The sequence below is a fragment of the Salvia hispanica genome, chromosome 1 (genome assembly GCF_029641045.1).
Source record: "Salvia hispanica isolate PSC_SH4W2 chromosome 1, Shi_PSC_v1, whole genome shotgun sequence".
Classification (NCBI taxonomy): Eukaryota; Viridiplantae; Streptophyta; class Magnoliopsida; order Lamiales; family Lamiaceae; genus Salvia; species Salvia hispanica.
Window position 1 is genome coordinate 12,902,027 of NC_142692.1, and position 60,948 is coordinate 12,962,974.

At 35.5% G+C, this 60,948-nt stretch overlaps 9 protein-coding genes across 20 annotated transcripts; 4 read left to right on the forward strand and 5 right to left on the reverse strand.

Moving 5' to 3' along the window:
- Positions 1-4,033: 4,033 nt before the first annotated feature.
- On the forward strand, positions 4,034-6,613 carry LOC125221222 (histone deacetylase HDT1-like). 2 transcript variants are annotated; one of them, XM_089069133.1, is made up of 8 exons: positions 4,034-4,167; positions 4,819-4,889; positions 5,156-5,372; positions 5,470-5,547; positions 5,631-5,803; positions 5,880-6,027; positions 6,164-6,278; positions 6,373-6,613. In XM_089069133.1, the coding sequence occupies exons 1-8, from the start codon at positions 4,155-4,157 to the stop codon at positions 6,419-6,421; spliced, it is 864 nt and encodes a 287-aa protein (XP_088925259.1). In that variant the 5' UTR covers positions 4,034-4,154; the 3' UTR covers positions 6,422-6,613. The 2 variants fall into 2 exon arrangements, with proteins under 2 accessions (XP_088925259.1, XP_088925261.1); XM_089069135.1 differs by having other exon boundaries at positions 6,167-6,278.
- Positions 6,614-20,085: 13,472 nt separating this feature from the next.
- On the reverse strand, positions 20,086-21,639 carry LOC125218175 (uncharacterized). Its single transcript, XM_048119802.2, has 4 exons — positions 21,502-21,639; positions 21,311-21,410; positions 20,472-20,704; positions 20,086-20,351 (listed from the first exon to the last, which is right to left on the reverse strand). Exons 2-4 carry the CDS (start codon positions 21,396-21,398, stop codon positions 20,325-20,327), a joined length of 348 nt encoding a protein of 115 aa, XP_047975759.1. The 5' UTR covers positions 21,399-21,410; positions 21,502-21,639; the 3' UTR covers positions 20,086-20,324.
- A 5-nt stretch (positions 21,640-21,644) lies between these two features.
- Positions 21,645-23,484, forward strand: LOC125218173 (uncharacterized). Of its 2 annotated transcripts, XM_048119799.2 has the most exons (7): positions 21,645-21,734; positions 21,857-21,907; positions 22,046-22,195; positions 22,294-22,367; positions 22,467-22,585; positions 22,977-23,060; positions 23,191-23,484. In XM_048119799.2, exons 2-7 carry the CDS (start codon positions 21,901-21,903, stop codon positions 23,285-23,287), a joined length of 531 nt encoding a protein of 176 aa, XP_047975756.1. In that variant the 5' UTR covers positions 21,645-21,734; positions 21,857-21,900; the 3' UTR covers positions 23,288-23,484. The 2 variants fall into 2 exon arrangements, with proteins under 2 accessions (XP_047975756.1, XP_047975755.1); XM_048119798.2 differs by lacking the exon at positions 21,645-21,734 and having other exon boundaries at positions 21,741-21,907.
- Positions 23,485-24,665: 1,181 nt separating this feature from the next.
- LOC125222413 (alcohol-forming fatty acyl-CoA reductase-like) lies at positions 24,666-27,234 on the reverse strand. The gene is made up of 10 exons (XM_048124998.2): positions 27,004-27,234; positions 26,812-26,915; positions 26,521-26,723; positions 26,341-26,441; positions 26,064-26,256; positions 25,812-25,973; positions 25,613-25,694; positions 25,269-25,535; positions 25,066-25,193; positions 24,666-24,980 (listed from the first exon to the last, which is right to left on the reverse strand). The coding sequence occupies exons 1-10, from the start codon at positions 27,080-27,082 to the stop codon at positions 24,830-24,832; spliced, it is 1,470 nt and encodes a 489-aa protein (XP_047980955.1). The 5' UTR covers positions 27,083-27,234; the 3' UTR covers positions 24,666-24,829.
- Positions 27,235-29,628: 2,394 nt separating this feature from the next.
- Positions 29,629-36,200, reverse strand: LOC125222411 (protein HIRA-like). 3 transcript variants are annotated; one of them, XM_048124996.2, is made up of 11 exons: positions 35,614-36,200; positions 34,768-35,043; positions 34,364-34,615; positions 34,160-34,275; positions 33,878-34,087; positions 32,777-33,764; positions 32,152-32,353; positions 31,802-32,042; positions 31,320-31,442; positions 30,878-30,992; positions 29,629-30,458 (listed from the first exon to the last, which is right to left on the reverse strand). In XM_048124996.2, exons 1-11 carry the CDS (start codon positions 35,719-35,721, stop codon positions 30,039-30,041), a joined length of 3,051 nt encoding a protein of 1,016 aa, XP_047980953.1. In that variant the 5' UTR covers positions 35,722-36,200; the 3' UTR covers positions 29,629-30,038. The 3 variants fall into 3 exon arrangements, with proteins under 3 accessions (XP_047980953.1, XP_047980951.1, XP_047980954.1); XM_048124994.2 differs by having other exon boundaries at positions 33,878-34,275; positions 35,614-36,199; XM_048124997.1 differs by lacking the exon at positions 35,614-36,200 and having other exon boundaries at positions 33,878-34,275; positions 34,364-34,618; positions 34,768-34,897.
- Positions 36,201-37,521: 1,321 nt separating this feature from the next.
- On the forward strand, positions 37,522-40,513 carry LOC125221964 (Tetratricopeptide repeat (TPR)-like superfamily protein). The gene has a single exon (XM_048124321.2). It carries the CDS (start codon positions 37,659-37,661, stop codon positions 40,275-40,277), a length of 2,619 nt encoding a protein of 872 aa, XP_047980278.1. The 5' UTR covers positions 37,522-37,658; the 3' UTR covers positions 40,278-40,513.
- Positions 40,486-44,556, reverse strand: LOC125221965 (protein SUPPRESSOR OF K(+) TRANSPORT GROWTH DEFECT 1-like). 7 transcript variants are annotated; one of them, XR_007176447.2, is made up of 10 exons: positions 43,968-44,556; positions 43,314-43,419; positions 42,918-43,116; positions 42,274-42,342; positions 42,111-42,185; positions 41,921-42,019; positions 41,644-41,799; positions 41,315-41,450; positions 41,082-41,189; positions 40,486-40,877 (listed from the first exon to the last, which is right to left on the reverse strand). XR_007176447.2 is itself a non-coding variant. In XM_048124324.2 (9 exons), the coding sequence occupies exons 1-8, from the start codon at positions 44,437-44,439 to the stop codon at positions 41,325-41,327; spliced, it is 1,302 nt and encodes a 433-aa protein (XP_047980281.1). In that variant the 5' UTR covers positions 44,440-44,556; the 3' UTR covers positions 41,034-41,189; positions 41,315-41,324. The 7 variants fall into 7 exon arrangements, 2 of the variants coding, with proteins under 2 accessions (XP_047980281.1, XP_047980280.1); XR_007176444.2 differs by having other exon boundaries at positions 41,082-41,238; XR_007176446.2 differs by having other exon boundaries at positions 41,284-41,450.
- A 2,110-nt stretch (positions 44,557-46,666) lies between these two features.
- On the forward strand, positions 46,667-49,681 carry LOC125218720 (S-adenosyl-L-methionine-dependent methyltransferases superfamily protein). Its single transcript, XM_048120461.2, has 5 exons — positions 46,667-47,014; positions 47,116-47,222; positions 48,039-48,543; positions 49,046-49,164; positions 49,241-49,681. Exons 1-5 carry the CDS (start codon positions 46,754-46,756, stop codon positions 49,437-49,439), a joined length of 1,191 nt encoding a protein of 396 aa, XP_047976418.1. The 5' UTR covers positions 46,667-46,753; the 3' UTR covers positions 49,440-49,681.
- Positions 49,682-51,875: 2,194 nt separating this feature from the next.
- LOC125222153 (poly ADP-ribose polymerase 3) lies at positions 51,876-56,687 on the reverse strand. 2 transcript variants are annotated; one of them, XM_048124634.2, is made up of 18 exons: positions 56,553-56,687; positions 55,705-56,090; positions 55,396-55,591; positions 55,151-55,261; positions 55,004-55,061; positions 54,852-54,921; positions 54,542-54,716; positions 54,335-54,468; positions 54,024-54,261; positions 53,823-53,950; positions 53,665-53,741; positions 53,431-53,591; positions 53,142-53,351; positions 52,962-53,064; positions 52,794-52,876; positions 52,576-52,719; positions 52,295-52,474; positions 51,876-52,212 (listed from the first exon to the last, which is right to left on the reverse strand). In XM_048124634.2, exons 1-18 carry the CDS (start codon positions 56,556-56,558, stop codon positions 52,141-52,143), a joined length of 2,532 nt encoding a protein of 843 aa, XP_047980591.1. In that variant the 5' UTR covers positions 56,559-56,687; the 3' UTR covers positions 51,876-52,140. The 2 variants fall into 2 exon arrangements, with proteins under 2 accessions (XP_047980591.1, XP_047980590.1); XM_048124633.2 differs by having other exon boundaries at positions 54,542-54,737.
- Positions 56,688-60,948: the final 4,261 nt, after the last annotated feature.

The window sequence follows — 60,948 nt, forward strand, 5'->3', positions numbered from 1 at the left end:
TATAGTATGGTGCAAAATGGTAAAACTAGTCTATTTTTAGGACGGATGAAATATACGTTTGTTTGATATTCATCATTTTTTTTATTTGAAATCAACTCATCGAGAATATAGATCAAATGGTTTTGCATAATCATCAACCAAAATATTTCTACAATATCACGTTTAGGGGTGTTGAAACGGGTAGCGGGTATCGAGAAATTCCCAGCCCGATCCGATACCCGACGGGTATCGGGTACCTATTACCCGATATAATCGGGACCGGGACGGGTATCGAGTATTGAATATTTGAGGGAAGCGGGCATACCCAATCGGGTATACCCGTGACACTGAAATTTTAGTTGCGATTAGTCAATATACTCTCTCTGCCTAGAATTCTCTTGCTTCTACTTTACAGAATTTGTTTCCCATCTCCCATTATCTTCCTTAAGTTCCGTCGCCACTCGTCACACATGCAAGACTGGGCATTTGTTAGGAACCTAAATTCCTAACGAACCGATTAAACGGAAAATAATAAGATAAGAGAATCTAGCGCCCGTGAGGGTCGGCGGGGTTAAGGATCTGGGCGGCTGTGCGCGGGTTCCAACCCGTCGGGCAACGACTACAGATCAGATATACGTTTCCGGCTGTGCGCAAAGAGATTCCGTCGGGCAGCCGGTGACATATGGAATTTATGATTCAACGTACCACACATGGAACTTTGCCAAAATAATGTATTCATTGAATGATTAAAATGATAATAACATCTCCTATTTATAATACTCTAATACTACTACCCTAACTTATTGAGCAAGAAACAAAATATATGGAAGATACTATGAATCAAGAGATAACTAACTAAAAGATATGGAAGATATGGTGAATCAAAATATACTAATTAATTGGGGAAACCTAAGATATGGAGATCGTAACAACTCCCCCACGGTTGAAATCCACCTTGTCCTCAAGGTGGGAACCACGAAGCAACGAAGAGAGTTGAAATCAGAAGCTTTGGCGAGACGTCTCCTCCGGGATCAAACGCAAAAGATAGTTGTTTTGTACCCCAATAACCAACTATCATATGCTCAATGTAAACATCTCTGAGATCGAACGTCCTCTCCATTACATCAGTAAATGACATGTCTGACAAACCATTAACCATTTCTCTCCGAGCATCCTGTAGCTCAACAATATACAAATTCTGGAGTTTCTCTGTTTTTATTGAAGGATACATGAGGGAAAATGCATCTGCTCCTACTCTCTTCCCATATGTCATTGCAAGACCTCCATCAAACTCAAAGGTTGCAATTGTACTTGAATCAAGAAGACCACCAACCTTATCATTTTTATTCACCTCTATAGCACTTACTTCTTCATCTACCAATTTCTTCTCGATGAGCAGCAAGTCAACTTGATTTAACACTTCAGAATCACCTTCAACTCCCAAGTATTTCTCTTCACAAGAAACAAGCTTCGTAGCCAAGTGGAGGCTCGGTCGATGCAGGCAGGAAGGCGGGCGTTGGAGCAGGGGCTGCTGCACAGTAGTGGGCAATTTGAGGCAGGCCTCGGCTTGACGGAGGTGAGTCGTAGCATGGCAGCAGGATGGTGATCGATGCTGATCCACGTGTAGCGGTGGGGGCAGTGCAGCAGCAGGGGCGGGTGGCGCTGCTGCGCGGCGGTGACTTGGTTGTCATTGTTGGTCGAGCAGGTGCTGCAGCGGTGGCTTCTGGTCGAGCACGAGTTGCGGTTGTGATGGTGTATGGTTGTGGTTCGAGATGGTGGTAAGCGGATGGTTAGGCGTGGCTGAATCAGCAGGAGGAAACCTCGGGGCCAGAAAGAGGAGCGCGTCGTGTGTTCTGACGCGTAGGTATCTGATGTTCCACACGGCGGCGGACCGTACAACAGGTCTGGAGCCGACTGTGGTGGTGGTTCCGGCAGCGGAGGGGCACGGATCTCTCCCACACGGCGAGCGGATGTTCGGGAGGGCGGGCGACGCCTGGGCTGTCTGCAATCAAAGTCCACATGATGATGTTGTTGATAGGGATCAGTGTCGTAGTTGGAGGAGTAACGTCGATACGCTGCTTTTGATGCCTGCAATTTTGTCACACGTCGCTCGATTGCTTCCCAACTTGATTCTAATCTGGACATAGCGGCATCCAATTGATCGAACAGTTGTTCATAACGCCCCAAATCCGGTGTAGCTGCATGACATGATGACGTTGAATAGCGGCAGTGGAACTCGGCAGTGGGAGGTGATCGGGGCAGGTGCTGGGCAGGTGCAGTGGAACTCTCAATGAAAGCACCAGTTGTTAGGAACCTAAATTCCTAACGAACCGATTAAACGGAAAATAATAAGATAAGAGAATCCGGCGCCCGTGAGGGTCGGCGGGGTTAAGGATCTGGGCGGCTGTGCGCGGGTTCCAACCCGTCGGGCAATGACTACAGATCAGATATACGTTTTCGGCTGTGCGCAGAGAGATTCCGTCAGGCAGCCGGTGACATATGGAATTTATGATTCAACGTACCACACATGGAACTTTGCCAAAATAATGTATTCATTGAATGATTAAAATGATAATAACATCTCCTATTTATAATACTCTAATACTACTACCCTAACTTATTGAGCAAGAAACAAAATATATGGAAGATACTATGAATCAAGAGATAACTAACTAAAAGATATGGAAGATATGGTGAATCAAAATATACTAATTAATTGGGGAAACCTAAGATATGGAGATCGTAACAGCATTCCATTTCGGACTAAATAAAAGCACAACTTTTACTCTATTTAAATATAAATTTCCTACTGTGATGGCAACAATAGATATTAATGACACATACTTGTGAATTTGACGATCGGGTGCAGGTACCCGCCACAACCCGTGCGGGATATCCGACTTGGGTATCGGGTATACCCAAATTGCTGGCGGGGCGGGTATTGGGTGGGGAGTTTGGGGCGAAATCAGATGCGGGTTTCCACGGGTACCCGTTTCGACTCCCCTCACGTTCATTGTGTGAAGATTAATTATAATCTCAAATATTATTTGTATTTATTAAAAAATAATTAAAATTTGAAATGGTGTGATATGCATATTATTCTCGTCGCTTGTTTCATGAACAACGAAGAACCAACAAAGAATATGGCGAAATACTTGATACATGTGGATGAATGACGCCATAAACGAGAGAAGGAATCGTCTAGTAAGTCGTTGATAGAATGATTAACAATATAAACTCATACTAATATTAGTTGTGACTTTTTGGTCCAGCAATAATGTCTTAATATAGGCAAAAAGGTGGATGAATGACGCCATAAACGAGAGAAGGAATCGTCTAGTAAGTCGTTGATAGAATGGTTAACAATATAAACTCATACTAATATTAATTGTGACTTTTTGGTCCAGCAATAATGTCTTAATATAGGCAAAAAAATCTTTAACATAATGAAAAATAGAACTTAAAAAATAAACTAGAAAGAAATAACCTAAAGGAGAAAGTTTAATTAGTAGAAGAAAATAATATAAAACTCAATTAATATTGGTCTAACAACTTTCCATTTACTTATTCAAATTAATTTAGAAAACTCTAATTTATAAACGAAATATAAATTAAAGCTAATTAATTATAACCATATATGCATCATGGTAAATTTTATGTGCCACATATAACACATGGTTAATTAAATAAAACAAGTTATAATTGCCGTGTTATTAATGAGATTATTGAAAATTCTCATTCCGATTTAGCAAAGATAAATGAAAGAGATCATTCAAAAAAAAAACGAAAGAAAGAAAGAAATCTTATTTTAATAATGATCGATCTTGACAATTTATGAGTTTACACATGAATATATACTCGATGAGTTATTGACAAAATGTCATATTTTACAATATTAATATCATTACAATAGTATAATTAGTTTGCATCTAACGGTATTTTACAAAGCGATATTCAATTTTTAGTGGGCCTGTCATAAAAGCCCAATATTCAACAAGTCATAATTAATAAAAAAGGAAAAAAATATACGGCTACACATACATTCCATTCACAATTCACAACCCTAATATCCCTTTGCCGCCTATAAAACCCTCCCTAAACCCTCTCTTCTTCCTCACCGCTATCATATCTCCAGTTTCCCATTACTTACGCTCTTCAAATTTTAATAATTAACAATGGAGTTTTGGGGTAAGTTTCGCTTGCAGTCTCCTATCTTCTTCATAATTATACTTTGGATTCATCAGCTTTCTTTCATGTTTGTTTTTATGTTTAATTTTGTTTGAAATTATGTTATTACTTGATTACTTGCTTTATTTCTGTTGCGCTGTTTGTATTTGTATTTGTATTTGTATTTGTATTTGTATTTGTGTTTGTGTTTGTGTTATTTTATTTTTTTCTGTGTAAAGCTTGATTTTTTGGGTTTTACTTCTATCACGGCCGTGGTTGTATTTGTGTTTAATTTAATTTGAAATCATGTTATTTTTCAAGAAATCACAATTTTTGGGCACTTATGTATTTATGTTATATATAGTTGTTTGTGTTTGTTTTTTTTTTATTTTTTCTGTGTAAAGTTTTGAGTTTTTGGGTTCAGTTCTATCATGTTTAGCCAGAGTAGAACTGTTATTATGTTTGTTTTTTAGAGTTAGAATTATGTTTCGGTGCTTATTTTAAGATGTTGTGTTAACGGTTATGATTGGGAATATTTCATAGATCGTTGTTAATGATCGTATATTGCATTAACTAGTAAAAGTGTTTCCTTTTGAAAATATTTGGACACAATTTTGTTCGACTTAAATTTTTTATTTGTGTTCTAATTGTAACAATGATTATGTTGTTTAGGTGTTGAAGTTAAGGCTGGAGAGAAACTCAAGGTTGAACCTGAGTTGGGAAAGTTGATTCATATTTCCCAAGTAAGAAAATTAGTACTACTATATACTTTGATTATATTTATAGTTCAAGATTCATCTTTTATGGTATATTTATCATAAGGTAAGAAAATTGGTAATTGCCTCGTGTATGTATAGTTCTTGATTTACCTTTATATTTATCATTTTAATGTTCATTTGTAGGCCTCAATGGGAGAGCTGTGAAATTAGTAGAAATTGCTCTATGTATACATTTATAGTTCCAGATTTACCTTTTATTGTATATTTATCATTTTGATGTTCTTATATAGGCTGCAATGGGTGAGGTAAAAGATGTTAAAGGTGCCAAAAATGTTCATCTACGGATGAAAATTGATGATAAGGATTTCATCATTGGATCCCTTGCAGCTGAGAATCGACCACAAGTGATGTTTGATCTGGTCTTTGAGAAGGAATTTGAACTTTCCCATGACTTGAAGAGTGGCAGCGTCTACTTTATTGGTTACATTGCTGATGATCCTGTATCAGGTGCAATATGATATTAGTTTTAAGTATTAATTGTCTCTTAAAATAAGTCATGTTTGTGTCTACAAATGTCGTTACTGTTGGTTATTTGATATTTTAGAGGGTGAAGATTATTCTGAATTCGATGATGAATCTGATGATGAGGAATTGCCGATTGAAGCCCCTGCTAAGGAAAATGGTATTGTACTATCTTTTTGAATGACCTCAGTGGTTTCTTATGAATCTATTTCATTTCAACTCAATTGGTTTTTCTTCATATAGGTACTGCAAAGGCTAAAGCTTTGGATACAAAGCCCGCTGGAAAAGCAAAGACAGAAGAGAAGAAAGAGGAGAAGGTAGAATTGAAAGTGGAGGAAGAGAATGCTAGTGATGACGATGATGACGAAGATGATAGTGATGCTGACATGGCTCTTGATGATAGTGACCTCTCTGGCGTATGTCCTTATCCTTACTAATATGTTTTTGTATTAATGCTTGATTTGCTCATATATTTTGGTTACTGGCATTCAGGATTCTGATGATGATGAAGAAGATGATGAAGACTCAAGCGAGGAAGATTCGCCACCCAAGCCAAATCAGTCCAACAAGAAGAGACCTGCACCTGTTGAGAAAGCTCCTGCTGCCAAGAAAGTTAAAGCAGCCACTCCTGATAAGCCAGGTTTGTTTTCTACTTATTTACATAATTTCTTTTTGTGCATTTGCTTGATGAGTGTTGTATCAAAGTGTCTTGATTGTCATGTATATCTGAGAATCTAAGGGATTCTGAGAATGTACTTTTTTTGATTGCCTATTAGTAGGTAAAAAGGGCCAGAATGCTACTCCTATCCCTGCAAAATCTGCTGGAAAAACCCCTAACAAGCAGAGCCCAAAATCCGGAGGTCAGGCTAATGGCAACAAATCATTCAACAAGTACGTTTTCTGATGAAAGCACTCTGTATTTCATATTTGAGCTAATGTTTTTTTTGTTGATGAGTGCTTATGTTGGTTTCTCAATATTTTATAGAAACGTCTCTTCTGGGAAGAAAGGGAAGGGCAAGTTCGGAGGCAAATAAAGCAGCCAATGAATTTTGAACAATTATTTTGCTACTTTATTATATGAGGAATGGTTGGATGTCTGCTAGATCGATATTTGATCTAATTTTTGGGAAATTTACCTTTTTTTTTTATTTTATTGTAATGGATTCACCTAAATTTTGATTCATCCATGTTATGGATTATTATATATTATCTTCTCTTTCCGTTAAGTGTTTTTTTTGCTTATTTTATACCACTAATATTCAACTTAGTAGGGATTATTATATTAAACAGAGCTAGGGCTACAAAATTATAGGTTTAAACCGTTCAACAAATATTCCTATAAATTTTAGTTTTATGGAAACTATTACGGAACATGGCTTTCTATTTATAGGTAGTACTTAGTATTAAACTTTATATTGGATTATTTTCATGACCATCATGGATCACGAAATAATTACTACTATTTCGTATTTTCGGCTTCAAGAATAGTAGCACTCGAAATTGGTATCTCAATTATTTTAATTAAGCAGTAGTTCGATTTTAACGCCTTTAAAGAATATTTGCACACGAAATTGGATTGTCATTTTTTTAGAACAATTACTTTTCTTGCGGATATACTACCTTCTTGAGAAATATAAACTTTTTAATGTATAATTTAAAAATAAGAGATGGTAATGAGAAAGAGAAAAATGAGTAAAATAAGAGAGAATAAGAAAAAAATGTAATAAAAACATAAATACATTATGGGGTTCATTTATTAAAATAGAAAATTTTAAAAAAATATTTTAAAAGGATGGACCATAATTGAAAATTATTTCTATATTTAAATATTGTTAGTACTCCCTCTGTTCCATAGTAATGGAGGCGTTTCATCTCGGCACGGAGATTAAGAAAAAATGTGTTAGGTGAGTTAAGTAAAGGGAGAATAGAGTGTAAATGAAAAAGGTAGAGAGATGAAGATAGATGATGAGAGAAAAAAGTAAGAGAGTAAAGTATGTGTGGAAAAATGTGTTGACTTTTACTAAAAAGGGAAATGACTCTATTACTATGGAACATACCAAAACGACAAAATGACTCTATTACTATGGAACAGAGGAAGTAATAAATTATGTCTCATTATTTTTATATATATATACATATATATATATATATATATATATATATATATAGAGGAGTGATCAAGGTCTAACTAATTTTAAGTGTATAACTAGAGAATAAATCTCAACCATACAATATGTCAATCCAAAGGCTAAAAATATAGGCAACAAACCTTTCATATTTAATTAACAAATATAGAATAAGGGCATTATTGGAAATCAAATTTTATGGTGGAATCATTCAATCTCATCCAGAATTGCTCACGCAAAATCAAACTCGGCGACACCCTCCTTCGCTCCGCCACCGCTCGCAGCACCGGCAGACCTCCATGCCCGTGCCTTCGCCTTCTCCTGTTCCTCTTCCGCCTCCTGCAACTTCATATCCCTCTCATCCATCACCGCCAACCACTAAGAGGTCTCCGACGCCGTCGATGTGGAGCGGCGTCGTAACAACAGTAGAACTCCTCTTTTCCTCGAGAAATTCCATCGCGTCAACAAGACGTAGCAAGACTAATGTTGATTTGTTGCAATCTTCATCGTTCATTGCAATCTCCATTGTTAATTGCAAAATCTTCATTGCAAGAGCTGATTTCTCCATCTCATTTGTGGATTTCGCCATCTACTATATTTGTATATCATCTCAAAAGATGATTTCTCCATCGTCAATTGTCGATTTCAGGATCTACTAATTCAATATTTCATCAATGAGAGTTGAATTCACCATCTCATGAATTGAATTATGAGATGATCGAAGATGGTGCACTTTAAGATAAAATTAGTTCACTTTACTTCACTAAAATAACAAACATCATATTTAATTCACTATAAACAACATTTCACTATAAATATTAAATGCATTACTATATGCTCAATATACTTCATAGAAATGAAAAAATATTAGATTATAAGACATGCATAATTTACTTCACTATATGCACAACATACATCACTATATACTCATTATACATTATAAAGCATGCATAATATACATCACTATAAGCACAATATACATACATCACTTAATATGTGTTCTTTTTATTGCTTACAAGCCCAACATTATAATTGATATGCTTTATAGTGAAGTAAATATTGATTATAGTGTACTGTTTTCCATATCAATAAGTATATTGAGAGTACAGTGACGTATATTGTGCATATAGTGAAGTATATTATGCATGCTTAGAGTGAAGTATACTCTAAACATGTAATACTTCACTCTAAGCACATTTTACTTCATTGAAATTATAAAATAGTGCACTATAAGCATGCATCACAAAAACTCCACTCTAACCATGAAATACTTCACTCTATGCACGTTTTACTTCACTGAAATGAAAAAACAGTGCACTATAAGCATGGATCAAAAACACTTCACTCTAAACACGTGTATACTTCACTGAGATGAAAAAACAGTGCACTATAAGCATGCATCACAAACACTTCACTCTAATCATGAAATACTTCACTCTAAGCACGTTGTACTCCACTAAAATGAAAAAAACAGAGCACTGTAAACATGCATCACAAACACCTCACTCTAACCATGGAATACTTCACTCTAAGTACGTTTTACTTCACTGAAATGAAAACAGAGCAATATAGCTTACAAGTCTTTAGTTCACTTATTACATGTTTTGGTTCATTTATAGTGAATATATATTTGCCGTGAAGTTGAAATATTATACATTGTAGTAACTCTAATGTAGAGTGATGTAAAACTGCTCTATAGTTACAAACACGATCCTTAAACAAAATTTGGTAAACATTTGAATATGCTCTATAGGAAAGTAAATATGTTTTATAGTGAAGTAAATATTGATTATAGTGAACTGTTTTCCATATCACTGAAGTATATTGTGTATATAATGAAGTATATTATGCATATAGTGAAGTAAATAGGTACAACAGTGAAGTAAATAGTGAACAAGATATTAAAAGTAAAATAAGAACTGGTGAATTTAAATGAAGTTTTCTACAATATTTCATGAACGTATGAAGTTTACATTTATTTTTTCCACATCTATATCCATGTTTTTCCCACATTCTTCATAATGCTTTGATGTTGCCAAGTTCTTCAATGACTCATGGTTGTTTCCGACAACATTAATGAGCTGCAATACTTCACTCTTAGTCTTTGGAGTATTCCCTTGCTTCTTGTAAATAATCCACATTTCCAATCTTGTTCCCACCTACCATAATAACATTCCATATGTCTCATCAAAAAAATTCCATAATCTTCTACATTTGATTTTGTTCTCCATGGCATTTTTAGCCTTTTTATGTTCACATCCTTTATTAATTTACATTGCATGTGATAACTCATTTTTGTCAAATAATGATAAAAATACATTCTCTGCAATGCATTATCATGAATATCAGAGGCAGTTCACTGTAAAGAGTATTCTAGTTCATTGTAAACCTAATCATATGCATAACAAACACTTCATTCTAACCATATAATACTTCACTTTAAGCGCATATTACTTCACTGAGATGAAAAAACAGATCACTAATAATATGCATCACAAACGCTTCACTATAACCATGAAATAATTCACTCTAAGTACATTTCACTTCACTAAAATGATAAAACTGATCACTAATAACATGCATCACAAAACCTTCACTCGAACCATGAAATACTCCACTATGCGCATGTTTTACTTCCCAGAAATGAAAAAACAGTGCACTATAAGCATGGATCACAAATACTTCACTTTAACCATGGAATACTTCACTTTAAGCACATTTTACTTCACTAAGTTGAAAAAACAGATCACTCAATGACGGACCCAGGTGGGGTCGAGTGGGGTCGACCGACCCCACCGTCGTCCGCCGAGTGCTACCGGAAACTCCATTGATGGACCTCCGAGATCCGGCGCAACTCCACCTTCGACCCCACAGAGCTCCGTCTTAACCTCAAGCCGAGGATCTCCACTGCAATTCTTCACCCTTTAATTAGGTATTTGGGGACATAGAAAATGACAATGAAAAGAATAGAAGAGAGAAATAGAGTTTGGACGGAGAGTTCAGACGAATTACAAGGAAGAAGACGTTTTAATTCTAAATTTGAAATTTGTACTTCAGCAATTAGCTAGGTTAATGAAATGGGCCAAATAATCGGGCCTACTATTCAAATTAGTCGGCTCCTTTATCTAAAATATGATGGGAAGAATTACTTAGCTAAGATAGATAGATTAATTAAAGATAACTATATTATTTTATTTTTATTTAAGTCGTTGATTTATTTTCTAATTATTGATAAACATCAAAGTGATTATTTTAAAAAAAGTTAAATAATTTTTAAAAATATTTAAGTTAGAAAATAAATTAGAATAGTACTGTATTTAAATTATAAATAATTTTTGTAAATAATTATTTAAATAGCTTATTATTATATCAATTGTATTCGACCCCACGAGTTTCAACTCCTGGGTCCGTTATTGAGATCACTAATAATATGAATCACAAACACTTCACTCTAACCATGAAATACTTCACTCTAAGCACATTTTACTTCACTGAGATGAAAAAACAGATCACTAATAACATGGATCACAAACACTTCACTATAACCATGAAATACTTCACTTTAAGCACATTTTACTTCACCGAGTTAAAAAAACAGATCACTAATAACATGCATCACAAACACTTCACTCTAACCATGAAATACTTCACTCTAAGCACGTTTTACTTCAATAAAAAAACAGTGCACTATAAGCATGGATCACAATCACTTCTCTTTAACCATGGAATACTTCACTTTAAGCACATTTTATTTCACTGGGTTGAAAAAACAGATCACTAATAACATGCATCACAAACACTTCACTCTAAGCATGGAATACTTCACTCTAAACATGTTTTGACTTCACTGAGATCACAAACACTTCACTCTAACCATGTAATACTTCACTTTAAGCACATTTTACTTCACTTAGATGAAAAAACAGATCACTAATAACATGGATCACAAACACTTCACTCTAACCATGAAATACTTCACTCTAAGCACTTTTTACTTCACTGAGATGAAAAAATAGATTACTAATAACATGCATCACAAACACTTCACTCTAACCATGAAATACTTCACTCTAAGCACATTTTACTTCACTGAAATGAAAAAACAGTGCACTGTAAGCATGGATCAAAAACACTTCACTCTAACCATGGAATAGTTCACTTTAAGCACGTTTTACTTCACTGAGATGAAAAAACTGATCTCTAATAACATGGATAAAAAAAACTTCACTCTAACCATGTAATACTTCCTCTAAGAACGTTTTTGCTTCACTAAGATGAAAAATCAATATAGTCCACTCGTACACAACAACTAATTCATTCACGTAGAATGAACCAAATCGAGAAACAGCTGAAGTGAAAATTACAACAGACATTCAGTTTTGTCCTCTTTTCATTAATTTCTACAGAGTGAACCAATAATTCACTCCTTTTTTCATTAGTTTCTGCAGAAACAGATTTAGCAAATAGAAAACAAATGAATTTTTGAACCAGATTCAACAAATCAAGAACCTGGTCCAGCAAATTGATAACAAATAACAAAATATACAGAAATTTTAAAATAAAACGAAAAACAAATTCAACAAATAAAAAAATTACAAATTACCTTTAGTTTTCCCCTCTTCTTCGTGACTATCTTCCTTATTGTGGGAAAATATGAAAAATCGACTAAACCCTAGCAAGGGAATGAGGAAGAAAACGCAGAATTGAAGAGGATATCCCATCACATTGGAGAGAATTAGAGCGAGAATGAAATCTGGAAATGGGGAAACAAATTGAACCTATTTCATTTAAACCATTGAAAAGTCTATTATGCCCCCACATTCTTATAGTGAACCGAATCATTCACATAGTGAAGTAATTCTGCTTCAATTTTGAAAATCACATGACTAAATACCAGCCCTTGATTTTTTAATCTTGTGGCTGAGATTTATTCTCTAGTTATATACTTAATGGGCACTTGCCCCATATCACTACTCTATATATATATAGAGAGAACAAATCTCAGCCACACATCTTAATACTCCAAATTAATCCTATGGCTTAACTATTTTTACATATTTTAATTAAAAGGTAATTAACAAGGGCATTTTTGGAAACCATATTCTATGGAGATTCACGCTTCATCCAGATTTGCTCACACAGAATCAAAACACCTACATTTCGGCGACGCCCTACTCCGTTCCGCACCGATAAACCTCCATGCTCGCACCCTCACCTTCTCGTGCTCCTCTTCCACCTCCTACAACTTCATCTCCATCTGCGCCATCACCAACGTCTTGCGCAACAACGAGAGAATCATCTTCTTCCTCGACGGAGTCCATCGCTTCAGCAAGATGCAACAAGACTTATGCAGATTTGCTACAATCTCCATCGCTCACGCTCATGTTCAACAATCACATCTTGCAAAATCTTCATCTCAATAGCTTATTTCCTCATCTTAATTGTCGATTTCACGAACTGCTATATCACTTTCATCGCAAGAGCTGATTTCTCCATCGTCAATTGTTAATTTCACGATCTGCTATATCAATTTTCATCGCAAGAGCTGATTTCTCCATCGTCAATTGTTAATTTCACGATCTGCTATATCAATTTTCATCGCAAGAGCTGATTTCTACATCGCTAATAGTCGATTTCATGATTGTTAATTCAGTATTTCATCGCAAGAGTTGATTTTTTTATCTCATGAATTTGTGAGACGATCAAAGATGGTGCACTGTAAGACAAAATTGATCCACTTTACCTTCATAACAGTTCACTCGTAAAAATGCATATGAAGCATATGTTGATGTTAGTATATAATGAAATATGTTTTGAGTGCTTAAATATGTAATCACAATATACTACACATATAAAGACAATACACTTCACTCTAAAGGCAACATACTTCACTATAAAACCCATACAAAATTGTACACACAATATACTTCACTATAGTGCATAGAGTGAAGTAAAATGTGCATAGGGTGAAGTATTCTATGGTTAGAGTGAAGTGTTTGTGATGAATGCTTATAGTGATCTGTTTTTTCATCCCAGTGAAGTAAAATGCTTAGAGTGAAGTGTTTGTGATCCGTACTTATAGTGATATGTTTTTTCATCTCAGTGAAATAAAATGTGCTTAGAGTGAAGTATTCCATGCTTTTAATGCACTATTTTTTCATTTCAGTAAAGTAAAACGTGCTTAAAGTGAAGTATTCCATGGTTAGACTGAAGTGCTTGTGATCCGTGCTTATAGTGAACTATTTTTTCATCTCAATGAAGTAAATAGTGCATAGAGTGAAGTATTCTATTGTTAGAGTGAAGTCATTGTGATGCATGTTTATAGTGATCTGTTTTTTCATCTCAGTGAAGTAAAACGTGCTTAGAGTGAAGTATTCTATGGTTAGACTGAAGTGTTTGTGATCCGTGCTTATAGTGCACTACTTTTTCATCTTAGTGAAGTACAATGTGCATAGAGTGAAGTATTCTATGGTTAGAGTGAAGTGTTTGTGATGCATGCTTATGGTGATCTGTTTTTTCATCTTAGTGAAGTAAAAAGTGCTTAGAGTGAAGTAGTCCATGTTTAGAGTGAAGTGTTTGTGATCCTTGCTTATAGTGCAATATTTTTTCAGTTCAATGAAGTAAAACGTGCTTAGAGTGAAGTATTTCATGCTTAGAGTGAAGTGTTTGTGATCCATGCTTATAGTGCACTATTTTTTCATTTCAGTGAAGTAAAACGTGCTTAGAGTGAAGTATTCCATGCTTAGAGTGAAGTGTTTGTGATCCATGCTTATGGTTTACTATATTTTCATTTCAGTGAAGTAAAACGTGCTTAGAGTGAAGTATTCTATGGTCAGAATAAAGTGTTTGTGATCCGTGCTTATAGTGCACTATTTTTTCATTTTAGTGAAGTAAAATGTGCATAGAGTGAAGTATTCTATGGTTAGAGTGAAGTGTTTGTGATGCATGCTTATGGTGATCTCAGTGAAGTAAAATGTGGTTAGAGTGAAGTGTTTGTGATCCTTGCTTATAGTGCACTGTTTTTTCAGTTCAGTGAAGTAAAACGTGCTTAAAGTGAAGTATTACATGCTTAGAGTGAAGTGTTTGTGATCCATGCTTATAGTGCACTATATTTTCATTTCAGTGAAATAAAACGTGCTTAGAGTGAAGTATTCCATGGTTAGAGTGAAGTCTTTGTGATCAACATGTATGTACACTATAAGGCATTCAAACATTATTATAAGGTATTGAAACATCACTATAAAGCATATTCACTTCGTACAAGTATTCAATCATTAAAAAAAATAGTTCACTGTAATCAAAGATTCAATATAAAGCCTAAATAATTCACTGTAATCAATATATATTTCACTATAAACACAATATACTTCACTGTGATCATAATATACTTCATTAAAATGGCAAAAACAGTACACTTACATGTTATTATACTAGTTCACTAAAAACAAAATATACTACACTATAAGCATAATATACATCACTTAAATGCAAAAACGGTACACTCATATGCCAATATAGTTCACTATAAAAACAACATACTTCAATACAAGCACAATATACATCATGTAAATGTCAAAATAGTACACTCACATTCAATATACTTCAGTATAAGCACAATACAAAAATGTCAACTCACATGCCAATATACTAGTTCACTATAAACACAATACTAATTCACTATAAACACAATATACTTCACCGTAAACATAATATACTTCATCAAGTTCCAATCGTGATTCTTTTCATCCCTGCAGATCTATCTATAGAAAGACTACACATAAGAATAAGATTAGTGTGTGTAAATGTGTATCTTTTTTCCACTCCCGTATATCACAATTTTAGTTCAAATACAGATATAGTTTGAAGCATAGTTGCAATAAAGACATAAACACATATACTTTTATCCAATTAGTGTAGTAAGTATACAGAGAGAGAGCTGACTATACGATCCCAACCAAAAACAACGATGGCTTCACCACCACCGATCTCTCTCCCAACGCCACTCCGGCGAGATCCTTCGCCACAAACATCCCATGGCCCAGCCCTACCGGCGTAAATGATGAATAGATGTTGAAACTTAGCGGGAAGTGAGAGTAGCGGCTGAAATGAGCAACGGAGACAGAGGAAACGGCGGAACCCTAGGTTTCCATTGAGAGTAGAGAGTAGAGAAGAAGAAGCGCAGTAGGTTATGGCGAAACAATTCATTTTTCAAAATGAGTGTAATTGATTTTAACCCTAATTTTTGTAAATGACTATTTTACCCCCGCCTTATTATAGTGAACCAATTCATTCTTATATGAAATATTTATATCATTGTTAGCAATAATTCATTGTTGTATAAAAAGCAATTTATACTTTACTGTTCGTTACATATACTTCACTATATGCTCAATATAGTTCACTATATCATCAATATACTTCACTGGAATGAAAATACAAAACACTATAAGGCATGCATCATATACTTCACTATAACCATAATTTGATTCATTGTAAAGGTAAATCACTTCACTGTAAGCACAATATAGTTCACTATATCCTCAATATACTTCACTGGAATGAACAAACAAAACACTACAAGCCATGCATCATATACTTCAATTTAACTATAATTTGATTCACTGTAAATGTAAAATACTTCACTATATCCTCAATATAATTCACTGGAATGAAAACGCAAAACACTATAAGGCATGCATCACATGCTTCACTGTAAGCGATAAATACTTCACTCGAAAGTATGATAATTACCTTTAGAAGTCTCAGCTTCCTCTCCCGATGATGATGGATCGGAATCGAAAAAATCTTCGTCCCCACATCAGAATTGAATCCATTGATTTCTCTTTTGCGTGATTGATGAATTGGAGAATAATGGAATCATGATGAACTGCAATGAATTGGAGAAGAATCGCGATGAATTGGACAAAATTCGCGTCGCGATAAATTGGAGAATGAATCACGTGAATTGGAGAAGAATCGCGTCGGTTGAATGGAATGGAAAAACAGAATTGTAATGAATCTAATTCGGAAGGAAATCGATCATGAAATTTTGGTTCCAGATCTGATTTGGAATGGAATGATTTGATATGGAACACACGCCTCTTATGAATTTCATGATGTGATTCCAAAAATACCCTTAGCCTATTTTACATCATTAAAATAAAAAATATCTATTACCTTTATTTGTGTGGATGAGATTTGTTCTTTAGTTATACACTTAAAATTAGTTAGACCTTGATCACTCCTCTATATATATATATATATATATATAGGTTTGTGTTAAAATGACAACCACCCTTAAAATGACAACGTGACAACGCTTATACAGCAATATTATAAACGCTACACAGCAATATCCAACACGTTAGACAGCAATCTATAGATTGCTGTCTAACGTGTTGGATATTGCTGTCAAGAAAAATTGCTGTTTAAAGACCACAAAATTGCTGCCCGTCTTTTTTGGTTTTTTTTTTTTTTTTCCATGTGGCAGCTTATTATTCGTCCACGTGTACAAATGATTGGCTAGAAATGGTGGTATGGTGTTATTTTAAGGGGTGGTGGCACCCTAACATGCCCCTATATATATATATATAGGGTCTTGTTAGGTTGAGATTATTTAGCTAAATTGAGAAATGAGATGCAATATGGGCCACTAATCCACAAGATTAACAAAATGTCAACAAATACCACATTATGTCAACAAGGGGGTATAATTGTCTTTTCATTAAATTGTGTTTGAAATCATTTTCTAAAATCCTCTCTAAAACTCTAGCTTCAACATTCAAATCTTCAAATCTTCAAATCTTCAACATTCAAATCTTCAAATCTTCAAATCTTCAACATTCATATCTTCAAATCTTCAACATTCATATCTTCAAATCTTCAAATCTTCATCATTCAAATGTTCAAATCTTCGAATCTTCAAATCTCTTCAACATTCAAATCTTCAAATCTTCAAATCTTCAACATTCAAATCTTCAAATCTTCAACATTCAATAAAATAACACTTATAATTCACATATAAATACCGAGAATATCGAATGTCAACAACTCGTATTAAAATGTCAACAACTAACAAATAACACTTACAATTCACATATCAATACCGAGAATATCGAATGTCAACAACACGTATTAAAATGTCAACAACTAAAAAATAACACTTACAATTCACATATCAATACCGAGAATATCAAATGTCAACAACTCGTATTAAAATGTCAACAACTAACAAATAACACTTACAATTCACATATCAATATCGAGAATATCGAATGTCAACAACTCGTATTAAAATGTCAACAACTAAAAAATAACACTTACAATTCACATATCAATATCGAGAATATCGAATGTCAACAACTCGTATTAAAATGTCAACAACTAACAAATAACACTTATAATTCATATATCAATACCGAGAATATCGAATGTCAACAACTCGTATTAAAATGTCAACAACTAACAAATAACACTTACAATTCACATATCAATATCGAGAATATCGAATGTCAACAACTCGTATTAAAATGTCAACAACTAAAAAATAACACTTACAATTCACATATCAATATCGAGAATATCGAATGTCAACAACTCGTATTAAAATGTCAACAACTAACAAATAACACTTACTATTCACATATCAATACCGAGAATATCGAATGTCAACAACTCGTATTAAAATGTCAACAACTAACAAATAACACTTACTATTCACATATCAATACCGAGAATATCGAATGTCAACAACTCGTATTAAAATGTCAACAACTAACAAATAACACTTCAAACTGAAAATGACCTTAAAATAGGGGTACTGCGGTTCAGAACTATATGCCCAATTCTTAGAATTATAGTTGACTTGACTTGTAAATGATGTATTTTACCAATTTTAATATCTAAAAGAAAGAATTCTGAAGTTGGTCAATAATTGTATGGTATGGTCATTTTTCTTTGAGAAAAAACACCTATATTTTTCATACCTTTACATGTAGATGACATATACTCAAATAAAAATCATCTTAATTTATTGTAAAGTGGAATTGTACAAATTCGTGCTACTGATTAAAGAAATTAATAATATACTCAGCAAAAAATAATAATAAGGGAATTAATGTGTATGGTTGAGGATAGTTCTCAAGCAATAAATGTAGAGAGACGAGCAACTGAATCAAATTTGAATTAATGGAATATTCAAACATAACAAGAATACTGTGAAATTTTTCGCAATTGAAGTTTGAATATCAATATCGGCGTCGTTTCCGCTGCCTACGAACAGAGTCAGATCTACATTCCTCCTCCGTAGATCCGACATTGAGAAGCTGAAATCCGCCACCAAATCGCCGGCGTCGTCGTTTATCGCCACCGCGGAGTATGTCTGGAGCTGTATGGTGAAATCGGGCGACAAATCCGACGAAAATGCGGCGGAGCTTTTCATCATACCTGCTGACGCCAGGGGGAGGAAGGATCCGGCGATACCAGATAATTACTTCGGAAATTGCATCGTCAGCTCGGTGGCGCGGGTGGAGCGCGGGAAGCTAGCGGCGGAGGACGGATTCGCGGCGGCGGCTGAGGCAATTGGCGCGGAGATCGAGGGGAAATTGAAAAACAGAGATGAGATTTTGAGAGGAGCGGAGAATTGGATGTCGGATATCTTCAAATGCTTCGGGAAGAGCGTGCTCGGAGTTTCTGGATCGCCGAGATTCGTTCTGTTGAAGGCGGATTTTGGATGGGGAAAGGCGAGGAAATTGGAGGTGCTGTCGATTGATGGAGAGAATTATTCAATGTCGCTGTGTAGCTCGAGCGATTTCAATGGCGGATTTGAGGTGGATTAAGAGAGAGAATGTAGAGAGCTGAGAAATCACGGGAGACTGTTTCAATTGTGGTTGTTTCAATTTGTTTTCACTGAATTTACTATTATACCTTTCATAATAAATTAATCTAAAAATATTTTTTGTGTGGCAAAATCTGGACCACTCATTTAATAAAAATGAGTGGCTGATATTGCATCTTATTTCTCAATTACCCTAAAAAATCTCAATTGATCATGAACCTATATATATATATATCATTATATTTTAGGGAATCTTTTGCTCGAATACTCACTACTTGTCTTTAAAACTTGCTCAACATGTACATAAGGCTATTGGACATCGAACATTATAACCCTTCACAAAGTTGGCCATGATCAAGCCTTTATTTAGCGCGTTATATTTGATTATAATTTTCTAATTTCGGTGCTAATTTGAGATTTTGAAATTCCGAATTCAAGTAAAGTAAAGGATAAACAGACGCTAAAGAGTGAAATTGTGTTTTTAGTGTTGGAGAAAAATTTGTGAAGGCTGAAAAATAGAAAATTCAAGACAATGAAAGAGAAGGAAAAAAATTGAAGAAAAAATTTCTGTTGTAAAAAGTGGAGAAAATTTAGACAGATTCTAAATATTTTGTAGTACAAAACATTTTAGTCGGTGATGAACGATCATGAAAGCTATGCATATAATAGGTTTTGAGCTAGTTAGACAAATTATCTCTACCAAATAACACACTTTATAACCTAGGTATATAAAAAATATTCCAAAGAACATATCCAACTCCACAATTGCACTGCAAATCTGATACAAATGGGAAGCCAAAAACATTAAAATAAAGTTAATTTCCTTCCTAAAAGCCACCAAAATGGCAAGAGCATGGAAACATAAATAACAAAACCATGAAAGAGTATAGATCTTAAACCCCCCAAGAACACTATTCGGATACAAAATTCCAGTGCCAAAAACAAATCAGAAAAAATTCTCTGCATTTGCAAATCCTAGTCAAAGAGCCCGAAGCCCATGTCCTGAAAAAAAAAGCACAAAAATTCAGGTTGGTTAAACAATATTGTGATCACATTTTCTTCTAGAATAGGATGAGAAGAAAGACATTTGGACTAATAATGCATCCGAATTACTATACTTACATCATCAGACTCTTCTTTCTCTTCGACCTTTTCTTCTTTCTTTGCCTCGGCAGCAGCAGGTGCAGCACCACCGCCTGCACCACCAGTAGCAGCGGAAACAGCTACACCACCACCACCACCTGCAGGCACTGAAGCCAATTTTTCCCTCCCGGCAGCAATCAACTCAGTGATATCTTTTCCAGCAACTTGAGACAACAACAGCTCAATTCTTTCCTCATCACAATCAGCCCCAACTGGAAAAATAAAGAAATGGAGTGACTCAAATACAGAAATGTATCATTAGCACGTCACAATATTACAGATAACACAACTAAAGTCATGATGCTTATATTTCTTCTAACAAATTTCAAGAACTTCATAGTAGTGGAGGCGTATGTCTTTCCAGTACGTGATTTAAGGAAAATTGTGTTAAGTGAGCTAAGTAAAGGAAGAATAAAGTAGAGATGAAGAGAGAATAAAGTAAGTGAGAAGAAAAGTGTTGACTTTAACTACTATGCAACGTACCAAAATGACAAAATAACTCCACTACTATGGAACAGACGGAGTTCTATTTACCACTAAACAGTTTGTGTTGTAATGTAATTCATCATAAATATCAACTACGGAATCCATTAGTCTTACATTATATTTCTAAGTAATACAAAGATGAAACAAAAATATTCCACGCCAAACCAAGATATAAACCCATGAATAAGAAGAAAGATTATTGATAAGCAAAAAAGTTATGCTTGTAAAAAAACAAATGGAGTAGTATATCAAAAATTGATAATGAACAAATAATACAACAATTAGATCGCAAATAAAACAATGACATGATTGGCAGAAGCGAAGCAACGAACCAGAGCTCAAAATGGCCTTCACATCCTCAGCTGAGGGAGATGCGGTGCCACCGAGGACGGCCAACAGGTAAGCTGCGACAACCTTCATTGCTATTCAAGACTAACAAGTAACAACAAACAAAATTAGATATCAAATCTCCTCGAGAAACAGAGACACCACAATGAAGAACAATGGGTGCATCCATAATCACCTGAAAACTTAGTCACAGACAAATGCTGAAAATCAAAGCTGCTGCTACACGGGAAATCTATTTAGGGTTTGGGCGATTTCGGGCCAGTATTGATATTGGGCTTTTTTGTTTGGCCCAAACTACCAAGCTGGAATAATCATTTCTACATATTTTACAAACATTTCCCTTCAGATTTATTAATATCTAAAATCCAAATTATCACGCAACACAAATTGTTTGTGCAGTGACCGGAGGTGATTTGCCGCGCGCTATAATTTATATTTTCCGATCAGTATTTGCAACTCATTTTTTATGTCTGGAGTGATTCGCTTTGTTTGTTTGTTTGTATTTATCCAATTGAGTTGCTTGTTATCAGAGGCATTTCATCGAGCAGCTCGTGTACTATAACGACCTCCCGCCATGGATGGTAAGTTATCGCTTTCACTCTCCTTTTGATTCATTTTCGGCTTGAACGAAGTTAATAACTAATTTAAGATTTTGAGAATATATTGTTAACTGGACTGATTTGATTGGGAAAATTTGCGTTTTGTGTATGTTTCTGCAGTTGATTCGAAGCCTGGCATGGAGGAAACTATACTGGTGGGTGATGATCTGATGATGGGGCCGCCTTCACCGGTAATTCCTTCGGAGATAGCGTCACATGTGCTCGAGGGAGTTGATCTCTGTGATGGCATTTTGCGGAATTTGTTTCTTTGTAACGTCTTCGTTCCATTTTTAGACTTGGCATAAATTAGTAAGTAACTAAGTATGGATGATCTTGAATTTTCGATTTTGATTGCTTGTGTGTCGTAGGTCTGCAAATTAATGATATTGAGCCTTTCTGTCAAGATGAGATTGCGTTGTACAAGCAATGTGCTGAGAGGAGGGTGGGTTTTAGAGATAAAACTGCTGTGCTTGATCTTATTTTTTTTATCCTGTAGAGTTTCTTGAGCCAAATATATATGAGAGAAGCTCCATATTTGTAGGATAAGGAGCTTAGACAGAGGCTGCAAGATAGTGAGCGGAAACTAGGGATGTCTATGCCTTTGAATCTGGCAAATGAAAGATCTACTCAGTTGGAGGCAGAAGCAACTCAACTGGAGAGGTATGGCAATCAGCAGTGAAATACTGCTACCTTGCATTTGTTGTCTTGTCTCTATCATCAGATTAATTCTTTAAAAAATTGGAATTGTTTTGGAAGACATATTCTGAGCAACTTAAATGCATTCTTCCCCCATAAGTGTTCTCTGTTGTGAGCTAAGAGTAGCATTATAGTTGTACTGCCTCGCCTTTTGCAGATCCTCTTGATCTAGCACTAATTAGTCTTTCAATCAAAAGTATATTCACGTTTAAGCTTGCTACTTTTTAGTTCGTCCAAAGACCACGTTTAAGAATATTCACAAGTTGTACTGGCTCGCCTTTGCAGATCCAAGTGTTGTTTGCATTTTTCTGGGGTGAATTTTATTGATTCATACATTCTTCCTTTGCATTCATAGACGCCTAATTTTAGCAAGTGGAGTCGAAGGCATGGAAGGATTTAGACAAAGATGGAGTCTCCATGGCCGCCTTACTGATACTAAGTAAGGCCTTCTGATCCTGAACCTTCTCGAGTCAATGATGGTGGCATTGGCATGTGTTATGTAAATGAAGGACTCTGCACAAGTTTAACTGCCACTGCGTAACTTTTTTTTTATGTATGTTGTCATGTAGGAAGCAGCTGGAAGCCCTGAAGCTAGGGATAGAGAGTAGAAAGAAAGATGAAACCGTTGGAGAATCGAGTACAAAGAAGAGATGGTTCTTTTGGTGAAGATGGCCTCCATATTGCCAACCTAAGTGATGGAGGAATTCATTAACAGCTCAAACCGAGTATTCTTTCATCCATTTTGTTGTATAATATAGGAAGTGAGAGTATTCTCAGCATAGCATAGCTTTCCAGTTAGCAATGCTTCCATGAAGAAAAAAACATTCTAGAAGAATACAAATAAAAGTAAGTTTTGTTCTTCCTATTATGGCATCTCTATATGCTATTCTTGTGTCTTCAAAGTTGAGTTCATTTTGTCAAGAATCAAGAGGAATGAATGTATATCGGCTAAGCAAATTGTTGAAATTTCAAAGTGAGATTACACTCATTGCTGAAGCTGATTACAAAAATAGGGATATGCAGTGTTAGATACGCCTATATTCATCACCACAGTTGTTAATTATTTTGATGAGATATTTGTGTGACTTGTAATATGCTGCGAACATCCTCTTCATAAGAACAAGTGATACGATAGCATTGTCTTTGATGTGCTCTGCCAGACAAGTCTCACTCCGACCATCGATCCAGCCACCACCTTTCTGATACAGAAATGAAATCGAAACACGTGCTTGGTAGCCATATGTTCCAAAGGCTCCATCTTCCCCAGGCATCAACCTGCAATTTTTATTTTTTATTTTTTGATTAAAACACCATTCTTCACTTCAAATATATTTCCTTGAATGTGATTATTAACTTAAACTAGCAACATTGCTAATGTTATGTGCATCTTTACACTTAAAAGGAAAAGGCAGACCTTCCAGAAATTCTCAACAGCCAAAGTCGAGCAATAGCCAAAGAGGGGTTTCAGAATAGTTTCATAGAATAGATGTGCCTAGATTAGAATATCACTAATTGCGTCATTGCCACAAGCACAAAGATGCTTTTCCTCTGCTACTTACTTTGATGCGAATTCGGTTGCTCAACACCGAGTGAAACGATGCCCTCGAGGAGTCGTGGCTCAATTGGGGACGAAGGAAGACGGATGAGGCGAAACAAGGACAAAATGGATTGTAGAGACGAGAGGGGGCAGCAGTCTGGCAACAGAGGAGACCACCCAACCTGGTCCGAATGGATGAAGCTTGTTGTCTGGCAGGAGAAGAACCTGACCAGGTGGCCCTAGCTGCTCGGCCGGGTAGCCAATTGTATATGTGTTCACTCGGCCTGGTGGCGCACACAGATGGAGGTTCAAAGGTGCCAAGTGGGAGTCCTAATTCACAACCCCATACTTATCTTTTTTTCTTATAATATAATGTTCATTTTCCATTTCTTCTTGTTTGAGCTTCGGTATTGCAATGCAATTGTATTGGGAAGGCCATTTCATGGATCAAGGGTTCACATATATCACTTCATAAAGTTCTTTTTTTTTGTACACTACAAAAAAAGATGTCTAAGGATGCTTTTCCATTCCATTCCAAATCAATCAACGTTTACATGTGTAGCCTGAAAGAAAATGACAGACTACAAAATACCAACTTGATACACACTAACAGAAACTAAAAATTGGAATTGATAGTACATGGCAGATAAATTGTACTACTTGCGAATCGGTTAGTTTCTGAAGACACGTTTGACCACTCCCGGAATGTGAGTGTTCATGAAATAATCATCCCAATTTATGGTTTTGGGGTCAAAATAGAACATCTCAGTCTCCAGTTCTTTTGCTGCACATCGGAGTTTCTCAGTGTTCATGTCATCATAGCTGCAGTGCAGTGCACACACGATATGCTTAGATTTTATAATCAATTTGGTTATGTTATGTTATGTTATGTTACATTTTCACTCACAATGCTTTGAAGAACAAGTAAGGTGCGTAGAGGTCGATGAGCCTCATCACGAACTTGATCTTTCTGTATTTCTCTATGTACATCTGTTGGAAATACTGGCAGCAAGCCGTGTTCAGCATTTGCAACCCCTGATCACACACATTCACTATGTCAAATTATGAATATACACATACAAGAATTAATCAAGATTGATTGTGTTAAACCTTCAAAGGGAGTAAATAATGGAGCCTCATGTATCTCTGGAAACTCTCCATAGTGTTCAAAACAGTTATCTTTCCGACCACGATAGGCTTCCCATCTTTGTCAATCCATGGATGGTCACTGAAGTACCGCAGCCCGTAGCTCTGCAGCGACGCGTACTCCACTGGGTTTGACACTGATGATCCCACGTGGTATACGCTCTCGTTTGCTTGGTCGGCATGAGCCACCATAGCCACCACTATTGCATTCACCACCATGTCTGCCGGAATCTATAAGAAGAAAAAAATCATCAAGTTTTAGCTATTTAATTTAACCTATCTTAAATAAAATCTTGTTTATTACTGACCACATCAACAACAGTTGTGGGGTCGCCAAGAAAACATGTCAGTCTTCCTTTACCGTATCCCACAGCCAAGCTGTCAATAGTCCTAACCATTCCAATAACACATTGTTCAAAAATTAGAGTTTATGATACAAAACATTATTTGTATTTGTATTTGTATTTGTATTTGTATTTGTATTTGCACTTGTATTTGTATTCGTACCTGACCCCTTCAACCCAACCTGGGAAAGGCTCTTTATAAGTACTAGTAACAATTGTGGGACGAATTATTACAAGAGGTATGTTTTCTTTCAACTCTCCCAACAACATCTCTCCCATCGCCTTCGTGAACACATATGTATTTGGCCATCCAAACTTCCTTGCTCTGCAAATTCATTCATAAAATATACTACTTCAAGTTAGTAGTAGTAGTTGTTATAGAGAAGAAAGAAATTCTGTACTTATATGCAATGACCTTTGAATTCCCAAATGTTTCATTGATGATTTGATGTACTCTTCATCATAATTATGAGCCTTGAGCTGTTTCAGTGTTTCGTCTATCAATTTCTTCTCGGCCTCAACATCGAGTCCACGTGTTCCATTGAGCGTCTCTCCCATCATACAAGGGTTTTCCAGTATCAATCCCTCCCGTTCACCAGATACATAAGCTGCATTCAATATACCGTATGTGGTAAACACAATTACCATATATATATAAAGAAAGGGTAGGTTTGATAATTGATAGTACTAACCGGTTGATACGTGTACCAAAATCTTCAACTTTTTACATTTTTTGGAGAAATTTAAAACGTGCCTGGCTCCAAGCGTATTTATTCCAAGTGAGACATCATATCTGCATGCAAAATCTCAAATTAATTTCATGTTAAAAATGAAAAATATTTTAGTCAAGGTTGAATGATTAATATAATTACCTTTCATCAAAGTTTGTGGTTGCGGCTAGGTTAACCACAACATCAATTCCAGTCAACATTTCCTCCAACAATGATAAATCCTTCACACCCAAATTCTCAAAGGTGATATCTCCAGCTACAACTCTAACCTTTTCTGCAATTAGGCTACTCAAATTTGCCCCATTTTTCTCTTTCAAAACTTTGAATAACTCCTTTCCTATAATCTGCACATGCATGCATGTATACATAACTTGACTGAATCATAGTTATGAAATCTGTTGAGAGTAAAGTAGTATACTAGTAATTAATTACCTCGTTGCTGAAACGTAGCATGGCTGCGTTTGTGTCGGAAGCCCTCAACAGAAGATAGAGTTTTTTGACATGTGGTTGTACTCTCAGTATCTTCTCAACAAAAACTACATCCATTCAAATTGGACATTAACATTTTTTCATGTTTGTATTGTGTGTGTGTGTGGGTGTGTATAAGAGACAAAGAGCACTTACTCTTTGCTAGAAAGCCAGTGGCTCCAGTAACAAGAATGGACCTGTTTTCTAGGAATTGTAGAATGCTTCCCAACTCCATTGAACAAGCAAGATGATTGAATAATTTAGGTTGGGATTAACCCAAATTGCCTATGGAGTGCCAAAAATGACAAGGCTTATATAAATATCTATACAAATTGGGGTATGCAATTATGATATAGCTAGGGTATCAGTTTATGGTTTTTTGGTGTTGACATAAAAAAGAGCTGCAATATATAGATAACAGTTTGTGGTTTATTGAGGGGCCAAACATAAATTGGTTTGAGTGCACGCAAAAGTCAGAGTAGTTTTCTTTTGTTAAATTTAATTTCACTCATCATTATATTAGTACCATGGGAAATTATACAAAATACTCTCTCCGTCCGTGAATAGGAGTCCCGTTTTTCTATTTTCTCCGTCCGTGAATAAGAGTTCCGGTTCATATTTATTATAAATAGTAATAGGGCTCTACATTCCACTAACTCTTTACACTCACATTTCATTTAAAACTAATATATACAAGTGGTATCCTTATTCCACTACCTTTTTTTCCACTCATTTCTCTTAACATTTCTTAAAACCTATACCGAAAAAAATGGGACTCCTAATGGCGGACGGAGGGAGTATACCCTATACTTTCTTTTCTCAGCTCATATGCAGAGTTCAACATCTGCAAAATTTAGGGCTCAATGATTAATATATTATGCAAGTGTCTATTTCTTGGTTTTCAGATCCTCCAACCTCAATGGTAGTTTTTTTTTGGTTGGATGGTTGCAACCTACTCCTATTCCTCCCTCTATTGGTATAATAAACAAAATACATAATTATATATGTTCGATTACATACTTGATAGTTACATCTTGTTTAAATTGATGCTATACAAATGAGATACACAAAGGCATACTTCATTTTTTTAATATAAACATGTGTATAAATTATGTACCAATACTGTAGTCTGTATCTCTTGTGTGTGTATATACTAGTATATTATAATGTACGATCGAGATTGAGAGGCAGAGAATAATATTATCCTAAAACCATACATGATTGAGTATATACTACGCCAATTAGAAACCGAATAATGTGTCTCCATGTCACCGAATTGATTATCAATTAATCCAATTGTATTTGTATCAGCATTCAAGAATAATACTTAGAAACTTTTTACATTTTTTTAAGGAATAGAATTATGTTGATAACTATATTAAATTGATAATCGACAATTATATCAGCAACTTATGTTATATAGGTCAATATGAAAATATTTGTATGTCAACTAAAGGTAGTTGACAAACGCATGTCATATGTTAACATACAAATATCTTCGTGTTGGTATCTATAATGTAGGTTGTTGACATAGTTGTAGAAAGAAAAAGTGATTGAAATATTATTAGTGGAGAATGAGACCCACTTATAAGAGAAAAAAAAACTTGCCAAAGATAAAATGAGACTATTTTTGTAGGATTGACTAAAATTGAAAAATAAGACTGAGTGTATATATTAGTACTACTAGTTTCCACGAAATAGGGAGTATCTTTGACTTTTTTTGCTATTCTTTAGCTCCTAATTATATAAGTTTTGTTTTACAACTTGTAATTAATTTTTAGTATTTATTTTTTGCTAGAGCATACAACTATTTTTATCTGCAGTATTTAATTACCCAGTACGCATTTTGCATAAAAGGGAATTTTGATTGACGATTGTAATTGTTTTCTGATAACTGTCTTCATGTGAGGAATTGTATAGATATATAAATAGACAGATTATTCATCTTAGTTTACTTTCGGTTTTGATATATTAAAGGGAACTCTCATTCTGTTAACCTTTAAAATATCTGTTACAAATTGCTATAGTCGTCGAAGCTTACATTAGTTAAGTATACATGTTATCGCTTATCTTCATTTTGAGGTCACTAGATGTTTCATGCTTGGTATTTTTAATTACGGATTTGAAAGAGAAAATTAGAGGGGTATTAACTAGAGTGGGGAGGTGTAAAAGTCAGTGACTGCAAATTGTGAAATTTCCATACTAGGAAACCATGTGTTGCAAATAATCACAGGCAACCAAAATAGACTTAGATCCAGTGTTCAAATTAATCAATTCATTTCCGATAAATTAGTGCAAACTATCACAACAAATAACAATAAAGCGAAAGGCGGTGCAGTTAATCTCATTATCAACCGATTTGTATTTGGCTGGCTGATGTGACTCTTAGTAATAATTAAATTAATTTTTTTCCCATAATAGTGTATAATGTGGTTAAGTAATGGCGTTAGGTGAGCAATATTTGTTAGCATTCGGCGATCTATACTTTGCCAAAACTGATTGATTGAGCTGTAAATATAATGCATGTGATGTTGAGCCTAGAAATTCAAAAATTAGTACCCAACAAGTTATTGAACAATTAGAAAAAAGTCAAGAACTCTGTACTACAATTATTTATGTTAATTTAAAATCTTGTACGACCCAACAAGTTATTGAGCAAATGTAAACTAATGTTAGGAAGAAGCTCAGCAATTTCAAATTTCCTATGCTGACAATTCAGACATTAAATTTTTGAAACCAATTCAGATGAAAAGTGAAAGAAACACTGCAAAAACACATAGGTTGCAGAATGCTTCCCTTGTCGTAGGGAGGATGACTTAATCAGCCAAAATTATGCGTTTTAGAGACATATCTCACTCACGGCAAGATTTAGAGTAGAATTTACTTTACAACCTACTTGAAAATGGGGAAGCCTAACGCAATCAACTTTACATAGAAAAATTAGTTGGATGTATAACAATTAGAAGAAACTAGATTAAATAAGGATGAAGCAGATCTAGTCTTCTCAAGTACCTCAATCAGCTGGAGCTTCAAATGCAGAAGCTCGTGTAGATCACGAGCAGATAATCACCATAATCTACGACATGAGTCAGGTCAAAATTCTTAGATCTGCGAGCAGAGCAGATAAAGACAGGTAATCGGCATTATGATCAAGTATTTGGTCAGCAGAAACGGACGTTTTGAAGCCAAGATCAAGAGTCTTGTTTTGCAGATGGCGCAGCATTTTCCACTTGATCTGAGGCAGGGATGTCTATATTCATTTGATCTGTTGTTTGTGACGTAGTTTTAACAGAATCTGCTTGAGATTCTCTCGTCGTTGTCACAACATCCATTTCATCAGTATCCTGCAGAGTAGGATCCGCTGTGGTAACAGCTGGCTCAAGAACATTCTCACAAGTGGCTGCTGGATAACAATCTTTTCTCTCTATTGCATCTTTTGTGGGCTGGGATGGTGAAGTCGGTTGTGGTGGATTCTTCTGCTCAGAGTTTGTCTCAATGGTGGCGTATTCAGAAAGGAGATCCATGAACTCGTTGAGTAACCGTTGGACTTTTCTGTTGGATGCCATAGCCGGAAGAATGTCTTCGCGGAGAAGCTTGTGCTTATCCATACCCTGATAAACCAATAGAGAAAAGCAAATCAAAAGATGTATTCACATACAAGTAACCTTTTCGTTCCCGTTTTTCTGCATGTTAACTGATCATAATTATCTTTTAGGGCATGGCAAATACTACTAAAAAAGAAACAAGCATATATCGCAAATCTATTTCAGTAGTAGATGACATCATGATCTGGAAAAAAATAGTGTCACATTGCTTTGCAAGCGGCTCTATCTCGGATTCATGAAAATAAGGGAAAAAGAAGATTTATGCATCACCAAAGAAACTGATGAAGACCGCATGGCAAAAAAAAAAATACTCGACAGCAACCAATCAACAGAGAAACAAATGAGAAATCTCAAGCCATTTTCTGGCTTGTTCAGTAGAAAAACTGTGTTGAAATAAACAATGTTCATAAAAAAAGGGGCCTTACAAGAATAGAAGGGTCCCACACTGGTGATTTTGCATCCGATCCAGATTCAGTCATTCCAATTGGGGGTCCAAGGAAGTTCTCACAAACTTCTCTTAGGCGGGACTCATCTGCCTCTCTGCATTTACCAAAACAGTAAGGCTATGAAATGTGTTACAAGCATAAAATGATGCATAGTAAGTACTAATTGGCATAATCCTATTCCTAAAATTTCCACTTATAATTGTTCTCTATATTAGGCTATCAACAGCTAGAAACTGAAACACAACAATCTCTTCTTTTTTTTCTTCCTGTTTTGGCCATACCACTATCAGTCTATCACGAATATTATGCTCACTATGAAGGAAAATAAAAAATAACAAATATATTTATCCTGAGACTTACTATCAACTACCACAGGGAGATCTTACAGGTAGTGTTGACAAGTAGAAACAGTACAACATACCTTGCTAAAAAGCGAATATACGACAGAAGACATTGGCGATATTCATTGGGAGAATTCAAAGCCAAAGCAGATGCCAGCTGAGCTTCCAAATGAGCACGCGTTTGCATTCCATCATCAGTCACTCTATATTACAATAACATCCCAAGGTGAATGATATGCAAAACATTATAAGGTTTAAATAGAAGAGACACAAAAAATCATGTATGAAACCAAGAAGCATGGCATGCTAATAACAAAACAAAAGAACATTATCTGTAAAAGGAAAATTCCAACGCTGGTATCTTCACATAAATTTGTCAAAAACTATGCTAAATAACAGGTCAATAAAAGTGACATTTGCACACAATTGCTTTTTTCCTGAATGTTTCTAAAGGTGAGTCAGGTCAGCAACCAATTAAATGAAAAGCCAGACATTTATCTTCATTGAAAGGCAGACAAATTTCATGGAAAACTGTTTAAAGAAATAAACATTGCGTACAAACCTGCTCCACCCTGGTTTCCGTGCCAGGTATTTCCGGACATCAACCTGTAATGCAGCCAGCTCACCGTTAAGTGCCGAACCTAGGGTCCATGAGCTAGAGAAATTTGATGCAGGAAAACAATCATCTGCAACTCTCAGCCAACACTTAAGACTCATGTCAAAAAGATACGCATGGCGTGTAGCCAAGACAACAAGGGGAGATCCAGATGTGGATAGTTTTGCAGATATAACTTTGACAGTACCTAGATGAACAAGAAGAAGAGAAACATTAGAATTATATTCTTACATGATTAACAAAATCAAACAGCTACAGTTTCAGCTATACAGTTAAAAATTAGATTTCATGCTTACCAGCATCAGATTTTAGGTCTGTAGTTACCAGTGAAGCTAAGGAATCCTGAAGTAGACATGTCTTGTTGAAAAGATCCCACACATACAAGGACGCCTTCCTTGTGACAACTAACAACTTCCAGAATTCATCGCAATCAATAAATACTGCTCCAGAACCCATCATCAGGGTTGGCATGGCACGCCTCCCACATCTTGTGTAAACCTTCACAATGATGAATATTTCCAATCAATAAATAGAGCAGATATTCATCACATCATTCATGTGGGGAAAAAAAGTGTGCACGACAAACTAGGTTCACATGTGTTGTAGACACTGAATTATTACAGAAACAGAAACCATAATCCCTAATCCAAGGACATTGGCACAGATCAAATGACATTGAAACATTCTGCAAATAGTTTGCATATAGTACTATTTCTGTACTTTTTTGTAGCGACATAATGGACATTTGAAAAGATATTATTCTTAATAGCTAACAGCATGTAAGTACGCCATTATTGTAAGCCCATAACATATGAACTTTGGGTATGAAACGGAAGAACGAGGGGCAAACTATATAACCATATAGAATGCATTGCATAAGAAATCTTCAATAACGTGGAACTGGGACCTGAAGTTACAAACCTGGAGTGATCCATCTTCACAACCAACAGCCCAGAAGTTCGAATTTCCAGACAAGACAGTGACCTTCCCAGAGATCCTATCAGACCAAAGATTCTGAGAGCCTCGTGTACAGGAAAGTTCTGTTTCTCTGATCATTAAAGTGTTTCCTGCTCCCAAAACGTCATTAACTGCATGCTCTCTTGGACGGGCTTCTAAGCAAATTGCATCTTCCCCTTGTTTCTTTTCAAATACTTGTATTGAAAGAATACTGCCAGAAGGTAGTTGACTAACATGCTCGACATTAGTGCATGTTTTTTTACTCCCAGAGGCTGGAACCTTCTCAATAATCAAGTTCTCACTAATAGATGCTCTAGCAGTGAGACCAGAACGCTCTATTATATCGGCACTCCCACCTATAACCCTTCTTATTGAACCTTCTCGAGTACCATTACCAGTATATATCTCTCCATTATTATCCTTGTTATGATCTAAAGAATTCACAACTAACTGAAGACCTTCTGAGTGATCACCAATAGATGTTCTCTCGTGATGGGCAGTAACACCAACTGCTTCTGGTATTATCCTTTTCCGACCATCAGGGCGTCTATATTCTTTCTGATTTACAGGATTTGACATCCGAGCAGAGACCACCTTGTTCGACACATCACCGATAGCATCATCAGTTTTCTTTCTATCATTTACAACAGTCTTATTAATTTTTTTAGTAACCCCTAAATCAACAGAAGGTCTCAAAGATGCCTGACTCTCTGGAACAACTGCACGTATCTTCTTACTCAGAGTTTGCTTCACAGATGCTGCTTCAAGCAACAACTGAGCTGGAGTCTCAGCTAAGTTACCCTGACGACCTCTGGCATCGCCATAGCGATTCCTCTTAAAATCATCTAGTTCAGCATCAGTTAATTTATATCCAATTTCACTCGCATCAAAATGAAATGTCGCAACTGTCCCATCCAAGGAACAAGCAAATATTGAGTACCCGTCAGGGCTCCTGTAATCACAGGAAAATTGAGAAACTGGTAAGTGCATGTATGACCAGAATGTAAATAATAACAAAGACAGCATAACTAGAGGAATAAGAAATGCATGCTGAATTTAAGTTACCAGGTGAGGTCCACCACACTTTGAGCGAAGAAATGCTTAGCCACAAAAAGAGGTCTAGGGCTAACTGTAGTCCACACAGTTATGGTGCGGTCCTGACTTCCTATTGCAATAACATTATATGGCTGTAATTCTTTTCCTTCAACCTTTGAGGAACCATTGCTCCAACCAACCAATGAAGTTTTTAAGTCCTCGGAATTGGACGGAGTCCTCCTAAACATTGAATGATTGAACTTAGCAACAATGATTGGTGCACTATGTCCTAAAAAGTCAAACGTGGCAGACCATTCCCCTCTCTCGAGAACAGGTGCAGAATGCCTGGGCTTCTGAAAACCATGTGTCGTTGTTATAAAATGTCCGCACGGTGACCAGCCAAGCCGTCTGAAGAAGGTGGAACCAAGCTGAAAATAAAAATTCAAATATAGCATGTAAATGGCGGGTAGAAGGAAAATGAACAATTATATTTTTTACCGCCATTTGTTGACTTACAGATTTAGCCCAGTGACCATCAGTTCTATGAACAAGGCTCCAATCACTTGTTCGCCATATTATGACAGTCTTGTCATCCGATTGACTAGCTATAAATGACCCAATAGGATCCCAGGCTACACCTTTTACAAGACTAGAATGACCACGAAGAACTGCAGTGCAGATTCCGGTACTCATGTCCCAAACATGAATGGTATTGTCCAGACTCCCACTGGCCAATGTTGAGTCATCAGGAGACCAATTAAGATCCACCTACTTTAAGCATAGAAGAAAATCAACACAATGATTAGAGCACACACCCAATCATAATGAACAAAAGGTGGCAATCCCTACAAGATTTAGCTACCAACAAACACAATGATATGACATTGTAAGCCAAAATATCTTTATGGAACTTGTATTACCACATCAGCAGTGTGACCTCTCAAAGTCATCGTAACTTTCCAGTTCTCAACATCAGGCGGCTCTCCACTGCCAAACTCTGCGGTTCCCGAGCCAGGCTTCCGCTCATGAACTAGAATAACTTGATCATCTGATCCAGATGCAATATACCTTCCGTGCTTAGCCCATCTAACACAGTTAACAGACCCAAAATGATCCCGCAGTGTTGCAAGAAGCTTTGAAGCTGAATCATCATTTTGCTTCTCTCTGCCAGCATATTTTGTGTTCCAAATGTGAACCTGAAAAATTCATGGATCACAATATAAAGAGAGGTCCAGCAGAATTTCACTATAATATGTCAGAAGCAACTAGAGTAATTGTATCATTCCAAATTCAGACACAACAAATGGGAACACTAAAATGATAAACCACGAATTCATCTGTGATTTGACATTGTAGATTACAAGTTCAAACACATATCAGCCTACTGTAGTCTGTATATATGTCAATAAACAAAATACTCCTAATAGTTGTAATCCACAGAATGCCCCTCAGGATAAGTTTTCTTGATCACATTCTCTGCAGGTCCAAAGATACTTGCTGGTCCAAGATTCATAAAAGTTCTCCATGACTACGTCAATTTGACTACATTGTAAAACAGGTCACACTGCTTTAGAATCATTTGATTGAACATCAAACATCATATTCCAAGAATGCATTAACACTGTGAATGTTCGTACTGTCTCATTACGCCGCAACTTTAACTTCCAAGTTCCAATATTTAACAGATCACTAGCAGCTAAAAAGAATGCTGAACTTCAAAACTGCAGTTTAGAGATAAAGAATACATTAGAGAGGAATTAACGTGCCTTATGATCACCACCACCAGTGGCAAACCTGAGGCCACCAGGCTGAATATCAATGGAGAATATCTGAGAGGTGCCATGCTTAATCCAACTAGGTTTCTCCGCGATCATCTTTAATCACTCCGACAAACTTCACCTCAGAAACGTAATTAATTTTAGGGGAACAGTAGAGAATTGAACAAGGGTTTTTCTCTCTCGCACTTAAAACCCTGAAATTCCAACTAAGTTCATGCCTTGCAACTCAAACAGACCCTAATGAGAGCATAGAACAGTGAAAAAGGCGCAAAATTCCGTAAACTGGTAACGCCCTCAAGCCCAGAAATTCAATTCAAGTATCGAACAAATTCATCAGAGCATGAAATTCGAAATTAGTATTCGGCGGAATATTCCTTGCCAATTTCAAACAGGGGGTAAAAAGGAAAAAAAGTAAACGTTTTCCAGTAATTGGAAATTAATTAGTGGATAGAAAAATTAAAGTGAAAGTTTGAGATTGGGAAATTAGGAAAGGTGTTGAAACTATGGTGACCAGAGAAAAAACCCTACTAAGAATTTGTGTCGGTAAAGTAATTCAGTGCAAAAATCAGGAAGAAAAGACAGGCCAAATTTTTCAAAGATATTAACGGTCCAATTTGTTCACATAATAACAGAGTGCACCATAAACCCTGAAAAGGGGGGCGAATCTATTAGTATTTGATTTACTTCTGTTTTTTAGTCACATAATTTATAAAAATAACTTATTAACTATACTATAATTATTACTCCATATTATTTCTTAATTATCCCATAACGTTAAAATTTTGATGAAATTTATTATTTAAGTAATTTTTGTTAACGTCCAGATAAAATTAGCATGGTTTATATTATGGTGATTGATTTTAGATTATTAATATGTAATTAATAAAGATATAATGACGAAAGTACAAAAGTCACAATAAATTTAAAAAAATTAATTGTAAATCAATTAGTACTAATATAGTCACTTATTTATTTAAAATCAATTATATTAGTCATGATATAATCACAACAACTACAGCCACCATTCAAAATTATATTTTTATTAAGAAATTTTTATCCAGACTTTACCATTCCCGATTTGGAGAATTCACAATTAATAATTTAATAGCACTAAATAAAATTTGGTGAGTTATAAACTCCTTTCATCCGCAATAAAAACCATCTTACATTTCTAATTTGGTGTGTCCCATAAAATTAGTTCAATTTTATTTTCGACAAGTTTGTCCTTCATCCCTTAAAAATCATATCTCTCTTTCAATTTGACGTGTCCCACAAGATCAATTCATTTTTTATTTTTGACAAATTTCAATCACTTTTTTATTCACATCTCTCATATTATTTTAATTTTGTAGTACCAAACCTCATGATGAACTCAAATTCTTTATTTTTATAAAACCAACATAGTACAATTTTTTTTAAAAAAAATATCATTACTTTTATTGAATTATGGTCATCTCATAATTTACAAAAGTAGCTACTTAAATAATAACGTTGCACATTTCTCAATTATCTCATATAATTAAAATTTTAAAAAAAATTGTATTTTAAATCATAATTTTAGTTAACTTTTGGATAAATTTAGCATTATTTTATTATAATGTTTGAATTTTAAATAATTATTAATTAATTAGTTAATACATAAAAAAAATTTTACAAAAGTTACAATTTTATCAAAATCTTGATTGTCTGGTATAAAAGTTACAACCTTAATTAGCTACTTTTATAAGCTAAAAAATATAAATTAATCAAAAATTGTGTTCTAATAAATGACAACTTTCCCAAAAATTTTATTGAGTTTTTATTCGCTTATGTGGAAAGTAAAATATGGAGGGTAAAATTGGGTTTTCAACCGAACCTCGTAGCTCAGCTCAGCAGAGTTCATGACCAGGCCTCTGAGTTCCAGCTACATTGACTGATTTTGAGAAGCGTTTCTACCACATCAATCTTTACATTGATGTCTGCCAATTATTACTCTCTCTATTCTAATTTTGAGATAGATCTTCTGGGGATAATAGTATAAATCAAAAACTGCCATGATAATCCGTAGGTCATGTGCAAAGAATCTCAAGCATCTGTCCAAATTTGCCTGCATATTTCGATGCTTTAACTACTTCCACTCTTCGTCAGTTGTAGTGGGTTCAGAAAACTCCCAAGGGTCGTCGGAGTTTTCACGTTTCAAGAACGCGCAGAACCCGTTTGATGAATTTCGGCAGAGAGATGTTTCGTATTACAACCATTTGCTGTTCGATTACTCGCGCGATGGCCTGAATCAAAAGGCGTTGGAAACATACGCGTTTATGAATCGCTCCGGTGTTTCGGCTGATGGGAGCAGCTTATCTTGCATTTTAAAGGCTTCTACGAGCTTGCAAGATTATGATTTTGGTAGGCAGATACATTGCCAGAGTTTTAAAAATGGGTTCTTTAAGGATGTCAGTGTCGGAACCTCTCTTGTTGATATGCATATCAAGAATGGAAATTTGGATGATGGGAAGAGAGTGTTTGATGAGATCAGGGTGAAGAATGTAGTGACTTGGACTTCGTTGCTTACGGGCTATGCTATCAAAAGGATGACCCGAAAGGTCGTACAAGTTTTCAGCTTGATGAAATCTGAGGGTGTCAAACCTAATCCTTTCACATTTGCCACTGTTCTTGGTGCTTTGGCAGATGAAGGTGCAGTAGGGGTTGGAGCTCAGTTGCACGGTATGACTGTCAAGAACGGGTTTGATTCAAGCCGGGAGGTGGGGAATGCTTTGGTTAGTCTGTATTCAAAGTCTGGAATGAGTAGAGAGGCTAGGTGTGTGTTTGACGGAACTGACTGTAGGGATGCAGTCTCTTGGAATGGGATGATTGCAGGTCTTATGATGAACGGGTTCGACTTGGATGCCTTTGGGCTGTTCTATAGAATGAGGGTTGCTGGTGTAGAGTTCACAGAAACAACTTTTGCCACTGCTCTTAAGCTTTGTTCCAACCTTAAAGAAATAGGTTTTGCCCGGCAGATCCACTGCCAGGCCGTCAGGCGTGGGTTTGGTAGTTTCGACAATGTCAGAACAGCTCTCATGGCGTGCTACACGAAAGGACGTGAGATGGATGATGCAATGAAGATGTTTTCATTGATAGGCACAGTTCAAAGTGTGGTGTCATGGACAGCGATTATTGGAGGATACATGAAAAATGGTCGAACATTAGAAGCAACCGATATGTTTCTCCAGATGCGAAGAGAAGCCGTGAGGCCTAATCACTACACTTATTCTACAATTCTTGCAGCTCTTCCAGCTAATTCTTTGTCTCAGGTGCATGCGGAGATCATCAAAACCAATTACTCAAACTCACCTTCAGTAGGAACAGCATTGCTTAACGCGTATATTAAAATAAGCAAGACTGATGATGCAGGGAAAGTTTTTCGGCAAATAGAAGAGAAGGACATTGTTGCTTGGTCTGCAATGTTAGTTGCGTATGCTCAGCAAGACGATACTGAGGGAGCTGTAAGGTTTTATGGTCAGTTAGCCAAGGAAGGTGCCTGGCCAAATGAGTTCACTTTCTCTACTATAATAAACGCATGTGCGACACAGTCGGCAGCTACAGATCAAGGAAAGCAGTTTCATGCAAGCTCAATCAAATCTGGCTACAACAACACTCTAATTGTAAGCAGTGCCCTTGTTACTATGTATGCCAAAAAAGGGGATATTGAGAGTGCCAATCAAGTCTTCAAGAGGCAGCAGGAAAGAGACTTAGTTTCCTGGAACTCGATGATCTCGGGGTATGCACAACATGGTTATGGGGAAAAAGCACTCGGTGTGTTTAAGGAAATGCAAAAGAGGAACTTAGAGATGGATGACATCACATTTATCGGTGTAATTTCTGCCTGCACCCACACAGGATTGGTAAGTGAAGGTGAAGCATATTTTGATATGATGGTAAACAAACTTCACATTTCTCCCACCATGGAGATATATTCGTGCATGGTTGATTTGTACAGCAGAGCTGGGATGTTAGACAAAGCTATGGCGCTTATTACTGGAATGCCGTTTCCTGCTGGTCCAACTGTTTGGCGCACTCTTTTGGCTGCATGCCGAGTTCATCGAAATATAGAGATGGGGAAATTTGCAGCTGAAAAACTCATTTCTTGTAAACCACATGACTCGGCTGCATATGTTTTGTTAGCTAACTTATATGCTGCCTCAGGAAACTGGCAAGATAGGTCAAAAGTGAGAAAACTGATGGATGATAGGAAAGTTAGAAAAGAAACTGGCTATAGCTGGATTGAAGTGAAGAAAAAGACGTATGCTTTTATGGCTAGCGACGTTTCACATCCTCTATCTGATCAAATTTATAGGAAACTTGGAGAATTGGGCGTTCGTTTGAGGGATGCGGGATATCAGCCAGATACAAATTACGTGCTTCACGATATTGAAGAGGAACAGAAAGAATCCATCCTCTCTCGGCACAGTGAGAGGCTGGCTATTGCCTTCGGATTGATTTCACTACCTCATGGCGTTCCGATACGGATCATAAAGAACCTCAGGGTCTGTGGTGACTGCCATACGGTGATTAAGCTAATTTCAAGAATAGAAGCCAGAGAAATTATTGTAAGGGATTCAAATAGATTCCACCACTTTAGCAAAGGCTTGTGTTCTTGTGGGGATTACTGGTAGCACTTTTAAAAATTTACAAGCAATAAGGAATTTAGGGAGAGTTTTAGATATGCGGTTTAGTCTATGCTCGGTTCTGCTATTTCTATGTTGAAAAACATAGGTATAGATGTTTGTAAACTAGATTCCCTCCTTTTTTGTGTTTCTCTCTTTTTCTTTTTTTTTTTTGTCAAGTATCATTTCGTGTGGAAAATATAAATTACATACTGAATTTTATTAGAAACTTGGTTACATTTATATGAGCTGGAATACAATAGTGTAAATAGTAGTCCATGTATCAACATATCACCATAAGTTTGTAGTGACATCCATTTGGAGCAATTGAGACAGAGAGAGAGAGATCCCATTTACATATGATTTTATTTTGTCAATTACTGGTTTGTTCTAATCTAACAACTTATGCTATGATTTTTGTTGAGTCTCTTCTAGCCATAGCAGAATAAGTTCATAAGACTTTGTGGCGTCCTCCATCATGACCATCATCAACCATTGTTGATCAGAAAAACATGAAAAATGGAGGAACAACGACATGCAACAGCAGTCTCATCTCCATCACTTTGCTGGTGGAATGATATCAATTGTACCACGAGGATAAAATGTCACCTGCAGATGCCATCTATCATTACAAATTTATGATATATGAGTATGAATCTCTTTCTAAACACAAATATGGAATGACGAAGTGCCAATCCATATGCAAAGCCAAACTAGTACTAATAATTATAATAAGATGACCAGAATTGGAACTTAATAAGTCAATGGGGAAGAAGAAAAAAGCCATCATGTAATGCCACCGCATTTAGTTACCTCACATGAACACACCATATTGACATCGTTTGTTGGAGTAGTTTTAATGTTTGTACATAACATAAGTACAGCAATTTGAGAAGCGTCGGCTCATTTTCTGGCCCAATGCTGGAGGAAAATGAAAAGTCATCTAACCTTTCCCCTTTGATGAGCTAATCTGAATGCAGTAAAAAATCATACGTAGTAATATACAAAAAGTCACCAGGTACACAAGTTGTAGCAGGCTAAAGCACCTCAAGTTCGTTAGCCTTCCTCGCCAAATTCCTTTGTGAATCTCTCATGCACATCGAGATCAGATTTGCTCACAGTTGGTCTTTGCCTTGCAAGCACCTTGTCAAAGTCTGTTTTTGATATAGGAGGTGGGTTGATCTACAAAAGCAGGACGGTATAGAGAACATTTAGTTTCTAATGAGGAGAAAGAGGCTCAAACAGAAATACATACATCTAAATAGATTTCTGTTAATAGATTACAACTATACCGACATACATTTACTTGCATTGTAACATCATTATGTTTTACACAGACTACAATATACACATATGCTTCCACTAAAGTTGATACCTGTGCAGCAAGTCCTTTTGCAGCAAGCTCCTGCATAGTTATCTGGATGGCACCTGGTTGCTTAGGTCCACATGGCACCCATGCACCACTAGGTGTCTTAACGAAGAACATTGCATCTTGTGTTTTTCGTACAGGCTCAAATAAGACGTCCTTAACCTATTAAAGTCATTCACATCATTCTGAGTCATAAACAGATATGTGCAGGTTTAAATGACAACGGCAGCACTCAAAATATAGCACAGAGCTTATCTAAACATCATTTTAGATCCAGACTTACACAAACAGCAATATCCGAACCAGAAAAACCTTCTGTCTTACGAGCTAGGCTTTCAAAGTCTCTATCGTTCAAGTTATTTGGTGTATCTCCTAAATGCACCTGCAAGTGTAACAGGCCACAAGATTATTTTAATCCTCAATAAATAATTCTAGTTACAGTTCCATTAGTGAGATGAAAGAATGCTTCTTACCTTGAACATGTGCTGACGTGCCTTCACATCTGGTAGTGGGATATAAATACGCTTGTCAAACCGCCGCCTTATAGCCTATAGGAAATAAATATATGAATACAAAAATAATGAAGTTGAATGAAAAATATCCATTTTCTACCATCAGTATGCAACTAACTATTACCTGATCAAGAGCATAAGGAGTATTAGTGGCAGCAAGAACAAGAACTTTGTCATCATTGTGTCCCACCCCCTGATGTATTTAAGACAAAAATAGAACTGGAAATTTGTCAAAAGTTCATTTCTAATGATATAGGCAAATCAAAACCACCACAGAAAAAATATCAAAGGGTGCAGGAGAGAGATAAGAATCGTAGGAATATAAAATTAATTATCTTCTAAATACATTGTAAGCTGAACATGGCATAAAACAATGTTCCCAAGTTGATATAGAATGTTTGTAACGACGGAGACCAACAAGAAATCCAGGATAGTAATGAATGAAAAAATCCATATAAAACCTCCCTAACTTTGGTTCTAATAACCTAAAATAAAACGGAATCTTCAACATAGACCTAACTTGCAATAATGACATGCCATTTCCAAATATCTCAAATGTAGCAATAATTAGATAACTCAAAATGTACAAAAATAATATTTCATTTAGAGATTAGAGGTCTGAAGCCAATCAACAAGTTCCAAAGTCATATCTAATGAAGCAGCAAGTTCAGAGGTAAAAAATTGGTATCCATGTTCATGAACGAATAATGATAGGAATGTCATTGCTGGGCATGAAAATCAATCCTCTGGAGCTTGAACTACAATTACCTGCATCTGCACAAGCAATTCTGTTTTGATTCGCCTAGATGCTTCACTTTCATTTCCTTCTCCACGCTGTCCACAGAGGGAATCTATTTCATCAATAAATATGATCGAGGGAGAACTTTCACGTGCCATTTGGAAGAGATTAGAGACTAGCTTTTCACTTTCACCCATCCATTTTGAAACCAAGTCTGAAGAAGAAACACTGAAAGGAAAGAGCATACGCCACTTACTAATTTTACATCTACTTGATCATTGAAAATGAATAAAAAAAAAGTTTGAACATATGCACGCCTTTTCACAAAACTGGATAACAGATTTTTCAAGTAACAATGCTAAGTTCACATCCATTTATCTACGAACGGCAAGCAGAAAATACAAATATCGAGGAAGACAAATGACCTGAAAAACGTGGAGTCAGCTTCAGTGGCAACAGCCTTGGCCAAGTATGACTTTCCTGTTCCAGGAGGACCATACAAAAGAAAAGCCCTCCAAGGGCGCCTCTTACCTAAACACACAAAGAGAAGCACATTAAGTATAACAAGCTGGGCATACATTAAATGGCCATGCTCCAAACTGAATGTGCTTCCTCTTCCGTATACATGGTACAAAATAGAACTCTTGAAGTTGTGTACCAGTATTAATACGAACGAAAGGTTAAATGTTTATTCGACAAGGATAAACCAACTCTATGATCTAGTCTCCCTCATACTATTGTCCATTGTAAGAATGAAAACAACATAAGAAGAAAGCATCTCAAAATCTATAACTTAAGCAGGCAGGTAATTATGAAATACACTCACTGAACAAAAACAATTCAATCAATTAGAACTCACAGCCATGTCACCAGTTACCCTAAACCACAGGCCCCCCAAAATTATGCTTTCAACCAAATTTTCTTCAGAAAAGCGCATATTTACAGTTCAAAGCCACAACAACCTGTGAAAAGGATAGATATTAACCAGGTAACACACAAACACCACCACAAAGCAATCACTTATCACACATTACACTCCTTGGATGCAGACACATCAAAACACAATCGTGAAATTATACCAGTAAAAAACTGCGGGAACTTCACGGGGAGAATCACAGCCTCCTGCAGTGCCTGCTTCGCGCTCTCCAATCCAGCCACATCATTCCACTTAACATTAGGCTTCTCCCTAACAATAGCCGAGTTCAACCCCGCCCGAAGCTTCTCCTTATCGCCATCCTCTCCCTCACCGTCCTTCCCGTCCTTGGGCTTGGACTTTGGCCGCGTCGCCACGGCCGCATCGCCATTCGCGGCGGGGCCCGATCCTCCCTCGTCGAGCACGCCGCGGATCTCCTCCGCCCGGCGCAAGTACTCGGTGAACTTCTGTGTGATGGCCTCCTTGATCTTAGGGTTTTTCTCGTACTTGAGGTGCGTCCTGAAATACTCCAGCGCGTTCATATACAGCGGGAAGGCCTTGGCATAATTTCCGGCGTTGTCCTCGGCGACTGCCTGCCAGACATACTCGATCGCTTGCTCCTTGAAATTGCTATACATCGTCGGCGATCATAAATAATTGAGCTTTTCTGGCGTTCGAATTCGCGTGGGGTTGTGGTGAATGGAAAGATGATATATTGAAAGAATAAAAGAACAAAATTGGGGTTTTCTTGGATTGAAGGTTGAGTTGAAAGTTGGGAATTTTGGATTGGCTACGATAGTTACACGCTTTGCTAATTCGAGGATGGGTTTATCTCACTCATAGTCCTGCACTAAGGGTTTATTTCGAAAATAATCATTTTTTACTGTTTTCGCTTGAAAATAATCTTTTGGGGTTTGGGCAATTTTGTCTTTTTACACTTTTAACATTTTAAATCTTATATTATTTCAATTATGTATTAATATTATGTCAAAATTATCATTCTTCTTCCCTTTTGTCATCCCCCACTTTGTTTCTTTATTTCATGGACACTATAAATTTCAAATATTTATTGATATTTAAAAAAATTTATTGATATCTAAAAGTTAAAATTTAAAAATTAATTTTGTAAAATTAAATCTAATATTGAAATAAAAAAACAAAGTGAATGATGACAAAAGAGAAGAAAAATGATAATTTTTTTAATAATATCATATTTAGTGGAGTACTTAACTGAAATAATATCATATTTAAAATGTTAAAAGTGTAAAATGACCAAATTGCCCAAATCCTCCAAAAGGGTATTTTCGACCGAAAACAGTGAAATATGACCATTTTTGAGATAAATCCTTAATCCATGGATGTCTGACGATATTTTTAAAGTTCAGAGACTATGGGCGAGATAAACCCATAGTATATGGACCATTTTTGTAGTACATTCTGTTTTATAAGTTTGACGTAGAAAAAGTAAATAAAATAAATGAAAAGGTAAGATGTTGTTTTATTAAAGAGGAAAACTTTTCTAACAATTCAAAAAGAAAAACATTTTAAGTTTAATAAGAAAAATAAAATATTAAATAAAACACTATAAAATATATAGATATATATAATTTCGTAAAAACACTAAAGTGGTCTCAACAACTTATACAGACAAGGGTGCAAATTACACAATGCATATGCAATGGGCTATGCGAGGCGCTTTGTAATCGGCTATGCATTTCGTTGCGCAAGATTACTTACAACATTTACAAAGTAGTATCACAAAACTCAAAATAGATTAAAAATTACTTTGTTGATACCTGAAAATACAAGAAGAAAAAGTATAGAGAGAATGAGCTTGCATAAAAGAAGAAGAACAACCTAAAGAGGTGGCGCAATGCAGGTAGAGTCGTTGAGATAATATCTTGATTTAAATTAACCTAACCAATCCTATCAATATTATTTGTTTGATTGTCCTCCAAGCACATTTCACAGCCGTAGCAGCGGCAATGCTTTATTAAGATAAAGAAATATTGCGCTATTTAATGATTCTCACGAAAATATGGACATATTATAGTACCACATGAATTAAGATAAAATTACTAAAATAAAAGAGATGGAGAAATGTAGTTAAAGTCGTGTTAGTGGATAGTGCGACGGTCATTTTATTATTGTTTTAATGATAGTTTAAATTATAAATAATGTATATGGATAACAAATTGGGATAACTTTACATAAATGGAAATGTCCATATTTTTATGGAACAGATAAAAATAGAAAATGCACATATTTATGTGGAATGAATGAAGTACTATAATATTGCATAGCATAATAATTGAGGATGTGCTAACCTTAGTTTTCCAGTTGAAGTTGTTAGAGAAGCACCACAGCAAGAAGGTGAGATCACGAAAAATGGAAATATACAATATCAAGATTCAAGACTATTCAATTCGAATGACAAATACGAAATAAAAATGTCAATCATGAACTTCGAAATGCAGTAGCTGATTTTATGTGGGAACAATAGGACTGATTTTATGTCCATCATAAAAAATTTGTATAGTGTTCGTATCGGGTTCGGGTATGAGGGTAGCATGTCGAGTTCGTGTTTGGATTTGGGGTTTTCTAACATGTCTTTATCAAGTTTGTCCTTATTGGATTGTATCGTTAAACCGATAATGACTTAATACGCACGATTTGTCAGTAGAGAACCATGCAAATTTAGAGTTTTGAAAATGAGCTATACGTTGTATACCACTAAATGTATTTTAATTTGAAATGTAAATATTATTTTTAACTATCTTAAATTTTTAAATCGTATTTAATGGAGCATATTGAGCAGTAAGCATAGGTTTTTAGCACAGGGGATCCCACCCCATAGCTCAACCTATTAAACCCTCTAAAAAGCTGGACACTTGTAAGCATTAATTCAGTCCCAGCTGCATACTGCCGCCTTTCGAACCCAAGTTGACGGAAATGGGAAAACACGGGAAGAAGCAAACCGCCAATCACCGCCGAGGGAAAAAATCATCCTACCTTCTCCAAGACAATGAAGAGGGAGAGATTAATGAGTACCCGTTAAACCCTCCTTCCGCTCTCTCCGATTCCGACCCAGAATCGCAGGAAGAAGAAGACGAAGAAGAGGATATTCAAGAAAACGATGAGGGTTCTGAGATAAGTGCCGAAATCGACAGTGGGCTGCCCTCAAAATTCTCTCTTTATCAACAGTCCGTGCAGGTGAACCATTTTGCAAGCCAAAGCAGAGCTTGATTTCTTTAAATGCATTGTTTAAGTGATTCTTGCATTAGATGGAATTATATGTGTTGCTTGAATTGCAGTCGCCAAAAGGGGATATAAGCTATCTTCAGAAGTTCTTTTTGATGTATGTGGGTGGGAGGGCGCCCCTCCATTTACAAGAAGACTTTTGTGGCACTGCTCTTTTGAGGTACTCCATATAAATCTTGCTTTTCTTGGTAATTGATTTATTTGAGGAAAATTTGTTTTGTTCAGTGTGCTGTGTGATGTGATAAATACTGAGGGTGCTTCACCAGAAAATGGAATGAATTACTTAATTGTTGCCAAGCTTGTAATAGTACTATACTACTATGCATTGCATTACATTCGATTTGGCATTGTTCTCGAGTAGATGACGGGCTAACCAGCCAAGATGGTTTTATGCTCACCACTTCTTTGGATTTAGAGGTGGTGAGAAGGCTTAGTTGTAAATTTGGTAATTTTGCTTCTGGTCATGCATATATGATGTTATCATGTTATTGTTGTAGCTACTATACAAGAGAAGCATTGCTGTATGTATGGAAGTGCTAACTCGTACTACTGCTATTATTATGTACTCCCTCCGTCTCATAATAGATGTCACACTTTCCTTTTTAGTTTGTCCCATAAAAGATGTCACATTTCCATTTTTGGAAAAAGTTCTCTCTCACATGAATATAAAAATTATATTTTCTCTCTCCATTTAACACACAAAGCAAAACCTCCTAAAATCTTGTGCCGTCCCACAAGTGTGACATCTTTTGTGGGACGGAGGGAGTAATAAGCTTCACTTGTTGTTAATTCATGTAGTTACTAGTTTTTGTTGCCTCCAAATTGGCTTTCTATCAACCAGTGTACCAATCTGTCAATTTAGGAAGTTTTTTCATGCTTCTCATTTATTCGGTTTGGTAGCACTCATTATTAATATTTGCTTGTCACGTGTGGCTGCAATAAGGATGTAATCCTTCCTGTCTTATGCATTTGCCAGCATAGAATGGCTTCATGGTGATGCTAGAAGAACTGCTGTAGGCTTAGATTTAGACGTCGAGGCACTGGACTGGTGTCTGGAGAACAATGTCAACAGAATTGGGCCTGATATTCGCTCCAGAATATCCCTGTTTCACGGAAATGTCTTGCAACCTCTCGAATCAAAATTGGTTAACTTTAGCCCTGATGAGATTTTGCAGAAAATGACTTTGGAAGATAATGAAGGTGAGTCAGTGGACGGCACAACTAGTTCTTGTCTAGAGGAGAGCGCTAAGGCCGTCCAAGATGCCAAGTCCTTAAACGATGTTCAATTGCCTCCCAGGGACATAGTGTGTGCTTTTAACTACAGTTGCTGCTGCCTGCACAGTCGTAAAGAGCTGATTTTGTACTTCAAGCATGCACTCAATACCCTCAGCCGGAAAGGTGGTATATTTGTCATGGATTTATACGGAGGCACATCTTCAGAGGGTGTGCTACGGCTTCAGAGGAGATTTCCAAATTTTACTGTAAGTCATTCCTAATCCTAAAAACTTTACTTTTATTCAAGGAGCATGCATTCTTTATATGTCAAGTTTAGCCTCGACATTCGTGTTATGATTGCATATTCCAAACCTGAAGTAGTACTTAAGCTACCTCACCATGTGTATTCTCACCTTCAGCTCAAAACATGACAAATTAGGAAATCCAAATTAGTTATTTTGCTAGGCGAATCACACTTGCGTTGCCTACCAAGTCAAGTTACATTTTCGAAAGTGGGCACTTTGTAGAGATATGTTGAGTTCTGCTTATAGAAAAAACCTAAACATCTCACATAATTATGAGGCCTCCATAAAGAACATAGCATGAAAAATGTTATGTTTGTGATCTGTTTATCATAGTCTCATCGGACTTATTTCACCCAATTCAGGTATCCCCAACTCTTGAACTGGTTTATGCTAAAATAGGCCGGACAGAAATTTTTTCACCAGAATCATTATTCTTATCACCCCGTATCATGTCCCTTTACAGTATGTCTGGGAGCAAGCGGAATTCGACATAATTCAAAGGAAAACGAGAATCAGTCTACATTACAACCTCCACAAGCAGAAAAGGAAGATTCGACATGCATTTAGCTACAGCTGGAGACTGTAAGCTCGGTTCTATCCAGTTAATGAGGTTAAAAATAGCACATGCTGTCATTCCTGAACTCTATACTTTTTCTAGATGGTCGTTGCCAGAAGTGAAAGATTGCTTGCAAGAGGCCGGATTCAGCTCAGTTCACTTTTGGATACGTAGTATGCCTGACAGCGGACAAATTAGGCGCACGGATGGGTTCTCAGCCGGACGAGATATAAAGTACGAAGAGGCTACGAGCTTCCAGCAACAGGATTCTTGGAACGCTTATGTCGTCGCTGTTGCATAGCCGGTAAGCAAATAAGTACCTTCTTGCTTGTTTGGGTCCCTTGAAGCTGGAGAAAGACATGGTCATGATTTTGGTTATTTAATTTCTTCATTTGCTTGTTTTATGCAATAGACTATTGTCGAAATAACATGAATGCAATTGGAACTATTATAAAATCATGTCGTCACCACGTCAACAGTTGACATTCCCTTGATATATTTTGTTGGTGTTATTTGTTCTGTTAACATCAAATCTTAAAATTATTAGGGTCGGATTTTAGTTATTTGTTATCTGTTTGACAAAATTTTGAATGCATATATGAGAGATATATACAAATTTAAATTTTATTTACTTTTATAACCATCTAAAACGTCAAATAAAACATTTAATCGCATCCTAACCGATTCGTCACCACTTCAGATTATATATTTTTGAAATATATATTATTAAAATAGAAGTATTTTTAGTTGAATAATATTGTTTTTAAAATCACTAAAATGCTCTCAAATTTTGATATTGGTAATATTTGTATTTATATTTGTTTAAAATTTACATGTATTGATATAATTATGTCTTTGTGTTGATAATTTTAATACACTGAATTGAAAGTTATTAGTTATTACTGTAAATTAGTTAGCACACTAACGCAGCTCAATATTAAAATATTAAAAAAATAGAAATATGTTTTAGTCATGCTTTAAGAAGTTTTATGTTATATTCATTAATAATGAATTTTCCGTGAGTTAAATAATACCATGGCTGTATATAATAAATAAATAAAAAATTCATGAAAAATATTTTATTATAGTCGTATAGATAGAAGGTTGTAAACATAGGGAAGTTAAAAAAAAATTCAATCTTATTATAACTAGGGCAAGTGAAAGATTTTGGAATAAGATTCTTGTTCTATTTCGTGGATTATAAATATATGACATGGTATTCTCCATTGTAATCTTTCACTGAATTTCAGGCGGAACTTTATTTTTGGTTTTAGGTGTTCTTTTTTAAATAAAAGCTACTTAATGAATTTTTCTGGAAGTACAAAAGATTTAATGAAATGAACATACTAACCTGAATTCATAATTATGAGGCCGACTGGCCGAGTATCAGTTCTATGAAGTTCGACGGAGGGATGGTCAATTCAAGAGGCTGGGGTACCTTGATAAGTTAAGAAAGTAATCTAATTTCTTAAATTTTAAATTTTTGTGTTTGTTTTAGTTTTTAATTTAAAATCTTAATATTTTCCAAACACTGGAAAGTAAAATGGTTAGAAATCAAATTCCCTGGATTCATTTTCCTTGCCAATTTTATGTTCCCGTCAAGCTTGGTTGGTAAGTACTCCCTCCGTCCCCGATTAAGAGTCACACTTTTTCATTTCGGTTCGTCTCCAATTAAGAGTCACAATTCATTTTTACCATAAATAGTAAGTAGGTCCCACATTCTACTAACTCAATTCACTCACATTTTATTATAAAATTAATATAAAAAAATAGATCTCACGTCTACTATCTTTTTCAACTAACTTTTCTTTATATTTCTTAAAACTTATGTTTGGTCAAAGTGTGACTCTTAATCGGAGACGGAGGAAATATCAAAGTCTAGCATCTTCGAAAGGCAGTGTACGATTCTTTTCAAGTTTGGTTGGTATTTTAATATTTTTAATTGTACTTTTACTAGTATTTTTATGCTATTTTTTATCTTACTGCCATTACACCCAAAAAATTCTTGTATTAGAATAATTGGCAATTTCAAATTTTCTTCTGGCTATTTTCTATGATGAATTTTTATTTCTCTACAACTATTATTATGCAAAAAAAAATTCAGCTTATATATACATCATTATTTAACTTAATTATCTCATTACTCATCTCGCATCTTAATAATGTCACTTGATTACATTGACTAAAAAAATACCCTACAGGAGATTGAACCCCCCAACGTCAAAATCCTGCATGCGCTCCGCCGCTGAAGAATATGAGTACTATAGTATTGATGCTTGGTTGAAAGTGTAGCTTTCTTGTACATTTATGATAAAATTTGCAAACCGCTAAAGAATATCCCTCTCAACAAACAAATCATGCCTTAAATTTATGATTAACTGAACACACCAATTTAATAGTATATGGAAACAATTTAATCTGATCCACCATCCCTATTGAAGCCTTAAATTCTGTAGCTTTTCATTTTCCAGCACTTGTTTCTTCTTTCCAGGATTATTCAGGTATATTTATTAAAAATAGAATCATAGTAATACATACACACACACAGAAAGAAACACCCTAAAATGTCTTCTACTGTAAATTGAAGGGGTGAGGTTATTTCTGTTGTCTTGCATTGCTAATGTAAAGTGAAACTAAAAGAGTTTTTGCACATGTTCTTAATGTTATAATGTCAGCTTCTTCGCAAGGAGAGAAGGAACTCTGAACGTTCTGAGAGAGAAGGCAGCAATTATAGGTATATCCAAAGAAACTAAGAACATAAAATATGATAGTTGAACATTGATACGAATTCATATATGCATCTAAATGACCTGAACAAACAGCCATCCATTTTCAGGTGATGCCATCTATAAACAAGCAAAGACATGTCATCACCTCACCCTTAAACACTATGCACCCAAAATTTACCCACTTCCCCCCATCTAAAAGGAGACAACAGAACAAAAACATGTACTTATATATTTAGCTACGGATAGTAGAGCCCTACTCTCGAGTTCTGGAGCTCAGGGCGAAGCAGCATCATACTGGACGTCCTGCTCCTCAAACTTCACAGCCACCAAGAACCTTATACTCACCTGAACAACAAACACCACCACATGCATTTAGAATATATTCATTGTTCACTATCAGGCCAAGGTTCGATTGCTGGGGCATCACCTGTTGTGGGTCATAGACAGCATACTCGTTGTACTCCAGAGGGCTGTCCTTGTGCTCCGAAGGGACTAGCTTACCGCAGGGCACCTTCACATCATTCCACACAGTATGCTCCGACTCATCTGTCTTCTTCCTCCCTCGCCCAATCACCCCGTGTTTCTTCTCTTCTAGTTCTGCCGCATCCTTCAGGGCCACGTGTCATTTGATTAGACGACAACAACGTGATAAAAATGACACAAATAAGCAGATGTAAACAAGCAGATGATAAATAGTAACAGTAATACCTTTGGAGCACCTTCTAGCTCTGTAACTTGTTCGCCTAAAGATGCAACTGCCAACACAAGAAATCCCTCTGGCCTATCGACTGCCGTGAAACCATACCTGGCCGCTTCTGCTGCGGCATCTGAGCAGACTATCGCCCTCCCAAACTAACCACAGATACAAGCATCAGCGTCAACAACTTACAACCATAACATGCTTTCACTAATTCTAGCAACCTTACCATGTATCCAGCAACAGGCAGAAAACACACCGAAGGTAAGAAACTCTTCTCCAAATGCCGCAACAGATTGGAACTTCGGGTACCTAACAAGAAATAAGCTTAGGACTCGAGGACCCTACACCGCAGTACTATGCAATCAAACAATGTGTAAACTTCTCTAACACTCACCACACCATAGCAAGACTTTATTTGGTAGCTTCTTGATTTCATCGAAGGAGGGGCCAGCGCTCACTTCAACTGCAAAGACATCCTCGATTGATACTCCGTAACTCTGGAAAAGATGCAACTTGTGATCACAATGATTCTTTGTACTGCTGATACTAGCACTTAAGAGAGTCATGAACTTACAATTTCCCCAACTTTAATAGGCTCGTAGGTTTTCTCCAAATAATTGGCTACCATCTTGTAGTCATCACTGTCCTTTTCAATCGGAGAAATAGAGCATCCCAACTTTTTATAACGTTCAAACAGAGGATCATCTAGTGTAGAACCAGACATATCGCCTATGAGTCGTGAAGCCACATTTATATCTCTGATCGTTTCCACTGCAGCTGCTGCCTGCAATGTTCTTTTTCAATGAGGATCAGAAAGTCAGAGATAATATATTTCTAGTGTGACCTTTGTTGAAAGTGCTAACATGGTCAGCTATGTCTGTGAAATCCCGGAAAACATAGGGTCTGGTGCTAGGCAGAAGAGTGAAGACTCGCTGGCTAAAATTGGCCCATAAGGCATCCCTTTTCGGCCCCGTCTCTATGTTCGTCCTTAAAATCTCTGCAAATTCATGTAGAGTATCCTCACCTGGGCATCACTATACAGTAAAAAATGTGACCAATAATAAAGAAATTAAAGCAAGAGTCTGAGAAGCTCTTACATCTTTTCAAGTGCATCTCAGTAACCATTCCCAGAGGCAACTCCGGAAAATCCAACCCCATTTCCATCATAGCATACCTGCATTAAGAATTACACCTTAGCACCCTCATTATAAGAATGTGACAAGTTGGTATCCATGTTGGCTAATCATGAATATACCTGTAAATCTCTTGACTACACAGGACCTTCATGAACTTTGCAACCTTTGGCTCCAGTTTGCAGTGCAGTGCGGCCGTGCCAAGTTGTCTCAATCCCAGACCCCCATGTCTCACCTCAACTCCATCGTCCTATACACCACATTACCTTACATTATATTCTTAAATACAATCAATTTTACAGTATCTTGGTATAAGAACGCACCATGTCAATGGGGAATAACTTCATAAGTCTCTTTTGTATCTTCTTCTCTCTCTCCCATGGTTCGAACTTGTTACCAGTCACCCCTTCAAATAGTTTGGCAAACTCTTGGATTGCACCATCAACATTACCCCGCTCCTCCAACTTCTCGTCCACTCCATCTAGATTACCTATCCTGCCCTTCTTGTAGTACATGTAAAGCTGACCCTCAGGTACCGTAATCAGTTGCATAATGCAATACCTATGTTGGATCAATTCATCAGCAAGTAATAGAATAGAAATTGACAATGGTAAGCCAGAGATAAGATCCATACTCGTTTAAGCCTGCCCCTTTATCCGAAAGGGTAAAGGCGCAATTGTACAAGATTCCATCCTTCTCTAAAATTTGCCCACCAACATCTTGCAATTTTGTGTCCTTATGCACGCCTCTCTTTCCATATACCTTAAGCTGAAGTTCCAAACAATCTACGAGTCAAGCTATGCTATCAAAACCAGATAAGCAAGAACAACCCAACAAATACCTCAGATGTAATGGTTTCAAGAGCCTCCTCAGAAGGATCTTGCTGATACAAGGGTATGCCTTTTCCACCTACAGAAATATCGCTAGCGATGTCATAGGATCCAAGAGGTTGTGGCTCCTCCTTTTCAATACTGTCTCTTAACCAAGCTTCACGTACTACTGGTATTCCCTTTTCCCTGAAATCATATGTACAAATACTCGAATTCAAAGTAAAATCACAAGCATCAAATCCTTTGAACTCCCAAGACCTATCAACAGACCAATAAAATGAAATGCTAAAGAACTCTTACAAAATGCTAAAGAACTCTTACATTGCTTCAGTCAACTTGGAAGAGCCACCACGTTCCCGCTCAGCTGGAGACACGACGAGGCAAGACACCCCTGCAAAGTAGCACACACCCTACTTAGTATCCAAATGCAACATCACAGTGTAATAAACTAGCAAGCTCTCTAATATAAGTACCCATCACTGAGTTGGCAACTTTCCCTCCAGCCTTCTCAATCTTTGACTTCCAATATTGCTGCAACGGACAAAGGGAATATAAATACAAAAAATCAGTAGACAAGCGGCAAGACACCAAGAGTTGGGTCAGAGAACTAAAGCACATACATGTGTACGTGTCAAACGGCCTGCCAGACAAATCATCATTCCCTTCAAAGGTTTTTCAGTAGGTAAAACTGGGCGAGGGCGAGATTTAGGATCTTGGTGCTTTTTCAGCAACTACATCCAAACAAAAAACAATTTAGAGATATAGGATCTTGGTGCTTGTTCAGAAACTACGTCACAAAGAATCAATTTTCAGAGACAGTCCACTATAAATCAGATTCAAACAAGGTAATGAACAAGAAATTTACTTCAGCAACATGGGAATCCTTGACAGAGTCCGGCAGTTTAGTCGGCTCATTCCTTCTGGGAGGATCTTTAGTTGTAAAAGTGCAGGTAGACCACTCAGTATATACACCTGAGCATTTAAAGTTCCGGTCGGAGATCTTCAAAGTGCCACCACAAACAGGACAATCGTCTAACGGCCCATAAAATAGGACATCTTGACTGCATTTGAATATAAAGCACCGCTTGTAAAATAACTAGAATTCCATGAAAGAAAGATCTCGTCCATATTTTTCACCCAAGAAAAGAGAGGGAAAAAAACTACAATCACTTACCATTTAGGAACTACAGCATCATCCGATTCACCCGCATCTTGGCCATTTGCCTCAAGAATCTCCCGCATCTGCTTGATTGATAGATGCTCGCTCGTTTCCTTACAGAACTTCTCAAACTCTGCTATGATCTCCTCAGTCGACCTCTCACTCCCATTTTCCTCGCCCTTTTCGGTCTTCGTTTTTTCCTTCTTCACTTCCTTGGCGCTTCCCTCATTCCCAATTTTTTCCTTCTTCACGTCCTTGGTTCTCTCCTCGGGGTCTGTTTTGGCCTTCTTTGGTGAATGCTCAGATTCTCCTTCACTTGCTTTGGCCTCAGCCTTTTGCTTCCTAGTGGCCACCTTTTCCTCATTTCCAGAGGAATAAGCGTGTGATCTAGTCTCATGAACCTTAAATTTGCAATAACACACTCTTGAGCAAATTAAGACAATTAACCTACTACGTACATCAATTTACTTGCAATCATCATTTTCTGCAAGGCATAATCACAAATTTATACTCCGAATCTAGCTAAACTCAACTAATTGCTTATAATGCATGCTCCTTTTCGAGAGTTCAATTGCCAAATCCAGACTCATGGATACCAAGAAAAATCATCAGCTACTAAAATTAAATGGTGAGCATATAAAAGCACTCAGTTTGCATAATACTCAAAAATTTCCAAGAAAAATAATTTGTCTAAACCAACAACTCCTATTAACCAAATAATATTGCTCCAAATGAAATCATACTCAATCCCAACGGTCGAATTAATCATACATACACAAACCCTAAAACTATTTCACATTTCTTCATCAGATAAGAATCATGATTATAGATAACACAACATGCAAGCAGAAACAGAACAAAACCTTCATTTTCCAACAACTTCAGTTAGTCTCTCCTCCTAACCACAAATTTTAAACCCAAACAGCAGAAAAAAAAGGGAACAAAATGAAATTGTGGTAGCAAAATACAAATTCCGAGTTATGCCAATTTCTTTATAGACAGGGATGTCGGTGGCGGGAGCTGACCTCGGAAAGCCGAGCGACTGCGTGTCTTTATCACAATACAACAGGTGTACTGCGGTTTGCCACGACTACAAGATGCTCAGCTGCAGTAGACATGCTTCGTGACAAGTGCTGCGTGTTGTTCCCCGCGCTTTGAGGAGTTGTACCTTAGCAATCTGCAGCATGATGTAGTAAGTGGCTTAGGTTTTGCACAATTGCACTTAGCATCAGGAACAAAATTTCCTATTATTGGGGATGAATGAGATCACTGGTTCAATTTTCTGCGGTTGGGCGGCACGTGTGGATTATTCACCGATTTATTGGAACTCCAAAATTGTTGCGCGACTGAAAGTGACTTTTAGCTATTGAATATAGACATCCTTTCACTAGCTACAAATACAATCCACCACTACATTAGTACCAGAATTTATACAATTTTATTTTAAATGCACGTAACAAAATTAAGAGATTTTTGAAAAAAAATCAGTTCGTAGATCTTTTAAAATTTTAGATTAAATTCAATGACCGTTAAAAATATGAAATTGAGACATGCGAATTTTTCAAAATAAAGAATTTTTGAGTTAATTTCTATTTTTTCTTCTTTTTTTCTTATTATTTCTCTCATAACATATATGAATTAACTAAATTAATCCCGAGTAATATTTTTCCACCCAAAGTTTTCACCCAATTCTGTGTATTTTCAACTAAATTTCTTTATATTTTAACCGGTAATTTTGGGTAAATCTGTTGGATGTAACATGTTTCCATCACTTCTCTCGTCAAACTTATTTCACTCTCTGTGCTCTATGTTTCGCCACAAATATACAGTCCCTGAGTATTAATTAGTAGTATGTGGAAGTATCAAGTCGGATGTCAATTTCATGAGGAATTGTACCGTCCGTCATATATTATTTCTTCCGTCCCAACAAAATATGTGCATTTTTAATGACACGAAAATTAATGCATAATCAGTAAAGTAAAAGAGAGGCTGAGAAAGATAGTTAATAAATGAACTTTCGGGACTAGAATAAATAAACTTTCAGGAATAAATTAGAAGCAGTATTTCAACTTTATAAATTCTATTTATCATATTTTTTTAAAGTAATTTTTTTTCTATTTTTAAGGATTCTTACATATTTAAGTATTTAATAAAATATAATCTTACATATTTTTTTATTATTATTATTATTATACCCTCTCTGTCCTAAGATAGTTGAATCATTCATTTTGCACGTGATTTTTCGGCACGGAATTTTAGAAAGTAATGTTGGGTGTGTTAAATAAATAGAGAAAAAAGTAAAAGAGAAAAAAGGTAGAGAAAATAAAGTATAAAGTGAATAAAGTAGAGAGAATAAAATAGTAAGAGAGAGTAAAGTAAGAAAGATGAAAAAGTTACTATATAAGGAAACGACTCAACTATGAAGAAACTTCCCGAAATGGTAAAATGACTCAACTATAGTGAGACGGAGGGAGTATTATTTTCCTAAAACATGTTAAAAAAAAGACTCAACTATTTTCGGACCAAGTGAGTACTTAGTTTTAATATAATAAATAACTATCGTTACAATATACTTATAATTATGTTATTTATAATAATAATTATGATTATAATATTAACAATTTACTAATTAATTATACTTAGTTTAGTATTTAAATCAATAGTGAACTATATAAATGGTACTTGATCTTTCACTTTCGCACATAAATGGTACCTGATCTTTATTTTTATTTTTTTTGGTACATATAAATCACATTTTTGGTACCTGATGCAATTTTCACCCCAAAATACTCTCTAAACAAATACATATTCTCATTTATGTCTTAGAGGTTATTTTGAGTATACACAAAATTAAGTACCAAAAGTGATATTATAATATCTTCTCTCATTTTTCTTACTCTTTATACTATTATTATTAATCAATATTAATATTATTATTTTGATGTTATAAATTATTTTTTAATTTATTTTTAATATCATTCAAATATACTTAATTGTAATTATAGTTATAATTATATTTAATTATTGTAATATATTATTGTTATAATACTAAAAATTAGTTGAATTTAATAAATAATTATAGTATAATTATTTAAAATATGAATCACACAATATTATATAAGTAATTATTATTATCATTTTATATTAAATTAATAACTAATCAATACAGTTTTAATAAAAATTTTAAATTGTGAATTGTATTCATAATGATATTAAGAGTTGAATATTTTTAGTTAGGTGTTTCAACCCTAAAATGAGTGTAAAATAATTCAATAAAAAATATTTAATTGATTTAATTATTTTAAATAATTCATTTAATTAGGTGATTTGTTCTTGATTTATAAAAAAGAAAGAAAATGGAGGAAAAAGAAAGAAGAGAAGAAAAAAATAATCACATGTTTGCTATAATTTAATGAAAATTTCTAAAAATATTCTCCATAACAAAAAAATCACATATTTGATATTAAGGGTTATTTTTGTGACTGGGTACCAAAAACGATATAAAATAAAGATCAGGTATCATTTATATAGTTAACTCTTAAATCAAATATACATTCTAAAATTTTAATAGTATTGCTTAAATATAGAAAAATAAAATTGTTAAAATTCAAAGTGTCATTTTCTCTACTAATTTCTCATTGCCATTGGCATTGCTATTCGGCCATTCCCATCAAACAAATAAAGTGTCCTAAATATTTTGAGCGACGAGATGATGAAAAGAGACTCTGGACTTTCAGAGCCCACTATGTTCCTTTTATTCGACCAACAATGAACATTCTTTTCACCTCTATAATTCCTTTATCAAGCATTATGACGGACCAAAATAAAATTTAATACTCTGTTAAAGAAGAAATATGATCATCTTTAATGAATAAAAAATAAGTTCCCCACTAACTACGTTCGTTGTTCTACTAATATTAAGTCCATTAAATACTTATTAGTAGCAGTATTTAATAAACATCTTTTATCATTATATTCATTTGATGTATGTTCAAGGAGTATTATTTATAAAATCAAAGTTCGAATTGTTTGTTTCTATAAATTCAAATAAATAAATAAAATAGCAAAAATTTATTTGTTTGTTTTCTATAACATCAAAAAATTCTACTACCTCCGTCCACCAAAATTTGTCCCATTTTTTCATTTCCGTCTGTTCCCTAAAATTTATCTCATTTCATTTTTACCATTTTTGGCAGTGGACCCCATATTCCAATAACTCATTCGTACTCATATTTTATATAAAACTAATATATAAAAATAGGACCCACAATCCCCTAACTTTTTCAACTCACTTTCCATTACATTTATTAAAAACCGTGTCGGGTCAAAGTGGGACAAATTTTGGTGGACGGAGGTAATAACAAATAAGCGCACGAATTGTTTGATTTCTATAAAATGAACAATGATAAATAATTTGATTATATAATATTAAAAAAATTTATAACGTCAAATAAATGAATAAAATAACAAAAAATGATCAATTCAAACTTTGACTTATATAAATTATATAAAATTAAAAATATTAATATATTTTTTAATATATTGCAATTAACTAAACATATAAATAAAATAAATAATGTTAAATGTTCATGAGTTCATCAAAAAGAATTATGCTTATATAAACGGTCACATAAAATATGTAGTAGATATCATTTCTCATTAGATAATCAGCCAGTGGGCCACATAAAGTACAACAATTATAGATAAAATGTGATAATTATTTATGAATGAAAATTTAAAAAAAACCACAGAAATGCCACACGAAGAATATTCTTAGACCTGGGAATAATTCTATAAATAAGATCTGAGAATTCGGATAAATATGAAAGGTATATACTTTGATCCGAGCCGAATTGAATTTGACAGGGAAAGAGTGTAACAGTTTTACAAGTAAACGTTGATAAATGATTAGTATTGTTGCTTGGATAAATCAGTTTGGACTAATATAAGAAAATAAATGGTTATGCTGTTATAAAATTGGGTCGTTTGACATAGTTATGTTAGTTTTTAGACACGCGAGAACTAAAGATTAATTGTAACAATATTCTTAAATAGATTAATTAACTTAAAATCTTAAATTACGAAATAGCGAATTCTTTGTAAGAAATACTAGTACGTAAATAGATTATAACTAATTAAATCATGAAGTTTTGTCTTTGGTGAGTTTGAAGGTTGAAAATATAATACTACTATTAAATTGTGAACTTCAACTTTTCTTAATTATCCTATGTATTTAATGGTATTTTTTTTTATTATGAT

Coding starts and splice junctions, on each gene's coding strand:
- LOC125221964 (XM_048124321.2), top strand. CDS start 37,659: ATGATAATCCGTAGGTCATGTGCAAAGAATCTCAAGCATCTGTCCAAA.
- LOC125222413 (XM_048124998.2), bottom strand. CDS start 27,082: ATGGAGTTGGGAAGCATTCTACAATTCCTAGAAAACAGGTCCATTCTT. Junction 25,974..26,063: donor AAACATTTGGGAATTCAAAG/GTCATTGCATAT, acceptor ATGAATTTGCAG/AGCAAGGAAGTTTGGATGGC. Junction 25,695..25,811: donor GGTTGGGTTGAAGGGGTCAG/GTACGAATACAA, acceptor TGGAATGGTTAG/GACTATTGACAGCTTGGCTG.
- LOC125218175 (XM_048119802.2), bottom strand. CDS start 21,398: ATGAAGGTTGTCGCAGCTTACCTGTTGGCCGTCCTCGGTGGCACCGCA. Junction 20,705..21,310: donor GAAGGCCATTTTGAGCTCTG/GTTCGTTGCTTC, acceptor TTATTTTTCCAG/TTGGGGCTGATTGTGATGAG. Junction 20,352..20,471: donor AGAAAGAAGAGTCTGATGAT/GTAAGTATAGTA, acceptor TTTTTTTTTCAG/GACATGGGCTTCGGGCTCTT.
- LOC125218720 (XM_048120461.2), top strand. CDS start 46,754: ATGGGAAAACACGGGAAGAAGCAAACCGCCAATCACCGCCGAGGGAAA. Junction 48,544..49,045: donor GGAGATTTCCAAATTTTACT/GTAAGTCATTCC, acceptor GTCCCTTTACAG/TATGTCTGGGAGCAAGCGGA. Junction 49,165..49,240: donor TTTAGCTACAGCTGGAGACT/GTAAGCTCGGTT, acceptor TACTTTTTCTAG/ATGGTCGTTGCCAGAAGTGA.
- LOC125221965 (XM_048124324.2), bottom strand. CDS start 44,439: ATGTATAGCAATTTCAAGGAGCAAGCGATCGAGTATGTCTGGCAGGCA. Junction 43,420..43,967: donor GTTCCCGCAGTTTTTTACTG/GTATAATTTCAC, acceptor TTGTGTGTTTAG/GTAAGAGGCGCCCTTGGAGG. Junction 42,186..42,273: donor CTCCTTATGCTCTTGATCAG/GTAATAGTTAGT, acceptor TATTTCCTATAG/GCTATAAGGCGGCGGTTTGA.
- LOC125218173 (XM_048119799.2), top strand. Junction 22,368..22,466: donor AGCAATGTGCTGAGAGGAGG/GTGGGTTTTAGA, acceptor CCATATTTGTAG/GATAAGGAGCTTAGACAGAG. Junction 22,586..22,976: donor GAAGCAACTCAACTGGAGAG/GTATGGCAATCA, acceptor TTGCATTCATAG/ACGCCTAATTTTAGCAAGTG.
- LOC125222153 (XM_048124633.2), bottom strand. Junction 54,262..54,334: donor AAAGGGGCAGGCTTAAACGA/GTATGGATCTTA, acceptor GATCCAACATAG/GTATTGCATTATGCAACTGA. Junction 53,592..53,664: donor TGAGATGCACTTGAAAAGAT/GTAAGAGCTTCT, acceptor AGTGATGCCCAG/GTGAGGATACTCTACATGAA.
- LOC125222411 (XM_048124994.2), bottom strand. CDS start 35,721: ATGATCGCGGAGAAACCTAGTTGGATTAAGCATGGCACCTCTCAGATA. Junction 34,276..34,363: donor ATGGTCACTGGGCTAAATCT/GTAAGTCAACAA, acceptor TTTTATTTTCAG/CTTGGTTCCACCTTCTTCAG. Junction 32,043..32,151: donor AGACCTAAAATCTGATGCTG/GTAAGCATGAAA, acceptor TTGTTCATCTAG/GTACTGTCAAAGTTATATCT.
- LOC125221222 (XM_089069133.1), top strand. Junction 5,804..5,879: donor ATGATAGTGACCTCTCTGGC/GTATGTCCTTAT, acceptor ACTGGCATTCAG/GATTCTGATGATGATGAAGA. Junction 6,279..6,372: donor GGCAACAAATCATTCAACAA/GTACGTTTTCTG, acceptor AATATTTTATAG/AAACGTCTCTTCTGGGAAGA.